At 38.0% G+C, this 72,089-nt stretch overlaps 1 protein-coding gene, 2 non-coding genes and 1 pseudogene across 4 annotated transcripts; 2 read left to right on the top strand and 2 right to left on the bottom strand.

The window, feature by feature from the left end:
• Positions 1 to 4,122: 4,122 nt before the first annotated feature.
• On the bottom strand, positions 4,123 to 4,229 carry LOC148210389 (small nucleolar RNA R71). The gene has a single exon (XR_015792531.1). It is a non-coding gene; the product is annotated as a small nucleolar RNA R71 (small nucleolar RNA).
• Positions 4,230 to 43,123: 38,894 nt separating this feature from the next.
• On the top strand, positions 43,124 to 43,230 carry LOC148210388 (small nucleolar RNA R71). Its single transcript, XR_015792519.1, has one exon. It is a non-coding gene; the product is annotated as a small nucleolar RNA R71 (small nucleolar RNA).
• Positions 43,231 to 49,637: 6,407 nt separating this feature from the next.
• On the bottom strand, positions 49,638 to 52,441 carry LOC111025166 (serine/arginine repetitive matrix protein). The gene is made up of 3 exons (XM_022303011.2): positions 51,951 to 52,441; positions 51,003 to 51,349; positions 49,638 to 50,383 (listed from the first exon to the last, which is right to left on the bottom strand). The coding sequence occupies exons 1-3, from the start codon at positions 52,366 to 52,368 to the stop codon at positions 49,838 to 49,840; spliced, it is 1,311 nt and encodes a 436-aa protein (XP_022158703.2). The 5' UTR covers positions 52,369 to 52,441; the 3' UTR covers positions 49,638 to 49,837.
• Positions 52,442 to 56,342: 3,901 nt separating this feature from the next.
• On the top strand, positions 56,343 to 67,952 carry LOC148210387 (uncharacterized; annotated as a pseudogene). Its single transcript, XR_015792126.1, has 5 exons — positions 56,343 to 56,432; positions 56,504 to 56,605; positions 57,193 to 57,336; positions 63,232 to 63,237; positions 67,773 to 67,952. The product of XR_015792126.1 is annotated as an uncharacterized LOC148210387 (transcript).
• The last annotated feature ends 4,137 nt before the right edge of the window (positions 67,953 to 72,089 follow it).

Raw genomic sequence — 72,089 nt, 5'->3', positions numbered from 1 at the left:
CACCACATGATCAATCAAGGGAGCAATCACAAGGGCATCATTGTGGGGCAGGTGGACCTCCTCCAAGTCTGCACCGTCGAAGGTGATTGGGCAGGTCGGCCCCTGCTCCCTGATGATGCACACCTCGCGCCTGGCTGCACGGGCTAACTCCTTTCTTTTATGTCCGGATTGACCCCCGCTTGGCCCTCCAAAAATGGTATTGATGACCGCAGGTCGGTCGGTGCGCCGGGGTGGCGTCCTTGAACGCTTTCGCTCTTCCTTTTTCTCTGCTGAGCTGGTCCTGGGCTTTCCCACAAACTTCTTGAAGTAGCCGTCTTGAATTAGATCCTCAATTTGGCGCTTCAATTACCAGCAGTCCGACGTGTTGTGGTCGTGCTCCCGATGGAAGCGGCAATACTTGTCCTTGCTGCGCCTCTCCAGGGCTCCCCGAAGTTTCTCCGGACGCTTGAGTAATTTTTCCATTCCAGAATCATCGATGTTCGTTAGGATCTCGAAAATTGAAATCGTGGTTGGGGTGAAGCGCTCGTAAGGTCGGCTCCTGGTAGGTCCGTTCTCCGCCCTTCGATACTCAGCTCGGCCGCTGGAAAAGGATCCCTTGTCCTTAGACTTGAGATCTGCCCTTTCATCTTTCGTTCAGGTCGGCCGGTTTTGGTTCGAAGGAGCTCCTGTCCATCGATGACTTTCTTCGCCTTCTGGAGCACCTCGGTGAAGGTGGCCGGGGCCTCCTCTCCAAGTTTCACCGTGAGGGCTTCGTCGGCTAGACCGGTGAGGAAATAGCACATGGCCGAGTCATCGGAGCAGTGTGCAACCTTCAATTGCTCCTCCTGGAATCTGGTGACATACTCCCGCAGCGTCTCACCCTCCTTCTGCCTGATGGTGGCGAGATGGGTCGCTGTCTTTTTGTCATAGTGCCGAGAAGAGAACTGGGCGAGGATCTCCCTTCTCAGCTGAAAGTAGGTCGAGATCGACCTGGCTGGCAGTCTCCGGTACCACAATCGCGCGCTGCCAGTAAGCGCGATCTGAAAGGCGCGGCATTTGATTGCGTCTGATGCCGCTTGGAAGTCCATGAAGCCTTCAAAGACCTCAACATAGTCCTTGGGGTCCTTCGTCCCGTCATAAGGCGTTATGGTAGAAGCTTTGAACTTCGGAGGGATTGGTGCTTCCAAAACGTCCGAGGTGAAAGGCGATTTTACCAAGTCGCCGTTGTTCAGTGAATCGTCTTTCTACTCACATTTGGCCTTTAAGGCCTCCACCTGAGCATCGAGCTCCCCCCTCAGCTGGTCGAACTCCTCCCTTGTGATTATCCCTGCGGGATTGTGAGAGGATTCAGCCTGCTGGTTGGAGCTCATGTGGGAGCGGGATGGTGACTGCCCTTTTCGGAGAGACGAGCCTCTCTTTCTGTTGAGATGCTCGCGGAGGTCTCCCCTCTGGCGAGTGTACCCCTCACTCTCGTTGTCTTCGGGACGTTCTTCCTCGGCTGGGCCGAGGTGGGAACCCCTTTGCTCGCGTACGTCCATGCGCGTCACTCGATTTTCAGAACGGGACCCTGCGCCTGCAGCTAGCACCATTTCGTTATACATTGCCTCCATGGAGCGCATTTGTGTGCGCATTGCCTCCATCTCTCTCTGGAGCGCATCAAAGTTCTCGCTTGTTGGAGCCGGGGCTGGACCCCGGACGCCCTTCTTAGAGGTCCCACCTCGGCCACGGGTGGCCTTGGACGTCCTCAGGTGTGCAGGCGGTAGGGCAGGTGCGGTGATTGATTACGCTTGTTTACATGCGTAAAAAGAAGGTTTTAGATGCTGTTTTTACTATGTTTCAGCTTTGTTTCGGATTTTTCTCGATCGTTTGAGTTCCAATTCATGAAAAATTCATATATTATGGTTTGTGGTTGGCTTATATTGTATTTATGACATTTTAGGACCATTTGGGAGTGCAAATTAATCAAAAGAAGCAAAAGGACGGAAAAACCTTCATGGGAGGCGCCAGGCGCCTGGGAAGCCTGCAGAAAAACTGGTTTTCTTCCAACTTTGCCCTTAATGAAACGCGTCTTCCAATGCGTTTTGGTGGTTCCAACCGATGCATACGTGTAGAAGAAGTGTTCCACTATCAGTTTGAGCATGATTTGGTCAGTCAAAAGAGTTGGAAATGGGTGATTCACCATCGTTTTAGGACCTACCTATCCAATTCTGCAAAGCTATAAATTCCAGCAGCTTCTCCACCAAATTCATCAAGCCTTGCTTCCTTCTCTTGATCATTTTTTGTGTTTCTTTGTTGCTTTCTAAGTACTTTTGAGTTGCTTTCATTAGTTGTTTTTGGTTTTTAAATCCCGAGTACTTTACATTCCTTTATTGAGCTTTGTTTTGTTTCCATTTGTACTTAGTTATTTTCTACTTATTCAAATATATAAAAATCCAGCACCTTGCTTATCTTCCCTTTGCCTTTACTTATTTTTTAGTTAAGAGAGTTGTGTTTTTGGAGGAAAGAGCACGTGACACTCCCCATTGCTTGAAAGAGAAGGGCGAAGCTCTCAATCCCGATAAAAACTCTCCGTTAGTTAACTTTTGTTTTTCACACATGCATTCCACATTCAACCATTTTACTTGCTGTATTTTCTTCAATATGTCTTTCTAAATTCCCGTCTCTAGCCCGGTTATGGATAGTTAGCCCTTTATGTCTAAAAAGGGTTGCTAAGAAGTAGTGTTTTGCTTTCCATTCATTGCTCAACATGTTTTCCCAAAAAGTTAGGATTTAGAGAAGGCCACTGTAAGTCTTAACAAGTCAATACTGAAAAGGTTGCTTATTTGCATTGTTGAGTGGTTAAACCGAGGAGAGGAGCGCCTTAGACATAAGGGTTCCGCTTAAGTAGCCTAGACATAGGACCTTAACCCGAGGTTGCGACTATTTCCATCCTAAAACTAAGATATATCTCATAATAGACATATTAGGGAATGTCTTAGGACTTTGAACTTGCTTAGACATAAGTCAAGTGAGAAGCGTAGTCGTTGGTTTCTAAGGTAAAATGCATATTGTCCTTAGCATGTCCTTGATTCTTTGATGGCTAACTTGAAGTAATTCGGCCTAGGTTTTATCATTATAAGTCCAAATCCCAAATCCAAAACCATTATTTGTGACCACTTCCCATTTTACAATAATCACTTATTCCAACATTCACTATTCTTTAAAACTTTAGAGTTTGGAAATTATCTAGAAGTCTTTGAGGATCGATACTTGGATACTCCATCCATTTTATATTACTCTGACAGGTGTGCGCTTGCATCTATATAATTGTTACCACGCTTAGTGCGTGCGTTCAGCATAAACGCCCAGTCAAGTTTTTGGCGTCGTTGCCGGGGAACTTTAGTTTTAAAATTATTTTCAAATTCTTTTAGTTTTTATTTTTGTGAATTGTTGTTGGGTGTAATTTCCATCCACCGTTTTGGTTCTATATTTTTTGTCGTTTATCTCACAAGGGTAAGTTAAAGTGCATGAGCACAAGATCTTTTCTTCTACCCCTTGACCCTGAGATTGAGCGGACCCTTCGAAAAACTCGAAAGGAGCAAAGACTTCGAAAACAACTAGAAAAGCAAAAAGAGAGAAGGTGAAATCAGTCCTGAAAGTGAGGTAGAGAGTACGAGCACATCAATGGCAGATATTCCACCTCGTGATCCGGTTGATCCACCTGCTGTTAACGGTAATATGAGGGATCATGCATGAAATGATGAATTCAACCATATCCAGATGGCGAACAACAAAGACGTGGCAATGCGAGAATATGCCGCCACGGCTTTTCAGAACTTTGATTCAGGGATAGTCAACCCTATTCCAGCCCACGCAAACTTTGAGCTTAAACCAATGATGTTCCAAATGTTGCAGACAATTGGACATTTTGGAGGGCAGGAACATGAGGATCCACATGATCATCTGAAATCATTCATTCAAATTGCGAATGCATTTCGATTACCTGGTATAACAGACGATACTCTGAGACTAACACTTTTTCCATTTTGTTTGAAGGACCAAGCTAGAGCATGGCTCAATGCATTTCCACCGGGATCCATCACCACATGGGGGTCGTTAGTGGAGAAGTTCTTAACAAAATTCTTCCCACCTACTCGCCACGCTGATATCAGAGAGGAGATCATCTCCTTTAGACAGTATGATCGTGAACCTGTTCACGCGGCATGGGAAAGATTTAAAGAACTAATCAGGAAATGTCCGAACCATGGCTTGCCGGCATGCATCCAGATAGAACATTTCTTTAGAGGTTTAGATCATCCTACTAAGATGATGCTAAACAATGCTGCCAATGGAGCCTTTACAAAGAAGACATTCAACGAGATAGTTGACATCCTAAATGACTTAGCTTCACACAACGAACTATGGTGTTCGCAAAGATCTAGGGCAGCACCAAAGAAGCAAGATCCAGCTGGAGTTTTGGCTCTGGACATTGCGACCTCGATGCAAAAAGAGATGGTTACAATGAACCAAAGGCTAAAAGAGATGGCATTGAGAATAAAAAATCCATTAGCCACGCCGATACAACCTGTGCAGTCGGATTTTTGCACTCCTGCCCCTGTTTGCCAAGTCAACGATCTCATTTGTTCATTTTGCAGTGAAAACCATATTTATGATAATTGTCCACATAACCCTGCTTCTGTTTTTTATGTAGGACATGGGAACAATAGGAACTTTAACCCATATTCGAACACCTACAACCCAGGTTGGAGGCACCACCCTAATTTCTTATGGGGAGGTCAAGGAGGTTCGAGCGGTTTTAATCAAGGACAGAGCCAGCAGAACAAGCAGCCCTATGTTCCACCTACACAGCAATACATCCCGCCACCGCAACAGCAGTACAATCAGAGAACACAGACTCCACCAGTTCAAAATAACAACTCAAATCTTGAGAATATGATGAAAGAGTACATGGCCCAAACCGACGCAGTGATACAATCCCAAGCGGCATCAATGAGGAATTTCGAGACCCAATTGGGACAGCTCGCCAATGAATTGAAGAATAGACCACAAGGTTCTTTTCCAGGCCATAATGAATCACCAAGACGAGAAGGGAAAGAACAGTGCAAAGCTGTCACCCTTAGGAGTGGACTGGCATATGATGGACCAACAATGCCAACAACAGATGTATAGATTCCGTCCACTGAACCAACTGTAAAGATACCAGAAAATCCAACAACACCAGAAAAAGAAAATACTAGAAAAGGTAATGAGAACACCCCGAGTGTTCCTCCACAGGTACAGCCTTCTTTTACCCCTACTCCCCCGTTTCCACAAAGATTAGTTAAGAAAAATAATGATTCCCAGTTTAGAAAATTTTTAGATATTTTAAAACAATTGCATATAAATATACCATTAGTAGATGCTCTAGAACAGATGCCAAATTATGCTAAGTTTTTGAAAGATATAGTTTCTAGGAAGAAAAAGATAGGAGAGCATGAACTGGTAGCTATGACAAAATGTAGTAGTGAAGCTGTAGGCAGCCCGCTACCCATGAAATGTAACGATCCTGGCAGTTTTACCATTCCATGTTCCATAGGAGGAAAAAACTTAGGTAGGGCATTATGTGATCTAGGCGCTAGCATTAATCTTATGCCATTATCAGTTTTCAAATCTTTGGGCATAGGAAAAGCTAGACCTACTACGGTTACCCTCCAACTAGCAGATAGATCTATCATAAGACCTGAGGGAAAGATAGAAGATGTTTTAGTCCAGGTGGACAAATTCATTTTCCCTGCGGATTTTATCATTCTAGATTGCGAGGCGGACTTAGACGTTCCCATTATTTTGGGAAGACCATTTCTAGCCACTGGGGATACAGTTTTTAATGTGAGGAAGGGAGAAATTACAATGAGGGTAAATAATGAAGAAGTTAAATTTAACGTTCTAGACGCCATGAAATTACCAGGAGACTTTGAAGAGTGCTCTGCTATAAATAGCTTGAATCCTGTTATGTTTGATGAGTTTTATGACTTATTAGTTACAGAGATTGAAGAAGAGCTTGATAAGATAGCAGAAGGACCGGAAGATGTGACCAATCCTGTTCAAAAAATACAAAAAGAAGAATGCAAGTCGTTACTTCCGTCCATAGTGGAACCACCCACGTTGGAGCAGAAGCCATTGCCGTCGCATTTGAAATATGCGTATCTAGGGGATAACGACACTTTACCAGTTATTATAGCCTCCAATTTATCACCTACTAATGAATATTCTTTATTGCAGATTTTGGAGAAACACAAAAAGGCCATTGGATGGACGATAGCAGATATCCGAGGGATAAGCCCGGCCTTTTGCATGCACAAAATTTTATTGGAAGAAGATGCTAAGAACTCTATTGAGAGTCAAAGACGGTTGAACCCGAAGATGAAAGAGGTTGTAAGGAAAGAAATTCTTAAATGGCTTGACGCCGGTGTTATATACCCAATATCCGACAGCAGCTGGGTAAGTCCAGTACAGTGTGTACCAAAGAAAGGGGGTATAACCGTGGTGGCCAACGAGGAGAATGAGCTCATCTCAACCCGAACTGTGAGCGGGTGGAGAGTTTGCATTGACTATCGCAAACTCAACAAGGTAACAAAGAAAGACCATTTTCCTCTCCCGTTTATTGACCATATGCTCGACCGTCTGGCAGGTAAGGATTTCTATTGTTTCTTAGATGGATATTCGGGTTATAATCAAATTACTATTGCTCCAGAAGACCAGGAGAAGACAACATTCACGTGTCCGTATGGTACGTTCGCTTTTAGGCGAATGCCCTTTGGACTATGCAATGCACCCGCGAGTTTTCAGAGGTGTATGATGGCCATCTTCTCTGACATGGTAGAAAATATTCTAGAAGTTTTTATGGATGACTTTTCTGTTTTTGGAAATTCTTTCGACGCTTGTTTAGTTAATTTGGAGAGAGTATTGGAGAGATGTGAACAAACAAACCTAGTCCTAAATTGGGAGAAGTGTCATTTCATGGTACAAGAGGGTATTGTTTTGGGTCACAAAATTTCCAAGCAAGGAATAGAGGTAGACCACGCTAAGATAGACATCATTTCAAAGCTACCTCCTCCTACAAATGTCAAAGGGATTAGAAGTTTTTTAGGGCATGGGGGATTTTACCGCCGCTTTATAAAAGATTTTGCTAAAATTTCTAAACCCTTGTGTCAATTGTTAGAACATGATAGACCATTTGTTTTTGATGATGACTGTTTAAAATCATTTGAAATGTTGAAAGTTGCTCTAAGTTCAGCCCCTATAATTATCGAACCTAATTGGGATTTACCTTTTGAGCTCATGTGTGATGCCAGTGATTATGCAATAGGAGCTATGTTAGGACAACGTAAAAACAAGATCTTGCATCCTGTGTATTATGCTAGTAAGACTCTGACCGGTGCACAACTCAATTACACTACTACTGAAAAGGAACTGTTAGTAGTTGTGTTCGCCTTTGATAAGTTTAGGTCTTACTTGATAGGCACAAAAGTCATTGTTTTTACTGACCATTCTGCTTTAAAATATTTATTTGCTAAAAAAGATGCTAAACCACGTTTGATACGGTGGATTTTGTTACTTCAAGAGTTTGATATTGAAGTTAGGGACAGGAAGGGTACTGAAAACCAAGTTGCTGGTCACCTGTCTAGATTGGAATCCCCGCTCTGTGATGGTGGAACTGTTATACGTGAACAGTTTATTGACGAGCAACTCTTGTGAGTTGATTTAGTTCTGTGGTATGCCGATATAGCAAATTATTTGGTAAGTCGAATAGTTCCTTATGAGTTCAACAAGCAACAGGTAAAGAAATTTCTAAATGAAGTTCGATGTTATCGTTGGGATGAGTCTTTTTTATATAAGCTAGGACCTGACAATATCTTACGCAGGTGTGTCGCAGAAGAAGAGCACGAGGCGATATTAGATGCTTGTCATATGTCTCCATATGGAGGACATTTTGCAGGACACAAAACCGCGGCCAAAGTTTTGCAAAGTGGGTTCTTTTGGCCCACTCTGTTCAAAGATGCACATAAGTTTGCCCAGGTTTGTGACAAATGCCAACGGACAGGTAATATATCTAAACGCCACGAAATGCCTCAAACCCCGATCCTGGAGATTGAAATATTTGATGTGTGGGGTATAGATTTTATGGGTCCATTTCCATCTTCTAATGGTAAGCTTTATATATTGTTAGCAGTAGATTATGTTTCGAAATGGATAGAAGCCATTGCAACTGCTACCAATGATTCCAAAGTTGTCATTCGTTTTCTGCAAAAGCACATTTTTACGCGTTATGGAACTCCGCGTTGTCTGATAAGCGATGGGGGGGCTCATTTTGTGAATAAGTCTATGCAAAAGTTGCTGACTAAATACAATGTGCGTCATAGGGTTGCAACAGCATATCATCCTCAGTCGAATGGGTTAGCCGAAATATCGAATAGGGAGATAAAAAACATTTTAGAAAAAACTGTAAATCTTAACCGTAGGGATTGGTCTTTTAAGCTTGATGATTCACTTTGGGCATATAGGACAACATTTAAGACTCCCCTCGGCATGTCCCCCTATAGGCTAGTTTTTGGAAAAGCATGTCATTTGCCTCTTGAGCTAGAATATAAAGCATTTTGGGCTACTAAGAAATTAAATTTTGATTTGTCGGCTGCAGGTGAAGCGAGGAAGTTACAATTGTTGGAATTAGAAGAACACAGACAATTTTCTTATGAGAATGCTAAGCTGTTTAAGGAAAAAACTAAACAGTGGCATGATAGGCGTCTTCGACCGAACAATCTTCAAGAAGGTGATCTGGTTCTGTTATTCAACTCTAGGTTGAAACTTTTCCCTGGAAAACTTAAGTCTAGATGGTCTGGTCCCTTTCAAATTTTTAAAGTCTACCCATATGGGGCAGTGGATCTAGTTGACTCTGAGGGAAATGTTTTTAAAGTAAATGGGCAGAGACTTAAGCCGTATTTTGGAGAACCAGTGGATAGAGGAAAAACCTCTATTCAACTTTCAGGTCAATAAATTTTTGCGAAAAATGTTTTTTTCTTCTTATCCGTTTTTGAAAGAACAGAAGTAACGGAAGGAAGTCTTTGTATCTTGTATTTTCTTTTTTTTTTAATTATAAAAAGTTTTTCTTATTAAGAGAATGTTTTTGAAAACGTTGAAAAAACAAAAAGAAAAAAAAAACGTTGAAAAGAATTAAGCAGGCGCCTGGCGCCTGCCATTTGCGAAAATAAATCACGCATGCGCCTGGCGCCTGCCCTGTTTTTCCAGCATTTCGAAAACTCTCAGGTTCGAGAAGTCGTGCAATATATCTACAACTTGAGGGCTTCATTGGATTTTGCGGTTTTACCTTCATGGCCTCCAGCGTTAGCTGCTATCCTTGGTCATCCATCTCCCAGTACTGACACTGATCCTAGTCCACAACCTCCAACTTCATGAAGGGGAGGTTCCTTCTCTGCTATTTTTTTGTGTTTTCCTCTTTTGGTTAATAACGTAGTTTGCATATTCTAGCATTACTACGCATGTTTTTTTTGTATTGATTATGTTTCGAGCTCAGTTGAAGCATGAATAAATTAGTATCGTTTATCTTCTCATCACTTAAAGTATGCCTTCACTTAACCTTAGTTTAGCTTTTCACATGCCTCTTTTGAAGCATCTGTGTTGTGCATGTGATTTCATGTCGATGATGATTATAAGAGATTGTTGAGTTTTCTGTTTTATGTCTGACTAAGCTTTGAGCCATTTCCTTTGTTTATGTGATAAACTCATTTTCTTTTATGTCGTTTTGATCTTTACAGACTTTAAGCTTTTTCTTTGCCCCCTATATAGGAAGTCCTTGTCCTTTTTACTGTTAAGCCTTTTTCATCCGATGCAAAAGTCTTTTCCCAGTGAGGACACTGTCTCTCTTAAGTTTGGGGGGGACAGTCGTTGTGTCAGTCATTGTTTCAGAAAGATAAAGTGTTATTTATATTTGAAAAATCATGCTATTTTCTTTTGAAAAAGAGTCAGAAAGAAAATGTTGAAAAGCACTTAGCTAAAAAAATAAAAACGAAAGAAAGAAAAAAAAAGTTGCAAAACAAATAAGAGTGGGGAAAAGACTTGTGTTAGGAAGAAAAGAGTGGTAAAAACAATGAGAGTTAAAGAAAATGTAGTTATGATTTCCGAGTCCTACTGTAGACACCCATTTAGTTTTAGGTTGGGTGTTGACTTTGAAAATAGCAGTAAAGATGGTGATAAGTGACTTCGTGTTTCTCATTGTCGTCGTTTTATGACCTAGCTGTTAGTTCAAAGTCTTTCTACGAGTAGCTGTGGTTGAAACCGATGTTAGTGTGTGGAAACCTCAGGGGCTAGTAGCCGGTCTTTTAGATGTAAAAGTCTTAATGTAAGGAGGGAGTGTGCAGATTCCTTAGGGGTATTTGAAAACGTTTTCTTCTTTTGAAAGGCAAAAGGATTTTGAAAGAGAAAGTTTTATCATTTCAAACTTGGTTTATAGTGACTAAGTTTACAAAGGCAATAGAATGGTAGGCTTTGACACCTTTTCCTTAAGACAATTTATGATTGAACATCTCGGTTGCTCTTGCTTTTTCCTTGTCCATGTGTTAGAAAGCTGATTGAAGATGCTAAGTTTTGCTTGAGGACAAGCAAAAAGTTAAGTTTGGGGGTGTGATTACGCTTGTTTACATGTGTAAAAAGAAGGTTTTAGATGCTGTTTTTACTATGTTTCAGCTTTGTTTCGGATTTTTCTCGATCGTTTGAGTTCCAATTCATGCAAAATTCATATATTATGGTTTGTGGTTGGCTTATATTGTATTTATGACATTTTAGGACCATTTGGGAGTGCAAATTAATCAAAAGAAGCAAAAAGACGGAAAAACCTTCATGGGAGGCGCCAGGCGCCTGGGAAGCCTGCAGAAAAACTGGTTTTCTTCCAACTTTGCCCTTAATGAAACGCGTCTTCCAATGCGTTTTGGTGGTTCCAACCGATGCATACGTGTAGAAGAAGTGTTCCACTATCAGTTTGAGCACGATTTGGTCAGTCAAAAGAGTTGGAAATGGGTGATTCACCATCGTCTTAGGACCTACCTAACCAATTCTGCACAGCTATAAATTCCAGCAGCTTCTCCACCAAATTCATCAAGCCTTGCTTCCTTCTCTTGATCATTTTTTGTGTTTCTTTGTTGCTTTCTAAGTACTTTTGAGTTGCTTTCATTAGTTGTTTTTGGTTTTTAAATCCCGAGTACTTTACATTCCTTTATTGAGCTTTGTTTTGTTTCCATTTGTACTTAGTTATTTTCTACTTATTCAAATATATAAAAATCCAGCACTTTGATTATCTTCCCTTTGCCTTTACTTATTTTTTAGTTAAGAGAGTTGTGTTTTTGGAGGAAAAAGCACGTGACACTCCCCTTTGCTTGAAAGAGAAGGGCGAAGCTCTCAATCCCGATAAAAACTCTTCGTTGGTTAACTTTTGTTTTTCACACATGCATTCCACATTCAACTATTTTACTTGCTGTATTTTCTTCAATATGTCTTTCTAAATTCCCGTCTCTAGCCCGGTTATGGATAGTTAGCCCTTTATGTCTAAAAAGGGTTGCTAAGAAGTAGTGTTTTTGCTTTCCATTCATTGCTCAACATGTTTTCCCAAAAAGTTAGAATTTAGAGAAGGCCACTGTAAGTCTTAACAAGTCAATACTGAAAAGGTTGCTTATTTGCATTGTTGAGTGGTTAAACCGAGGAGAGGAGTGCCTTAGACATAAGGGTTCCGCTCAAGTAGCCTAGACATAGGACCTTAACCCGAGGTTGCGACTATTTCCATCCTAAAACTAAGATATATCTCATAATAGACATATTAGGGAATGTCTTAGGACTTTGAACTTGCTTAGACATAAGTCAAGTGAGAAGCGTAGTCGTTGGTTTGTAAAGTAAAATGCATATTGTCCTTAGCATGTCCTTGATTCTTTGATGGCTAACTTGAAGTAATTCGGGCTAGGTTTTATCATTATAAGTCCAAATCCCAAATCCAAAACCATTATTTGTGACCACTTCCCATTTTACAAGAATCACTCATTCCAACATTCACTATTCTTTAAAACTTTAGAGTTTGGAAATTATCTAGAAGTCTTTGAGGATCGATACTTGGATACTCCATCCATTTTATATTACTCTAACAGGTGTGCGCTTGCATCTATATAATTGTTACCATGCTTAGTGCGTGCGTTCAGCATAAACGCCCAGTCATTATGCGATAAAGTCATGCAGGACAATGGGTTGAGCTATGACATTTGAATAAGTGTAATTAGGAAGCTAGTACTGGAGATCTTGGTTGGGGACGAGAGGTGGAGTGAGATGTTATGAAAGAAAAACCCGCGAGTGTCAGGGCCCCAGCTGCAAAAGTCGGGGACTGATATGGTACTACTGGGTGTCAAGGCTCCAAGTACAAAGGTTAGGGGTCGATACGACAATCTTCGTATAGACGAATGTCGAGGCTCCGGGTACAAAGGTTGGGGGTCGACATGCCAACTTGGCTAGAATGGGTTTCGAGGCTCCGGGTACAAAGATCGAAGATCGATATGTGAAAATGAGCATCGAAGCCTTGGGTACGAAGGTCAAGGGTCGAACGCCAAGTTATGTAAATAAGTATCAGGGCCTTGGGTACAAAGGTCAAGGATCGATACTAACTGAAATGTGGTGACGAAGCTAGAAAGTGTTTGAGAATAGTCAAGTACCTACGGGCTAAGAGATGTGGGTTCTGATAGTTTAACTCTCGTTGTATGTTGCCAACCTTTACCACTTGTTAATTGCTTGAAATTTCAGTCAATATCTAATTTTGAATATCGTGTGATGGCATGCTGGTGTTGTTTACTTAGTTAGGGTTACTTACGGAGTATTTTATATACCCATCCCCCTCTAAAACTATTGTTTTCAGGTAAGAATCCGCGTTATGACCATGGCGGTGACGTGGAGAGGGCTCGACTGAGGAAGGACCATTAGGCTGCATTTTATTTATTTTTCCCTAATACTGTCAGGATAGTGGAATTTTCCTTTTGTCTTGGACATTCAAGTAGTGTGATTTTAGGTGTGGCCTTGGTGGCGTTGTCTGATGTGTGTGGACATTTAATTGCATTTGAGTCGATGTTTTCTTTTGATTATTTAGTATGTTACGAGTTCTGGCTACTGAATAAACAGGATTTTATGTTTGTTAGCCACGGAGGGCGAGTTGAATTATTTTGATTATTGGAAAACTTTTGAAGTTTTTAGACAATGTTGGTTTTCATTGTGTGTTAAGGGGAGGGTCGGTGCAGGTAGTTGGGTAAAGTCACCCCAAGTATACTGTGGAAATTCAGGGGCGTTGCAGTTGGTATCAAAGCGGAGTTGTTCCTGTAGACTAACCTAGTAATTAGGTTGTTAGTGATAGTGGTCCTACGTCGGCCTCCTCGTCATGACCAGGTACGTTTTCCTCCTTCATTAGTTAGTTTCCAAAATTGTATGTCCCTCGTATTGACTTGTCTATATACTTGAACACCATAATGTTTTGTTGGGCCTTGCTAGTTAAGCATAGGTTGGCTCCCTAACGTTAATTGAATGTTTTGTATTGAGTTTGTGTCTTGTGGAAGATTTAGGCTACCATTCGCTTAGACTATTTTTAGATTTAAGTGTTAACGTTTTTTTGTGGTTTTGGTGCTTTCCCATTCCAGGCGATGCTGCCCCATCGTAGTATGAGAATTCGTGCAAACGTTAACCCAGCTCCCGAAGGCAAAAATTGGTGAACCCACCGGCTCCTCCGACTGGTTCTCAGGTAGGGCTAGTTCATCTGGTCCCTTAAGTGGCGGCACAAGAAAGAATTGATCCTCTAGTTCCCCTGGAAGTTCCCCAAGTGAACCCCTAGGTGGCCTTGCTTGCGGAGGCGTTACATACACTGATTAGAAACACGACTGAGATTGGTGATGCACAAATCCAGCAAACTCGACATGTTCAATCTCCTCAAGAGGAGGCCCAATTCATCAAGGATTTCAAGCGTTATGGGGCCCCTACTTTGGACGGAGGAAGCGATAAAACCACTACAGTAGAAGAGTGGGTTAGGGAGTTAGAAGCTTTGTACTCGTACTTAGGTTGTAACGACCCATTCAAGGTCAAGGGTGCAATTTTTATATTGAGAGGTGAAGCTCTGAATTGGTGGGATTCGGTAGCAACTGCAGAAGATCATGCCAATGTACCCATCACTTGGGCGAGGTTCAAGGACTTGTTGTATGATTATTATTTTCTAGAGACCGTGAAGGATGCCAAGGAAGCATCATTTCTTTATCTCACTCGAGGTACGTCGACGGTGGCCCAATATGAAAAGAAGTTTACAAAGCTCTCCCGTTTTGCCCTAGACTTAATTCCCACTGAGGAAAAAAGATAAAAAGGTTTGTTAAAGGCCTGCGCAAGGGAATCAGGGGACCAGTTGATCTTCAGCGACCAACCACCTACGCGAAAGCAGTTAAGGGCGTGTTGGTAATGGATAAGGACATTCCTTCATATTTCTCTAGCCCGCCGCCGAGAGCATCTCAACAGTAGGGCACCCTTCCGTTGTGTCCCTCCTGTAGGAGAAGACATTCCCGACAATGTTTGTTTGCTAATAGAGTCTGCTACAGATGTGGGAAAGAGGGACATATAGCGAGGGATTGCCCTCTAACAGGCTCGAACACACAAAGGCTGGGTCAGAAGGCCCCTTAGCAGTGCTGACTCAAGAGGATAACCAAGAGGCTCGAGTTTTTGCAATTACCCGTGATAAAGCAGACAATGCCGAGGCTGTGGTAATAGGTACTTCTATCGTGATTTGAGTTTTTGGGTTATGCGTTATGGATTTATGCCTTTATTCTTGTATCGTCTTTTCAGTTATTGTTCTGGTTCTTAGTGTACCTGCTTATACATTATTTGATTCGGGTTCAAGTCATACCTATTTCCAATACGTTCGTTTGACAAGCGAATCTAGAACCAGAACCATTAGGTTTCTTGCTATCGGTGTCCACGCCATCGGGTTTAGTCATGGTCGCTAGCCAAGCGGTGAAAGTAGAGAAGCTACCTTTTAACGATCAGACCTTGGATGCTAGATTAATCCTACTCGACATGCGAGATTTTGATGTCATATTAGGCATGGATTGGCTAGCTGCTAACCAGGCCAACATCAATTGCTCGAAGAAAGAAGTCTCCTTCCAGCTATCCTTCTACCGGAGCTTTACGTTCAAAGGTGTTAAGGGCAGGGTTCCAAGGGTAGTTTCAGCACTAAAGGCCCGACATCTTTTGCAGCATGGTGCTTAGGGTTATTTGGCAAGTGTCGTCGACACCAATACTGTTTCTCTCAGTGTCAACTCCGTCCACGAAGTCAAAGAGTTCCTTGATGTGTTCCCTGAAGACCTTCCTGGGCTACCCCAGTTCGTGAGTTAGATTTTTGTATTGATTTGCTGCCTAGGACAACACCCATCTAGAAAGCACCCTACCGAATTGCTCCAGCTGAACTAAAGGAGCTTAAGGTACAACTATAAGAACTACTAGACAAAGACTTCATTCGTCCAAGCGTATCCATGGTTGAAAATTGGAAATGATTAAAGGAGCTTAAGGTACAACTAGGTAACGGACTTTCGAAACCCCCTTGGAATGTTTTTTTCTATCACTGAAAATTGGAAATGACTTGCTGTTCTTCTTATTTGATGGTATAGGTGTTGAAAACACGCAAGGACTAGGAGCGTGGAAGTGTGTAAGTAGTAATAAGGGCAGGTGTGTGCGTTTATGAGCTGTTGAAAATGTCTTTTGATTATTGGATTATCTAAAATGTATATCTCATGTCGTTATAATTACTGGATGTCTTAGTTAAAGGTGATTAAATGAATGTTCTGAAATTAGCCATTCGTGCTACCGTTACATTGTCGGAGTAGGTTCGATGAAATTGTTTAATTTTCTTTTGTTAGATGTGTATTATAGTTACATATTGAAAGGGTATGTTTAAAGGCTGTACGAGTTGTGCGTATTTTTATCACTTTGTGTAAAGCATGTTGAAAATGTCTACGAGTGTTGCTATTGTCTTACAAGAGCCATTACCTGTGCATTCCTTATGATTTGAGTATGCTGCTGGTTGTTAAATGTTGTGTTATGCGATCTTTAGGCGATAAAGTCATGTAGGACAATGGGTTGTGCTAGGACATTTTAATAAGTGTAATTAGAAAGCTAGTACTAGAGATCTTGGTTGAAGACGAGAGGTGGAGTGAGATGTTATGAAAGAAGAACCCAGGAGTGTCAGAGCCGCGAGTGTAAAGGTCGGGGACTGATATGGTACTACTGGGTGTCGAGGCTCCAGGTACAAAGGTTGAGGGTCGATATGTCAGTCTTAGTATGAACGAATGTCGAAGGCCCGGGAACAAAGGTCGGGGGTTGGCATGAAGAAACAAATCATTGGATCAGCACTGCTAGTTGGGTGTTCGGTTACAGGTACAAAGGTCGGGGGTTGACATGCAAACTTGGCTAGAATGGGTTTGGAGGCTCTGGGTACAAAGGTCGGATATCGATACGTGAAAATGACCGTCGAAGCCTTGGGTACAAAGGTCAAGGGTCGAATGCCAAGTTATGTAAATGTGTATCGAGACCTTGGGTACAAAAGTCAAGGATCGATACTAAGTGAAATGTGGTGATGAAGCTAGAAAGTGTTTGAGAATGGCCAAGTACCTACGAGCTAAGAGATGTGGGTTGTGATAGTTTAACGCTCGTTATATGTTGCCAACTTTTACCACTCTTTGATTGGTTAAAAGTTCAGTCAATATGTCATTTTGAATATCGTGTGATAGCATGCTGGGGTTGTGTAGTTAGTGAAGGTTACTGACGGAGTATTTTAGATACTCACCCTCCCCCTCTGCAATTATTGTTTTCAGGTAAGGATCCAAGTTATGACCATGGTGGTGACGTGCAGAGGGCTCGACTGAGGAAGGACCATTAGGCTGCATTTTATTTGTTTTTCCCTTATACTATTAGAATAGTGGAATTTTCCTTTTCTCTTGGACATTCTAGTAGTGTGATGTTTAGTTGTGGCCTTGGTGGCGTTGTCTGATGTGTCTGGACATTTTATTGCCTTTGAGTCGATGTTTTCTTTTGATTATTTAGTATGTTATGAGTATTAGCTATTGAATAAACATGATTTTATGTTTGTCAGCCCACGAAGGGCGAGTTGACTTCTTTTGATTATTGGAGAATTTTTGAACTTTTTAGACCATGTTGGTTTTCATTGTGTGTTAAGGTGAGGGTCAGTGCAGGTAGTTGGGTAAAGTTACCCCAAGTGTACTCTGGAAATTCAGGGGCGTTACAACAGCCTTACCGCACTCTTAAGTGAAATACAAACTTTTCAGTCACTTATGAAAAATAAGGGACAAGAAGGGGAGGCAAATGTTGCCACCTCAAAACAGTTCCATCGAGGTTCGACCTGAAGAACCAAGTTTACACTCTCTCCTTCTGGAACTAAGACTTTCAAGAAGAAGAAGAATAGTGGTAAAGGACTTAAAGCTGACCATGTCGCTGCTGCTGCCACCAATAAGGGCAAGGACAAAGTTACAGACAAAGGAAAGTGTTTCCGATGCAATGTAAATAGGCACTGGTAGAGAAACTACTTAAAATACCTAGTCAAAAAGATGAAAACCGAAGAATTGAAAATTTGATTTACTTGTACTTAATACTTGCTTAATGGAGAATGATGATTCTACCCCGGATACGTGATTCAGGGGCCACCGACCATGTTTCTTCTTCATTTCAAGGAATTAGTTCCTAGAAGAAGCTTAAAGCTGGGGAAATGACTCTCAAGGTTGGAACGGGAGATGTCGTCTCGGTAGTCGCAGTGGAGGACTTAAAGTTGTTTTTAGACAAGAATTCATATATATTATTCGATGATGTGTATGTAGTTCCCAAGATAAAGAGGAACTTAATTTCAATTTCTTGTCCATTAGAACAAGGTTATACTATTTCTTTGTCTCTAAATGAAGTGTTTATTTCATGAAATGGTGTTAATATTTGTTCTGCAAAGATTGAAAACAACTTATACATGTTAAAACCAACCATAACTACATCGATTTGAAATACAAAGATGTTTAAAAATGCTAAAACTCAACATAAAAGGCAAAGAAAGTACTTATCTTTGGTCCTTAAGATTAGGTAACATAAATCTAAATAGGATTGGGAGATTGGTTAATAGTGGACTTCTAAGCGAGTTATAAGACGACTCACTACTTCCATGTGAATATGATCTTGAATGTAAGATGACTAAAAAACCTTTTACTGGAAAAGGTTATAAAGGCAATGAGCCCTTAGAACTTGTACATTCAGACCTTTGTGGTCTGATAAATGTTAAAGCTATAAAAAGGTATGAATACTTCATCTGTTTCATAGATGATTATTTGAGGTATGGATATCTCTACCTAATGCAACGTAAGTCTAAAGCCCTTATAAAGTTAAAGGAGTACAAGACTTAACTGGAGAGTCAATTAGGTAAGACGATAAAGACACTTTGATCTGATCGGGCTGGAGAGTATATGGACTTAAGGTTTCAAGACTATATGATAGGACATGGAATCACGTTCCAACTCTCAACATCTGGCACACCTCAATGGAACGGTATATCATAGAGGAGAAATAGAACATTGTTGGACATGATTCAGCCCATGATGAGCTATGCTCAATTACCTAACTCATTTTGGGGTTATAAAGTAGAGATTGCGATTTACATTTTGAATACAGTTCCATCAAAAAGTGTATCTGAAACACCTTTTGAACTATGGAGAAGATATAAAACTAGTTTACATCACTTCAAAATTTGGGGATGTCTAGCATATGTGTTTGTCACAAACCCGAAGAAACTGGAACCTCGTTCAAAAGTGTGTATATTCATAGGTTACCCAAAGGAAATGAGAGGTGGACCCTTCTTCAATTCACAAGAAAACTGAGTGTTTGTATCATAAACCACGAAGCAACGTTGTGTTAAACTAGATTTCCGATGAAGCTACAAACTCATGAACAAGAGTTGTTGATGAAGTTGATACTTCAACAAGAGTTGTTGATGGAACTAGTACATCACGTCAATCACATCCGTCTCAAGAGTTGAGAGTGCCTCGACGTAGTGGAAGGTGTAAGGACACATTAGACATGGGTTATTTTTTAAAGAAAAGAATAAAAGAAAGAAATTCGGATTTTGGTAGCTGGTTTTTTTAAGGGTATATTGGTCTTTTGGTTAAAATAGGAAAAGAAAAAAAAAGAATTAAAGTATAATAAAGGAAATTTTTGTTTAGGAGCCATTTATGGGGGCATGTGGCTTTGAGGTGATAAGAATATGTGGCTTGAAATAAAAAAAAGATTGAATAAGAAAAGGAAAGGAAGAAACACGAGTGGAAGGAGTATCGAAAAAAACAGGGGAAAGAAAATGCTTAAATTAGGGTTATATTTATCCAGGGTAGGCAATTGTTATAGCGGGTGCTTTAAACAAGAACTGCAGTTATTCAAAAGTTTCACCTGGTAAAGTTAGGTTGTTTTGTTGGGTTGGTTAAATAGTTTGAATGGGGAAGTAAAAGTGTTGATTATGGTTGACAAAGTTCAGGTCAAAGTTATGAAAGAAAGTTGCCCATGGACTTCGTAGCTAGTCGGGGTCTGTGGTCGGCGTGACTCGTTCTATGACTAGTAGGTGTTTCGGGGTAAGTCGTGTTTGGAGGATTGTATCACAACCTAACAGTTATGTGGGTTTAACAAAAACCCCAGGTCATCATACCAAATGATGGTGTTGAGGATCCATTGACCTACAAAAAGACAATGGAAAATGTTGATAAGGACAAGTGGGTCAAAGCTATGGACCTGGAAATGAAGTTTATGTACTTCAATTCTGTCTAGGATCTTGTAGATCAACCGAATGGGATAAAACCTATAGGTTGTAAATGGATTTACAACAGAAAACGAGATGTCGAAAGAAAGGTACAGACCTTTAAGCCTAGACTTGTGGCAAAGGGTTCTCAAACACTTTCTAACTTCGTCACCACATTTCGCTTAGTATCGATCTTTGACCTTTGTACCCAACGTCCTGATACTCATTTACATAACTTGGCGTTCGACCCTTGACCTTTGTACCCAACGCTTCGACGCTCCTTTTCACGTATCAATCTCCGACCATTGTACCCTGAGCCTCGAAACCCATTCTAACCAAGTTGGTGTGTCGACCCCCGACCTTTGTACCCAGAACCCGACACCCAACTAGCAGTCTTGATCTAATGATTTGTTTCTTCATGCCGACCCCCGACCTTTGTACTCGAGGCCTCGACATTCATCCATACTAAGACTGACGTATCGACACCCCCAACCTTTGTACTTGGAGCCTCAACACCTAGTAGTACCATATCAGTCCCTGACCATTGCACCCGGGGCCCTGACACTTGCGGGTTCTTCTTTCATAACATCTCACTCCACCTTTCGTCGCCAACTAAGATTTCCAGTACTAGCTTCCTAATTGCACTTATTACAATGTCCTAGCACAACCTATTGTCCTGCATGATTTTTACGCATAAAGATCGCATAACACAACATTTAACAACCAGCAGCATGCTCACATCATAAGGAACGCAGACGTAATGGCTCTTGGAAGATAAATAGCAACACTCGCATACATTTTCAACATGCTTTACACAAAGTAATTAGAATAAGTACAGCTCGCACAGCCTTTACACAGATCGTTTCAACAGGTAACTATAATATACATCTGATGAAAGAAAATTAAATAATTTCATCCAACCTACTCCAACAACGTAACGCTAGCACGAATGGCCGATTTCAGAGCATTCATTCAATCATTCCTAACTAACACATCTAGTAATCATAACGACATGAGATATGCATTTTAGATAATCCAATAACCAAAAGACATTTCCAACAATTCATAAACGTATACGCCTGCCCCTATTACTACTTACACACTTCTACGCTCCTAGTCCTTCCGTGTTTTCAACACCTATACCATAAAACAAGAAGAACATCAAGTCATTTCCAATTTTCAGCCATGGGAAAAACATTCCAAGGGGGTTTCGAAAGTCCGTTACCACGAGATCGACTTCGTTTAGGTCTAAATGACATAGATCTGTTTCGGATAGGCGTGGGTAGCATAAATCAGGCCTTGAACAGAAGTGGGTAGTCGTCGAATGCAGAGAATCTAAGTTGTTTGCGCTTTTACAGCAGGAAAAGTCGTTCGAAAATAACCCCCGATGCTGCTGGCCGTTACCCAAGGAGCACGGGCCACCAATACTATGTGCTAAGAGTTGTGGGAAACCGCTAATCAACCTGGACTTCGTCAACAGCCACCGAAAACGCCCAGAAAAACCCCAGCCACTGTGAACGTCGAGCAACACGTCGCTGGCACACTCGCATCCCCGAACTGCTGCTCACCGGACTGTGTCGTCGGGGAACGAAGGCACGGCGCTGCTGCTTGCCAGTGTGGGTCGTCGGAAGGCGATGTCGGGGCATCTATGGAGGCTCGTCACCAACGAAAGAAAGAGAAACGTGGGGGAGGGAGAGACTTGCGTGAACGATAAGGGAAAAATAAAAATTTAGGTTTTGGCTTTTTCCCCTCTTTTTCTTTTGTTTTTCTTTTGTTTGGATTTGTAGCAAAAAGGCCCAAATTCTCAATTCTAACACATGGCCCAACGGTTTAAAGAACTAGAACTCCCAAATGTTGTTTTTTTTTTTGTTCAAGTCATTCCAAGCTTAACAGCCTAAAAAAAAATTGAAGTAAAATAATTAAGTCCAACTACCCGAACCCAGGTCCAATAATGCCCTTCGAAACATAAATTATAAATCATTATGACTTCTCAATGATCCAAAATAAAATATAGTAAGAATAAAACAAAATGAAATAAGTTATTTCGATATAAATTTAAATAATTTGGGGTAGAACCTCGAGAATCCAGATTAAATCTAACCTGAGTAATGCGGGGCGTTACACAATTTGGTTCAATTATGATAGGTGATGAGCTAAATGCATTCTTAAGTGTCTCAAAAGCTTTCAAACAATGTTCATCAAAAATGAAGGGTGGATCCATTTCTAACAATTGACACAAGGGTTTAGAAATTTTCGCAAAATGTTTTATAAAATGGTGGTAGAAACCCGCGTGTCCTAAGAAACTTCTAACACCTTTTATAGTTGTAGAAGGGGGTAGTTTTGCAATCACATCTATTTTAGCCCTATCGACCTCAATTCATTTTTCTGAAATTTTGTGACCAAAGACTATACCTTCACGTACAATAAAATGGCACTTCTCCCAATTAAGCACAAGGTTAGTGGTTAGTCTCTTCACATCTTTTTAAAACTTCCTCTAGATTTTGTAAACAAATTTCAAAAGATTCACCAAACACAGAACAGTCATCCATGAGTATCTCTATCGTGCCTTCTATCATGTCTGAAAAAATAGCGGTTGTGCATCTCGGGAAGGTGGCGGGAGCGTTACACAGACCGAACAACATCTTTCAGAACGCATATGTCCCATAGGGACACGTGAAAGTGGTTTTTTCTTGGTCCTCCGAAGTTATTGTAATCTAGTTGTAACCAGAACACCCGTTTAGGAAGCAATAGCACTCTTTCCCTGCAAGACGATCAAGCATTTGGTCAATTAAGGGTAGTGGAAAATGGTCCTTTCGAGTTACCTTATTTAGGCGACAGTAGTTGTTGGGATTTTCTCTACCTTTAAAAAGATTAGAGACTCGTGCAAGCGCACACGGCCACAAGTAATACTCGGAAATAATCCAAGGTCAAATCCTCAGGGACTTGTTGCTTTTCAAAATCAAGTAATGCAGTGAAATGGTTCAAATATGGTGATTTAGGAAAAAAATAATGGTGAATGTTGTTGTTTGGGGTTTTAACTATCAAGCAATTTAATGAAACTCAACCTCCTTGCCTCCTACCTTAGTTTTGATGCAAAACATGGAAAACACACTATGTTGGAAAAATGCACCAGGGCCAATTCCTGACTTTTCTTGGGATTTGAGTTCTACTCTTTCACTACCGCTTTTAGTTGTTGCAGAGGTTAGGGTAACCTACAATCATATTCCTATGTGTGATTACAATCCTAAAGAATATGTAACAACTCACTTGCATTATGGGTCAGAGGGTCTATGTCTAGGACTATGTTTTATGCGCTTATACCTAAGTCACGTCCCATATTAGTTTCCTATTATTTTACCTAACTCACCTTTCCCAAGGTTGGGCTTTGGTATATAAATCAAGTTCCCACTGGCCAAATGGAAAAAAAGACTTAAAGAGAAGTTTTTAGAAACCAACCAAAAAAAGTGTCAGGCGCAATCTGGCCAAAATCCCGAGCGTGTTGAAAATCAAGTAATTTGACTAAGGCATTCCACAAGGAGGTTAATAACTAATGTAGAACATAATTAAATGAAAGTAAATGCACGAAAACATAAAAAAAATATTTTTCATTGAATTTAAATAAATAAATAAGTCGTACAAGGAGTTCTAGCTTGACCCTCTTCTCTCTCGAGCGTGAGGGGAGTTGAAACTCGCTAAAAAACTTAAAGATAACATAATGAACAAAGAACGAAAGTAAGAACTTGAATTAAAGGCAATACGAAAGGTAAAAGCGTGAAAAACAAAGAAATGAATAACTAGAACATGAACATAAACCCTAAAAACGTGTTCTACAACTAGAGAGCATCTAAAAAAAGATGAAATGAAGCTTGGAAGGGATTATTTGCTGAGGGATGGATGACTTCCTTTTATAGCACCATAGGTTGGTTGAAACTCCCTTCCATTTTAGGTGGAAAAGAGTTGAGATTGACCTAACCACCTCACTTGGACTTGACTCATGGTTTTAAACATGTGGAAAATTTCCTCCTTGCCCTTCATTAATAAAAACATGCGTTTTGACAAATTGCCCTCCAAAAATACGCCGGACGCAATTCTTCAAAAAAACATAATTCTGATATTTTCTTCCAACTTTGACCGCATTTATCTCATATTTTTACTAAAGTACCATAGTTTGACTTTTATGTAGAAATAATCTATGTATGTTCTACTTTAAGAATATGTGATGCTTTTTGGCAAATAATAATTGGAAATGGGTAAAAAACGTGGTCAAACAAGGCTACCGATACATGTTTCTACAGTAAAAAGTCAACCCTAACAGTAGTCCATACACACTTTCCAACCAGACACCGTCCTTGTCGGGATCAAGTCGTTGTCATCATTTGTTATGACCGTCATACCATCTTTCTTGGGAACGCATTGAACTGTACTTACCGAGTTGCTCTAAAAAATGGGGTAGATATGCCCGACGTCTAACAATTTATGGTCTTCTTCTTGACCACCTCTTTCATTTTGGGGTTAAGCCTCCTTTGGCAGTCAATAGAATTGGTGGCTCCTTCTTCTAGGATGATTTTGTGCATGCAAAAAGTAGGGCTAATTCCTCTAATGTCTGCTATGGTTCATCCAATAGCCCTCTTATACTTAGATAAAACCTGCAAAAGCAAAGATTCATGTTCATTAGTTAAGTAAGAAGAAATGATAACTGGAAAAGTATCATTTAAGCCCAAATAAGCATATTTTAAATGATAAGGTCGGGGTTTCTTCTCTAATTCTGGAGGTTCAATTGTGGAAGGTTGCAAGTCCTTCAAATCAGCTATTGTAGGCTGCAAAAGCTCGAAATGCTCATATTGGTGCAAAATTCCGCCAGGCGTTGTTTTCTTTTTATGCGACCTCCAAATCAACTTCTAAGTCTTCCACAATCATTTCCTGGAGTTCCTCCATGATTGCCCCTATTGCAGAGCAGTCTTCGACTTCATCTGGTAGCTGCATTGCATCAATAACGTTGAATGGTTACCTGTTCATCATTGACCTTCATCTTATCTCTCCTTTCCGAACATTGAATACTGTGTCTCGAGTTGCTAAAAACAGCCACCCTAGAATGATCGGTACCTCAAGATCTGCTTCACAATCCAAAATCATGAAATCGGTGGGAAAAATAAGCTTATCGACTTCAACAAATACATCTTCTATTTTTCCTTCCGGTTTCTTTACAGACCTATCAACTAGTTGTAAACTGACAGTAGTGGGACGAGCTTCTCCTATATCTAACTCTTTAAAGACATAAAGAGACATAAGATGAATGCTTGCTCCTGAGTCAAATTTTGCTCTGTCTAAGTTCTTACCACCTATTGAGCAAGAAATAGTAAAACTACCTGGGTCCTTACATTTAACAGGCAATGGATTCCCTAGAGCTGAAGGGAAGTGAGTCCCAGAGTGGAAGCGGACCATCGTTCATGATTTTTTTGAGAAAACAAAATCAAAATTGTAAAGATCAAAATACAGGGGAAAACTTGTTTTTCCTCACCTTTGAAGAACTCTTCTTAAATTTGATTTCCTACGAACACCACCAGAGAGTCTTTCTTGCTATCCTCTTGGGTCTCGAGATCGTGCTTCTGGAAGCACCGATTTGGAATGTGAGAGAGAGTTGAGAGAGAGAGCTTGATTGAGAGAGGAAACCTTCGGAGTTCTCTTCTTTGCATTGCACAACACTTCTACAAACTGAAAAAGAAAACCAACTTATGCCCACGTAATAAAAAATCAATTATTAATCAATATTAATAATTAATAATAATCAATATTAATATATAGATTTATATATATATTTTTTATTAATTAATAAATAATTATTAATTATTAATCCAATTAATAATTAATTAACATATATATATATAAATCAAATAAATAATTAACACTTAAGTTATTTATTATAAAATTCGAATCATATTCTAAAACATTTCTCTCATATAACCTAGAGTTGTAATATACATCTTATATACATTATTTTTAACATATAGTATTAATATGAATTTTATTCATATTAATTATATTTCAATCTCATTCAAATAATTTCTCTCATATGGTTTTAATTTAAAATTAATTATACATTATAATGTATCAATATATAGATATTCCCTTGAGAAATTTGAATAGTTCAAATTCTTCCAAAACCTTGATCCTCGTTTTACCCGGTATGAGCTAGCAAATAGACCTAATGGACCTACAGATCAGAAGCTCGAACGATACGAGATTAATCGGTTAAACTCATTAACCGTGTTAATCAAGATTCGTTAACTACGAGTCACTCCACTAAAGACCCGTAGTTGCACTCTTCTTACTGTTGAATGTTTTCGTGTTGACGGATATACGACCATTAATAGCAAATCAATCCTTCACGAGTGCTCGTAACTCAAGTTAGATCAAATTACCGTTTTACCCCTGAGTTACATATTGCTTCTTAAATACTACTGCTCCTCTAACGAACAACACGGTTATGGTCCCACCAAGAACCAGAAGTCCTTCTTGGGCCAGTGAGATGGTGGGACCCCTTGTTCAAGTCCTGGAGTCAACATTTAAGAGAACATTCATCTACTCCCCAAAAGTCGGGGAGGAGTGAATTCCATCTTGTGAAGTTCTGTTCCCAACTCCCCACTCAGTCTCGTCCCCTAAATGGTAAGAATGTTGAGTCGGTGACTCGGGCTAATCTCACCATACAGATCAAAGGATGATCCCTCACCGGCATGAGTCCATAACTCACATAGGATTGAGAATGAGTTGTCTGGTCATCCTTTGAAATAGCAATCTGTTAGTCAAGCATTACATTTAAAGATTGGCTATTTCGCAGTCTGGTCTTATACAAACTCATTGTATAGGATACCCCACTCACATGTCTTCACACAAACGACCTGGATCGAGTCGTCTGTAACATTTACAAAGTGGGTTGTATCCATAGTGTTACCAGGATAAGGTACCGAGCCTTATCCATATACTATAGACCCTTTAGGTTAATCACGGACATTATCCACTCGTATATCAGGGGTGTATCAAATATATACCTCGTATATCAGGGATATATATAATATATACCTAGTATATCAAATATATACCTAGTATATCAAATATATACCCAGTATATATACTGTTCCGTTTACATTAAAATAACCTTGGATGTTAAGTTTATTGGATGTTGGACAATGCAGTGCTATGAATTCAACAACAAATTTATTGAATAAAACTTTATTGAATATACATTTATTTTTACATAAATACAAACTACGAGTTTAGGGCAACACACTCAACTAGAGCATTGCTACTCCACTTGTTTGGGCTACCGCTCATATTCTCCTAACCTCTTACACCTAGATATGATGTCTTTCAAAAACTTGGTGTAGTTAGGCATTTCTTCTAAAGCATCTATGAGAGATATATTTATATGCAACTGTTTTAGAATCTAAAAAAACTTCTTAAAATGACTATCCTGATTCTTTTTAACTAGCCTTCGGGGGAAAGGTGGAGGAATCTTAATATTACCTACCTGTGGAGTAATGCTGGGCACTACTTGTTACTCCGCCTTCTTACCTTTTTATTTTGAATTGACGGCTTCTACTTTCTCTTCTTGTTGTAAACTGGAGGTGGATGCTGAAACAGGTGTAACTGCATCAGTTCTTTCGTTTAGGAGTGAGGGTCTATCACAACTTAGTCTGTTTATCATGATAATCGCTTTACAGTGTTCCTTTCCCTAACGATCTCGCTTCGAGTTCTCTGTGTATCCAGGCAATGTACCTTGGGGTCTAGATTTTTTGTCATTTGCTATCTGCCCCACTTGCATCTCCAAGTTTCTTATCGCAGCATCAGTTCTTGTCATGAACTCTTTTGTTGTAGCTTCACTTCTTGTCATGAATTCTTTCATCATGGCCTCATAACTTGCGTTGTTACCACCTTGCTAAGTAGTATTTTGAGCTCGTTGTTGATTGTATTGTTGTAGCAGCAACGCAGGTTAAGTAGGAAAACTAGGAGGAGTGTAGTTTTGCTTGTATTGTTGAGTAGGTGTTTGCGCACTACTACTATCTATTCCTTGGTTACTCCAAGGAATGTTTGGATGGTGCCTCCATCCAGGGTTGTAAGTGTTTGAATTATGGATTGAAATTCTGCTGGGCACCTTGACCTACATAGAAAATAGACGCTGGATTAGCTGGACGGTTCTCATACAAGTGGTTATCACCACAATAGACACAAGATATATCTAAAATTTGTAAAACATGAGAGGGTTCAAGCATCAGCGAAGTAACGATTTTGGTTTCCTTCTCCATTGTCAGCTGCTTTAACATATAGTTCATAGCCGCCATTTGGGCTTGCATTGAAGCTACCGTGTCCAACTCAAAGACTCCGGCGGATACTTGCTTCTTTGGTAATGACCTTCTTACTTTGCCTTGGTCATTAATGTCTGTCATCTTCTTTACAATATCAACGATCTCATTAACCGACTTTTCTAACAATAAGCCATTGCTGCGATGTTCAACATCATTCTCGACGAACAGTCCAATCCTTTATAGAACTATTAAATCTGCACACATGCGGGCAATCCATGGCTTCGGCGTCTTCTAAATAACTCCTTTAAACGCTGTAAGCTTCTTGAACTGCTTCCTTCTCATTTTGTAGGAAAGACACAATATCTTCTCAAAGGTCTGCATTCCAGGTCAAAGTGTGGTACTTTTCCAAAAAGTTCTCCGTCAGTTCCGCCCATGTGTTGATAGAATTTAGTTTTAACGCGTTTAGCCAAGTCCTTGCACCATCCCTGAGAAAAAAGGAAACATGTTTAATCGTAGTGCATCCTCAGAGACACCAGGAAATTGAAATTCACTAGCAATTTCAATAAAAGATTTAAGACGGGAGTAAGGATCTTCATTTGTAACGCCCCGAGTACCTCAGGTTAGTTAGTCTCGAATCGGGAGATTTTTTTTCATTTAAATTTCAAAGTGAATGTTAATTGAATTTATCGATATTTATCGGGCTCTAACAATCCAATTAAATTAATATTAACCGAGCTTGGTATGTTGGGTCTTGTGTTGAGGGAATGGACTCCTTCTTCTTTGGGCTTGGATGATTGGGCTTTCTTTGAGGGAAAATTGTTTTAAATCAAAACAAAAGGGAAACCCTAACACTTTCTTCTTCTTTTTTTCCCTCCCTTTGTTTCTTCCCCATCCCTAGCCGACAGCCCCCCCCCCCAAGCTTCTTCTCCTTCTTCTTGGAGCTTTCCAGCCGGCGGCCTTCTTCTCCGGCGAAGCGGCACAGCAGCAGCAGCTTCTCCACGCCGGCGTCCTCCTACAGTAGCCCACGGCGGCGATGCGTTCTGAGCAGAACCGGACGCCCGACGATCTGCTGCTACTCATCCTCCGGCGACGTGCGCAACACCCGGCGGGCCTTCTCCACGGCGACGACGCGTTCCGAGCAGAATCGGACAGCGGCGGTAACAGCCCAGGTCCGACGTCGTTCCTCCGATGACCCCGCACCCAGATCTGTGACGCCCAGCAAGTTTCTTGACGTTTTCTTTCCTCGGTTTGGTGTTATCCAGCCCCTCCGGCAACATTAGGCAATTACCCACACATAACCGAAGCTTGATTCTTGATACCCACTCCTTACGGCATTGGGTCAGCATTGAACCACCTTCAATCGGACCCAAATCTATGTTACCCATCAGTTTTTGACATCGGTCCAACAAGCCTAAGGCCATTCGAAGTCGAATTTTGGAGCTAGAACATCCTCGGTGTCGACCCACTTCTAACCCAAGAGGTTTTGGTGTGAGTTAGTAGGTAACAACTCACCTAAATTTGGGTTCAAGATTATTTAAATGTTTCCAATTGGCTACTAACCTCGAATCGTACTTTTTCCTTGTAGGAAGTGTTTGACAAGCTTAGGAGCTTTAGGACTTTTGGTAGTAAGTAGCACGGGGGCGGGTGCGTGCGTTGGTGCTGGTTATTTGGTTGCCGATGTACTGTTTATGATGCTTAATATTGGTTCTGGTACGTGGTTGTGCAGTGTAACTCTTGTTTATGTAGTTTTGTATGTCTGATTAGTGTTGATTGTCCGTCGGTAATAACAGTGGGAATTTCGTATTGTTGAACTTCGGAGATTTGTGGTAGAATGATGTATGATTGTAGGGAATGTTCGTTAAGGTGAATTTATTTTGGAAATGTTTGTTGTCTGAATTCGTATGAAGTGTTTGGCGTGTCTCATGAGTTTTATTATATCTAGCAGCGCTTATTGAATATGGGCGTTGTCATTCGTATGTTGTGAAAGCATGTTTGGTTTATTGTTTTGCTATTGGAATGATGTTTATGTTGTGGAAGCATGCTGAATTGTGTTGGTGAGCTGAGAGATGCATTGAAATCATACTAGTCGTGGTGTTGTTAATGGGTGTTGTGGTGGTTGGTGTTATTAGGGAGTTAGTACTAGAATCTTGGTTGGAGGCTAGAAATGATATGTGGAGTTTTGGAAATTATGAAGTGAATGGGTGAGTGTCAGGGCCTCGTGTATAAATGGTCGGGGGTTGATACGTCACTAATTGGGTATCGAGGCCTCGGGTATAAATGGTTGGGGGTCGATACGCCAATATTGGATAAAGATGAGTGTCGAGGCCTCGGGTATAAATGGTTGGGGGTCGATGCGAGGAGTCTTTCGAAAGGAGAACTATTGGGGCCTTGGGTATAAATGGTCAAGGGCTAATAGATGGTAAGACATCGAGGCCTCGGGTATAAATGGTCGAGGGTCGATGCACTAGTGTCGGGGCTCTGGGTATAAATGGTCAGGGGCCGACACTACCAAAATAATGTTTTCGAAGAGCTCGAATAACTAAGGTGAACATAGTTGTAGTTGAGGTATTAGAGAGCCAGGTGGACGGTAATGTTTTTATCTGATTGTGGTTAGCTTCGGGTCTTTTAGAGTATGTTTAAGGATGAATGTATAAAGTATTAGTAGAGCATGTCTATGGTTGTTCGCATACTGTAACGATAAAGCATGACGATGTATGTTTCCTTTATGGTTGTGAGCATGATGTTTGTATGTGTTTAGTGAGGGCTACTTACGGAGTATATTGTATATACTCACCCCCCCCCCTCTGCAATGATTGTTTCAGGTGAATGACTCGTGGGTGACCATGGTGATGGGACGAAGGAGACCTGACGAGCGAGGACCATAGACTACTTAGTTTTTCCTGTTTAGTTTAATTCATTGGTTAGGGCCTGATGTTGTGGCCAATAAATGGTTTATTTGCATTTGAATAATTGAGAGATTTGTTTTTCTTGTCGTTAGTTTTGCTTCGGGTTAGGTGCCTATTTGAGTTTTATTCCATTTGTTTAGATTCATATAGATTGAATAATAAACTTGCCTCGTGAAATGGTTCACGAATGCTGCTGAATGTTATTCCATGAGATTGATTTATCGTTAATTTGATGAGGATTTGAACTTGATTTTTTTTTATGAGTTTATGCGTATTAGAAGTTTGCAGGATGTAGCCGAAGTTAAATTTGATTAGTTAGGTAGTGAATGTGACCTAGAGGTGTGCGGAAAATTCTGGGTCGTTACATTCATTAGTCAATCCTCAGAACTGGCCCATCATCTATAACGTCTGAAACATGACTGGCTTAAGCTCGAATTGTGCGGCTTGAGGTAAAGGATTATTTATCCATGAATTTAGGTTGTGAACACATAAGTTACATAATTTCGCATGGCTACATCTCAGTTATCTGCTAGAAGGATCGGATTAGGAACTTCTCCTGCTTGGCTTGCTGCTCCTTCACATATCATATCTCCATTCACATGTGGATCTTGTGGAGGTGGAGGATCTTGTGGATTTCTATTCATCTCGATGGTCTCTTCTTCAACTCTATCTCTTTTTCACTTTCTCGATCTTTTCTCAACCTCTGTTCACGCCTTATCCTCTTAAGGGTTTTTTCAATCTCTGGATCAAAGGTTAACCAACCAGAAACTGTGCTTATACACAACTCCCTTAAAGGTTAGATATAACAATTAAATCCAATGACAGAGGTTTGCAACAATCACACATGAAACAATCCACTTGAAAAGAATATGATTTGAAAACTTAAGTCCCCAACAACGGCGCCAAAAACTTGTTGGGACTTTCTCTACCTTCAAAAAGATTAGAGACTCGTGCAAGCACACACGGTCACAAGTAATACTTGGTTGTAATTCAAGGTCGAATCTTCAATGACTTGTTGCTTTCAAAACAATTTTAAAGAAGTGAATAGTTCAAATATGCAATTGTGATTTATGAAGAAAATAATGGTAAATTGTTGTCGTTTTGGGTTTTAACTATCAAGAAATTTAATAAAACTCATTCTCTTTGCCTCATACCTTAGTCTTGATGCAAAACATGGAAAACACGCTTTGTTGGGAAAATGCACCAGGTGCAATTCTGGCTTTTCTTGAGAAACTGAGTTCTATTCTTTCACTACCACTTTTGGTTGCTGCAGAGACTAGGGTAACCTACAATCATATGCCTATGTGTGATTACAATCCTAAAGAATATGTAACAACTCACTTGCATTATGGGTCAGAGGGTCTATGACTAGGACCATGTTTTATGCGCTTATACCTAAGTCACATCTCATATTAGTTTCCTATTATTTTACCTCATTCACCTTTTCTAAGGTTGGGCTTTGGTGCATACAACAAGTTCCCACTGGCCAAATGGAACGAAGACGTAAAGAAAAAATTTTAGAAACCATCCCAAAAAAGCGCAAGGCGCAATTCTGGGCAAATCCCGAGTGTGTTGAAAATCAAATCATTTTAACTAAGGCATTCCACGAAGAGGTTGATGACTAATTTAGAACACAATTAAAGGAAAGTAAATGCACGAAAACATAAAGGATGTATTTTTCATTGAATTTAAATGAATAAACAAGTCGTACAATGAGTTCTAGCTTGACTCTCTTCTCTCTCGAGCGTGAGGGGAGTTGAAACTCGCTAGAGAAAACTTTAAAAGAACAGAATGAACAAATAATGGAAGTAAGAACTTGAATTAAAAGCAATACAAAAGGTAAAACGTGAAAAACAATGAAATGAACAACTATAACATAAACATAAACCCTAAAAACGTGTTCTACAACTAGAGAACGACTAAAAGAAGATGAAATGAAGCTTGGAAGTGTTGATTTGCTGATGGAGGGATGACTTCCCTTTATAGCACCATAGGTTGGTTGAAACTCCCCTCCATTTTAGGTGGAAATGGGTTTACATTCACATAATCACCTCACTTGGACTTGGACTCACGGTTTTGAACGTGTGGAAAATTTCTTCCTTGCCCTTCATTAACTAAAACGTGTGTCTTGACATTTTGTCCTCAAAAATGCGCCAGGCGCAATTCTGTAAAGACAAATTTATGTTATTTTCTTCCAACGTTGACTACATTTTTCTCATACTTTTCCTAAAGTACCATAGTTGGACTTTTATGCAGAAATAATCTATGCATGTTCTACTTTAAGAATATGTGGTCCTTTTCGCAAATAATGATGGGAAAGGGGTCAAAATCGTGGTCAAACAGGGATACCGACACATGTTTCTGCAGTAAAAAGTCAACCCTAACAAATGGCGGACTATATTTTTAGGCCCAAAGTGACCAGATTGCCTGTAAAGAAAATATAGAAGCCAGAAGTAGATCGTTGATCATCAAGGTTAGAAGCCCAATCTTACTAAGAAAATCCTTGTAAAATAAAATCCTTTGTTTTTCGTAAGTACAAACCAACTGTGTCGGCGGGGTATTTTAAGATACGCTTAATAGCTTGCTAATGAGCATGAGTATTTTAAGAACGCAGTCTGTGACTCTTCCACACGCATTAATAATTTTTGGACCTTTGTAAGCTACGTTATCATATCATTAAAGGCTCAAGCTATAGAGCTCCACGCTTTGTTGAACCTTGGAGATCAGACGCTCAAGCATATTTTTGTCACTCATAAGCTTATCATTAATGAGCTCCTCGCCATCAAGAACAAGTACATCACGTTGCAAGCAAAACTTTGTAATCAGGCTAAGGAAGAAGAGGCGGCCTGATTTCTTTAAAGCGCACTAGGTCATCTCCCGGCGAATTAATTGCTCGACATCTATGTTTTTGCACTCATGAATACATGCCAGCAGCAGGACTCTCTCCTTCGTGAAAGAGAATCATGCGTGATTGGCATAATTATGCTCTTGACGAAGGACAACCAAAGATTAGCCTCTGACGTGATGAGACAAAATTTGAGGGAGCGGGCACCCTACTGCATAACCTACCAATCTTTTCCTTCTACCTGTACCACTTATAGGGCATCATCAAGCTCGCTCAAGGAGGGTTCCTGCACCCTTTCTTTGAAGTCATCATCTGACATGTTGGGGAGCTTCAACATTTTGTTGATCCACTTAGGGAACCAATCAATCTCCACATCTCAAACCATAGTGTGCCCTACTCGATCTAGATAAAAGTTTGCGTATAACTCATGAACCAATTCCACCAACATCGGAATGGAGGGGACACATAAATGCTTCCACCTAAGTAGATGTGCTTCATCCTTAACAAATTGGGGTAAATCCTCTCATCTTAAGCCCTTCTCCATGTAGAAGTCTATCTTCTTAATCTCTTTGTAGCATGTTTTTGCCTCTAGATCCACAAATCACTGAAAACTTGCTTGGTGCGGAGGCACCACATTAATCATTTTCGAAAAACTTGCAAGGGTTGGAACCTGCACAATAGAAGAATAAACACTGTATCGCTTCCCCTCAGATGGAGAAATGGTCTTATATGACCTTTTCTTTGGCTGTGGGGGTTTGGTCGAGCTTAGGGCCTTGGATTTCTTTACTGGCCTTGGGAATTGCAGAGAAGAGGAAGGTCATTTGTGTTGACGAGTTCAGGAAGCAGACCCTACGTTGGGAATGTTCTTTACAACCCCAGAAGATTGCAGCTCCTCTACAAGTAGGGGGCAATGGGAGTGGAGATGGATGGTGGTATGGGGTGAGTGTGGGGAAAAAAGATTTGGATGGATAGTGTAGCAGAAATTGCTTACCGCAAGTGTACGGGTCAAGCTTTAATAAAGTGGTAAGTCAAATACCGATATCGACCTCTGGATTGAGTTTCTAGATCACTCAAGTACCACAGATACAATCGCTCAATTTTATTTAGAGAATAAAAATCAAATTGAAGAATATAATCAAAGGAAATAAACATGCAGTAACAAAGATAAAAATAATGGGTAGAAAGGTCCTAGGGAATTGATTTCACCTATTGAATCTATGAACCAACTACTTAATTAATCAAAATTGAACCAATTATTAATTCTATAGGCCAAGAACTCTCAAATTTCAACAACCTCTCCTGAGCGCAAGCTAATTCTTCTTACCAATTATGAAACCAATATCCCTATCTAGTTTCTATAACAAGTAAAGGCTTTATTGAACAAGTCTTTTAACGACCTCTAAAGAACTTCTAAATCTCCCGATCTTAAAATCCCTTTAGTTGTGTGTCCTAATTCTAACGCTAAAGCACCTCTCCCGAGCGTAAGATTTCAAGTCTAAAATCAATCAATCTATGGCCAGTAGATTCAAGGCATTCAGCATAGAGAAGCATAAGTAGAACATTCATAAACATTCAATCAAGAAAACTAAACAATCAATGCATAGAGTTCAATGGCTACATAAATCCCTAAGATAAGTGATTTAGCTTTTCATATTCAATGGAAAACAATAAAATCACAATGAGAAGTCTATAACAAAACTAGAAAAACCAAGGGAAAGGAGAAGAAACTATGTTTCGTGTGTCAATCGTTCGTTCCTGAAGCGACCTGCACGATCCCGAGCCTTGAAAATAACTTTTCTAAGCTCTCCAATGGTCTCCTGACCCTCCAAATTGGCCAAAAAGGCAAAATGCCAAAAAACCTCTCCCAAACTTCTCCATCTCAATGGCTGCACAACCCTATTTTTATAAAAAGTTGTCGCGGCAGGGCCATGGCGCTACACTATTCACAAAACGCGAAATTTAAACTTCGGAGTCCCGCGGTGCTATAGGCCAACGTCGTGGCGCTATCTTCATGGGTTTTTGGCTTCAAATTTTGTTGTTATTCCATCTTGGTCACTTTGATTCCGATTTTTCTCTCATTTTGACCCAAATAAGTCTCGTTTCCTCCCGATACTTTATTCTTGCAAAATATATCTTATGTGCTTAAATTTGTCATGAAGAAACAAAAAACTAACAAATAATTTCAATATAAATCTCATGAAATGTAGCTCATAAAGTGTGCTATCAGGTGGTGGGGCGGATCGAGTTGAGAGGAGAGAGGGTCAGCAAAAGTTTCTCGTCAGGGAGCTCTTTTGATTTCGATGGGCTATCAGGGCGCTTGGTTGCTAGCAAATGAGGGTTTCCTATGTGGCCTTTTAAGAGCATTGACTGGGGAAATATGGAGTTATCTTAGGGCTAGCAAAAGGTAGCGGAGGTGGTGGTAGCTCAGAGCCGAGAGGGCCCTGCTTCGAACTTGTCGGAGTTCGAGTCACTAGGCTTTTAGAATCTGAGGCTTCATTGTGAAGGCTTGTTTCTTGCGAGTCTCTGAACTCGTCACTCGAGTGCTCTCCCTATTCAATTTGGACCTCTAGGGCCCTTTTTTAATTAGCCTTGTGCTTCATGCGCAACATGGTGGTAGTGGTGAAGCTAGGGTTCTGATTGAGCATAAAGAGGGGAAAGGAGCATAGAGGAGGGAAAGAGGGTTGAGAAATTTAAATACATGGGAGGGTTGGTAGTGGGGAAAGTTGGACACAGATAATGAAGAGAGAATGTGGGGGACGTGGATTATAGAAGTGCGAGCGTCAAATAACTGGGGAAAGAATCCGTCCCATGATTTTTTCGTTTTTGACATTTCCCTACAAAAAAAAATTAATTCACCATTTCTTCCTCATCCGTTTCACTTCCCAAAATTTTAAATCATTACAAACCTCTTCCCAAATTAAATTCAGTTGTTTTTCCATTAATGAAAGTTTCCATGCTTGCGACGCACGTTACCAACACATTCAACGCGCCCACCTACCCTTTTTCTTCTTTCCTTGCCTGCATCATTAATCAAATTAGTGTTGCCTTCCACTTTCTTTTGTGAATTGCTTAGTTTTCTTGATTTAACTCCCCTAAATTAATAATAAATTAAAATGACGCAAAATTAATTACTCAAAAACAAATAAAATAACTAAGAAAACACACAAAGTAAAATGGTGGAGCATTTAGATGATTTGACAAGATATCGTGCGTCAGTTATTCCTTCTTGCTTATGGTCATTCTGCTGCAAACTGGTGAGCTCCAAGCTTTCACCAAGTGCTCTCCATAGGAATGCTTCAGCCTCTAACTGTTCACTATAAATTCTCTCTCTAAATCAACCTCTTATACTGTTATAGCTCCATGGGGAAACACATGCGAGACCAAAATTGGTCCAGACCATCGTGATTTAAGTTTCCCTAGAAATAACTTCATCCATGAATTGTACAAGAGGACTTGTTGTCATCTCTCAAAGTGCATTGGCTGGGTTTTTGTACCATGCCATCGCTTGGTCTTTTCTTTGTAAAAATTGGTGTTTTCATACATCTCGCCTAAACTCCTCAAGTTTGAGCATTTGTAAGCTACGCAAATCTCCTACGGCAGCATATTCCAGATTTAGCTTCTTTAAGGCTAAGAATACCTTATACTGTAGCTCCAGCGGCAGATGGCATGGCTTCCCAAACACCAGTTTATATGGAGATGTGCCTAAAAGGGTTTTGAATGTCATGCAGTAGGCCCATAATGCATCGTCGAACTTCATTGCTCAGCTCTCCTTTTGGTACCTACCACCTTCTCCCTAATGCTTTTATCTCTCTATTTGAAATTTCAGCTCGCCCATTTGATTGAGGGTTATATGTCGTGGAAACCTTATGCCTTATGTTATATTTTGCCAACAGCGATGCTACAACCTTGTTGATGAAGTGAGAGCCTTGTCGCTGATCACTGCTTTAGGTGTGCTGAACCTCGTAATGATATTCTTATGAAAGAACTTAGTCACCACCCTTTTATCCCTGGTGGGGCAAGCTATAGCTTTTACCCATTTTGACATGTGGTCAACCTCTAGCAATATAAATAGATGTCTGTTGGAAAGAGGAATGGTCCCATAAAATCCATGCACCATACATCAAAAGCTCCACCTCTAAGATATATGTGAGAGGCATTTCTGACCTTTTAGAGATGTTTCCTACCCTCTGACACTTGTTGCAATGTTGAACCAGGTCATATGTGTCCTGAAAGATTGTTGGGCAAAAGTACTCGCTCTGAAAAACCTTGGCCGTTGTACATTGTCCTTCAAAATGCCCACCATACGGTGCAGAATGACATTTTGCTAACACCTTGCGTGCTTAAGTATAAGCAACACATCTTCTAATCATCTTGTCTTGACAAGTCCTGTACAATAACAGATCATCCCAAGGTAAAACTTACACTCGTACAAAAATTTCTTCAATTGTTGCTTGTTCATCTTAGCTAGTAGATTCCCACATATGACATAATTGGCTATGTCAGCAAACTAGGGTCCATCATCCTCATTAGTCATGGCTTTAATCACTAAAAGTTGTTCATCAAGAAAAGTTCCTCTAATTTCAGTTTCTTCCTTGGAGCTTGCCAAAAGCTCATTTTCTGTTGTGATAGACTTGATATGTGCATCGATCAAACTTTTGCTGGCATAATAAATTGGATGCAACAACTTTCTTTTGCGTTGAGCAAGGACTGCTCCCACAACATATTCGATGGCGTCGTACATTAATTCGAAGGGCTGAGTCCAATCTGGTGCTGTTATTAAAGGCGCATGAGTGAGAGCATACTTCAATGTGTTGAATTCCTGTAAACAATCAGATGTGAAGTTAAATTCCTTATCATTTTCAAGTAATGAACAAAGAGGTTTAGAAATATTAGAGAATTTGTTTATAAGTCTGTGGTAGAACCTTACATGCCCTAGGAAACTGCGAATGCCCTTGACATTCACTGTTGGGATAACATCTCATTTGCCTCAATTTTTTCTTTATCTACCTCAATCTTTGTTTGGAGGCTATATGCGCTAGCATAATTTCCTCATGTACCATGAAATGGCAGTTCTCCCAATTTAAGACCAAATTTATTTCTTCGCATCTCTGAAGCACTTTTGTCAGATTGTCCAAACATTCTGTAAATGACTTTCCAAATACTGAAATACCATCCATAAACACCTCTACAATAGAATCCACCAAGTCGGAGAAGTGATAACTCTCTAAAATAGAGTTATTCTAGCTATTATTTGGAAAGTTTTGTGCTAATTAATGTTGTTGTGTGTCTATCCTGGCTCTTGAAAATCATAAATGGAAATAGATTCTTTGAAATGAGCTTAATTCCCTTGTATTGGATGCTTTAGCTTAAGTACTTCCTGATTTCCTCAATTATTGGCTCTTTTAAACATAATTGAAAGTTGAAGAGAAAGGCATAAGGAAAGCACAGAGCCCAAGCATATATTGATGAAGCATTTCTAAGTCGAGAATCTGAGAAGCTGGAGTAATTGCATGCTAGAGCGTGGTTTCACACTGCCACGATTATCCCACACGAGAATATTTTACCATGCCCATACGTTTTCCAGCTGGATGCCCTAAAATTAGGGCCTGATAAAAGAGACAAGATGATCTAGCCGACACACACATATCTCAATAGAGAACATTTCTTGCATGTTGGAAAAGACAAGGAGTAGAGATTCACCATTTTCGAAAGGGAAGCTAACGACATAGAAAAGTTGTTGTCAGTCCTCACGTGTTGATATCTCTTCATCAGTGTTTTTGTCTTCTTCTCTAGAATGAGTTGTATTTTATGCTTCCCATTTTGTTTCTCCCCTTCCCATCAACTAAACAGCATTTTGGGTGATATTTTCATATTGTAACTATTAAACAACTGATATTCATTCTAGGTGTTTCATTTTGCTATTAAATAGAGATCCGCTAATTTTTTTTATCTTGCTGAATGTTGTTGGCCGTTGTGTTGAATATGCTAGCTTATATATGATCCGGAAGGATGTATGATTAGTTGAACTGCTCTAATTGTGATTTAGCTACTTTTTTCTAGTAGAGTCTTGGATACTCAGGAATGGGGTCTCAGAATCATGCTTAAAAGTCATGTTTATCGTCTTAAGATCTAACAACTGTAGTTGTGGGTATTCAATGTTGCGTATCTCGGAAGGGAACCATATTGAGTTAAGCAATAGCAATCGATTTCATGCTAGAGTGGAGGTTGAGATTTAGTGAGAGTATAAGGAATCTCCCCCGTCTTTCCATTCGTCACTTTTTCTTGTCCCAACATTTATTAGTTGTGTTCACTTTTGGAATCATTTACTGCTTTTGTTTATGGTATTTCATTACAGTTTTTAATACAAAACAACTTTATTTTTTATTTTATTGTACTTGTGGTATTCTTGAGCATCGAATTTAAATATTACACTTAGTCCCTTTTGATTTGACCTCGCTCATACAACAATCATCGAATATAGTAGACACTTGCACTTATATTCATCATTGTTCTGAGGACGCAACAAGAAGATGGCCATCATGCACCTTTGAAATGTTGATGGGGCATTGCAAAGCCCGAAAGGCATCCTTCTAAACGCAAATATCCCATAGGGACAAGTGAATGTTGTCTTCTGCTGATCTTGAGGGTCAATTGTTATCCGATTATACCCACTGTACCCATCTGAAAGCAGTAATATTCTTGCCTTGCAAGTCTATCCAGCATTTGATCAAAGAATGGAAGAGGGAAGTGATCTTTCCTAGTTGCCTTGTTCAGCTTTCTATAGTCCATGTAGATGCGCCACCTTATTAAATTGCTTGTGGGGATCAAAATCGCTCTTTGCATTCTCCACCAAAGTCATGCCTCCTTTCTTGAGCACACACTGCAATGGACTCACCCACTCATTGTCAAAGATAGGGTATATTATTCCTACATCTGACCGCTTAATTATTTCATTCGTGACAACCTCTTTCGTCGCAGGGTTCAACCGTCATTGGGGTTCAACCGAATTTTTGCTGGCTTCCTCCAACACGATTGTGTGCATGCAAAAGTTGGGGCTTATTCCTCGTATATTTGCTGTAGTCCACCCAATTGCCTTCTGGTGCGCCTTTAATACACTCAACAGCTTTTGTTCTTTTTCTTCAGATAGATCCGCAATAATGATAATGGGTAACGAGTCGGACGAACCCATGTAGGCGTATTTCAAGTGTTGTGGAATCACCTTGAGCTCCAGCACTGGCGGCTGTAACAGTTTGTATTCACTGTTTGCGAGTGCCAATGACTCAAATGCTTGTCTTGTTGACTTCTCGCCACTGCTCTTACTTTCTAGATATATTACATCCTGATCTTGAGCTGGCTCTTCAGCAACATACCAACCTCAGCATTTTCGAGATGCTCTAACATGGATTCTGCTTCTAGCTCCTCTATCAAAGCTTCAACTAAAATCCTAAGCACTGAGCATTCCTCTAACTCTGAGAGATATTTCATTGCATCATACACTGAGAATTTCACTTCCTGATCTTGAACACACATTGTCACCTCGCCTTTTTGGACATCCATGAGTGCTCTTCCAGTTGCAACGAATGACCTCCCAAGGATAATCGGGATCTCCTTATCTGCATCATAGTCCAAAATAATAAAATCAGCAAGGAAAATGAACTTATCTACTTGTACCAGTACATCCTTAATTTTTCCTGCGGGGTACGTGATGGATCGATCTACGAACTATAGTGTGACTGTTGTTCGACATGCTTGCCCCATTCCTAGCTTCTTGTAGATGGACAAAGGCATGAGGTTGATACTCGTTCCCATATCGCATAATGCTTGACCTATCTTCTGTCCTCCAATGGAAACATGTATACTAAACCTCCTAGGGTCCTTCATTTTGGTTGGAATCTTGCTTATAAGAATGTTGCTACACTCCTTAGTCATGGCTACCGTTTTATACTCTCCCATCTTTGTCAGTATGTCCTTGAGAAACCGCACATAAGTTCGCATATGTTCCAATGCTTCCACCAATGATATGTGGACATGTACCTGTTTCAGAACATCCAAGAACTTTCTAAATTGCACATCTTGCTCTTTTTTTCTGCAACAACTTAGGATATGGGGGTGAAGGTTTATACTCAGCTGGAGCATTTTCATGCTCTATCTGCCTTTTTTTCTCCGACACACGTGCCTTTGATGCTCCAGCATTGAATTCTCTTGCAACAACTAGATTGACCTCTTTACGTGTGGTGTCCTAAGTTTCCTTTAGTTGCCCATTAACATGTGCTGGTGAGCTGGATACAACTACCATGTCTTGCTCTCCTTCTCTATCTAGCTGAGATTCTTCTTTTTCCTCTCGAGTCAAAGTCATATTGATTTCTTCGAGCATTGGGATGAGCAGGAGGCAATGCTTTCCACTTCTTAATGTAAGAGCTTTACACTGCTCCTTACCATCACTCTTTGGTACCTCTGTACTTGGTAGTGCTCCGTATGGTCTGCTCTTCGTGTCCGAAGCTAGCTGGCCCATCTGAATCTCTAAGTTCCTTAGTGATGCCACCTGACTCTGCACTGGGGTTTCATTATTTGCCATGTATTAATTCATTAAGTTCTCTAACGATGCAATTTGTCCGTCTAACTGCATCTGAACTATTTGTCGACCTTGATTTGCAAAGCTCAATGGGTATGTTGGCTTCTGCTGATATGCCGAAGCATTTGAAGTTCTAACATTATGTCCACTTTGGGTTCCACCCCTACTAAAATTTGGGTGGTTTCTCCATCCTGAATTAAATATATTGGAATATGGGTTGTTCGAGGCATTATGTGCATTCTGTAGATAGTACAACGATGCTGGATTTCCTGATCAATCATTGTAATGATGTTCTCCGTCACAGTAGGAGCATGAAATCTATTGAAGATGACTCACGTTTGCTCTAGTAGTCGATACTCCTGCTCTTGTCTATTGCATCAGGCTTTTCATTACCAAATTCGTCCGATTTTTCAATTTGTTAGTTAAACGCAGTGAAATTCTCTGATTCATTCAGTCATTTGGCTCATTTCCCTTGAGTAGCTCTTAGATCAAACCGCTAGTGGTTGTTTGATGATATCCACTCCAAAATGTTAAATACTTCATTATACAGTTTTGCCAGGAATTCTCCATTTTCTGATGCATCAATGACTAGCCGCGTGGCATCATCCAATCTCATTATAGTAGGTCTCAATCTAAATGCATCTTGGAATCTCATGGTGGAGGCACTTTTGTAGAAATCTCTTAAAATGCTCGCATGAGTCACTAACGGACTCCCTAGCAAACTGTTGGAAATTGTTAATCTCGCTTCTATACTTGGCATTCTTACTTGGTGGGAAGTATATCATCATAAATTTCTCAGCTAAGTCATTCCACCTTGCGATTGACTCAAAAGGTAATGATTCCAACCAAGTCCTTGCTTCATCTCTCAGTAAATATGGTAACCAGGTTAGCCTTAGCACCTCCTTGCTACGTCTCTCAACCTTGAACGGATCACAAACCCCCATAAAAAATTTCAAATACCAGTGTGGGTCCTCAGTGGCGTGACCATGAAATTGTCCCACTATCTGCAGCATCTGAAACACACCAGTTTCAGCTCAAATCTGGTGCTTCTATTTCAAGCTCCATAATGACTAGATTAAAGTTGTTGAATGTTGGAACTTTGTATGCCTTGTTTTCTCTATCTGTGCCATCTGTTAATAAAACAACATTAAGAGGGGGCACTGCTGCTTCATGGTTAGCAACAACAGGTTCTCATCTACTGTCTCATCAATTCTTACATTCAGATGTAGCGGTGGATTAGCTAGATTCTTCTTGCTGTAACTTGGTTCCTTCTCTATTTTGTTCAATTTCTACGAAATGTACACTCTATTTTGTGATCAATTATATACTCCAAGCTTTCAAAATCGTTCATACACCTACAATCACACAAAAATCTAAGAAATAGAAAACTCAATTAAGCTCCATATTCCCAAACACTAACACTTAAAATAAAACGACAAAGTCCCCGACAACAGCGTCAAAAACTTGCTGCGTCCTTACAATAGTGAGGAATACAAGTACAAATGTATACTATATTCATCAATTGTAGTATAAATGAGTTCGAATCCATAGTGACTAAGTGTAATATTCAAAGTTGATGCTCAAGAATACCATAAAAACAAAAAAAATAAAATAAAATTGTTTTGTATTACAAACTGTAATGAAAGCACCATAAACAAAAACATTAAATGATTCCAAAAGTGAACACAACCTCCAGATGCTGGGGTAAGAAAAGGCTCTAGCACAGCGAATAAAGAAGGGGGGTAATAGACATGGGAAACACGGGGGAGACTCCTTATGCTCTCACTAAATCCCAACCTCTACTCTAGCATAAAATTGATTGCTATTGCTCAACTCCACACAGTTCCCTTCTGAGATATCAAAACATGATTACCCACAACTCTCGCTGCTAGATACCTAAGTGATAAAAACGAGGTCTAAGCATGATTATGTGATCCCATTCCTTAGTATCCTCGAACCCACTAAAATAAACAACAGCTAAATCACAAATAGAGCAAATCAACTCTCCATACATCCTCGCGGATCATACATAAGCTAGTAAACTAGACAGAGTGGCCAGCAATGCTCAGTAAATGACAGAAATTAACACAACTCTATTTAATAGTAAAATTAAATAAGTTATAGTATTGGGTTTTCATAAGTTACAGCGTGAAATCTCCCCTGAAATGGGGTTTAGTTCATGAGAAAGGGTGCGAACGAAATGGGTAAGTAAAAGATACAATCCATTTTAAAGAAAAAGACAAAAACACAAACGGAAGAGACACCAATACGCAAGGACCAGCAACAGCTTATTTCTATCGTCAACTCTCCTTCCGAAAATAGTGTAATTCTGCTCCTCGTCTTTTCCACCACGAAAAGGAATTTTCTCCTCTTGGAATCTGTCTGTCGGTTAGGTTATTCTTTCCCTTTTTATATCGGACCCTAATTTTTGGGCATCCAACCAAAGCTTGTATGGGCATGGCAAAATATCCCCGCATGGGATAATTACTGCACTGTGAATGAATGCCCTAGCATTCGATTCCTGCGTCTTATCAGACTTCCGACTTAACAATGCTTCATCAACTTCTACCTGTGCTCTACGCTTTCCTCATGCCTTCATCCTCAACTTTCAATTATGAGCAAATGAGCCAATAATAGAGGAAATGAGTAAGTACTTAAGCCAAAGCATCCAATACAAGATAATTAAGCTCATTTCAAAGATTCTATTTCCGTCTATGATTTTTAAAGAGTTAAAATAGACAAACAACAACATTAATTAGCACAAAACTTCAAAGGTAATAACTATAATAACTCTCTTTTGGAGCATCTAATCGGTGAGGACAAGCTAAAGCCTTTTTAATAGATGGAGGTTCAATATAAGCATAATCAAGAAAAAAAGGTTTAAAAATCCCATTTTTGGCCCGTGTCATCATACTATGAGAATTTAGGGAAGGAGCGGGCAATGATGGAGGTAAATGCAGACACTGATGTAGGCCTCGGCACTACTGTCGCAGGGGCAAAACAGATGTACTATAGAACCAGGGGTAGTAGATACTGCTGCTGCAGATGGTAAAGCAAAGGTGCAGACAAGTGAATCATTTAAATAGGAATTAGGGTCCTCTTGTATAGAAGGTACAGAGTTGCTATCCATGGTTGTAGAAGAAGAAGTATCGTACTTGTTTGCAATAGTTGTAGAGATGGGACCAGAAGGAGATAAATTGTTAGGCAAAGAAATAATATTGGGTACTGAAGTAAAAAATGAAGGTATTTTGAGTGGTAGAGGGAGATGAAGTGGAGCATAAATGTGATGAAAAAGGAAGGCAAGTTTCTTTGAATATAACATGTTGAAAGATATAGAGAAGAGCCGAGGGTGCAAGAAATTTATAGCCTTTGTGAGTTGAGCTATATCCAATGAAAAGGCAGGTAGTAGAACGAGGTTCAATTTAATGATGATTATAAAGGCACAACGAAGGGTATGATAAACACGTAGAGGTCTTGAGAAAAGAGTAATCGGGTTTTTGACAAAAACATTTTTTCCAAGGGATAAAAATAATGTAGGACAACTGTAGGTAATCTATTGATAAAAAAGACAGTTGGAGGAAAAGCATTTTATGTTATAAATCTAAAGGTAAAGAGCCTTGAGAAAGCAAAGTAAGCCCCATATCAACAATATGCCTTTGTTCACGCTCTACAATGCCATTTTGTTGAGATGTATAAGGATATGAAATATGATGTTCTACCACATGGGATTTAAGAATGGAATAAAATGAGAGAATGCACTGTCACAATTAGTTTGGAGACGATGAATGAAGCAATTTAATAGTTGTTATACTCGTGTTTTAAATAGAAGAAAATCATTAAAAACCTCATGTTTAGAATGGAAAAAATAAAATCAAAGTGTAGGGAGAATAGACATCAATAAAGCTAATATATTATTTGAAGCTATTAGATGATTTAAAGGTGGTCCCCACAAATCAACAGCAACTAACTCAAGGGAATCATGATATTGTGTCTTAGAAGAAGAAAAAGGAAGATTATAACTTTTAGCATGACAAAGAGAGAATTTATTTTTATTAAAACCATAAATATTACATGATTCGAGTGCATATTGCATAACATGTAAGGGAGCATGACCAAAACGGCAATGCCAAAGTTTAAAAGTACAAGATAAAGGAGAATCAATCAAAAAAATCAATAGAAAATAAGGAACTATCAGCAGTAGAAGAAGTTAGAACTTCACTACTGGGAGATGGTACTACAATATTGAGAGATGTGTGATTGAAGGATGAGATTGTGTTAGGATGGGCCTTCTCTAAGGTAAATTTGTAAAGTCCATTATGCACTTTCTCTTTAAGCAGAATTTTGCCAATAGCTAGATCCTTCACAAAGTAGTATAGTGAGTGAAACTCAAAGAAGACATGGTTATCTTTTGCAAATTAAATTGACCAACGCTTTTCAAGTTTTTTTTTTTTTTTTTTTGTGATTTTAGGTACATGAAGTAGATTATTTATTAGGAAACATTGTTGATTTGAGGAATTAAAAGAAGAAAAAATAGGTAGAACCAGTATGTAATACTTCCAAACTTGCACCATTTCAAATCATTACTTTATGGTCACCTTGATAATCGCTACTGATAGATTACCAAAATCATTGATAACATGGTTAGAAACGCCTGAGTTAGGATACCATCACATGCTCTCTGTTCGATGTTCAGGTTTAACCATGAAGGCTTGCATTGGTTTATTCAGTTGCTATTGTTGTAGTGTATGATGAAAACCTCCCGTAGGCATTGGGGTAGTGGATATGGATAGTTCTGCTGAATATTGTGATGAAACATATGGTCCCTGATACCATCTCTCAAAGCAAAAGTAACAGCGCAATGCCGTAAGTCAAAATCTGCCACACAAATTGCATTGAATTTTGCCACTGTTTTGATTCCAATGTATTTTTCCAGTGCGATCTCCATTCTTACATTTATTAGGTAAGGAATGAGTACGTGGATGATTTCCAGCAGCTGTAAGTGAATCAACTAGAGACCTTTCATTTTTACAGAATAATCTTTCAGATGCCATGTTTACTTTCTTCATATTCTCCAATTGGGATTTTAATTGCATTACCCTAGTAAGATTTATTGATACATACATGGATTCAAGAATATTCCATACTTCTTTAGCTGTAGTACAATGTATTATCTCACCTAGGATATGTTCATTCATCAAGCTGAAGAGCCAATAAGTGATTAGCTTATCTTGGCATTGCCATTGTTTGTAGGCTGGATTTTCACTCTCGATTCATGTTGTTCCTTCAACAAGTTCAATATTCTTTTCAGGTTGTTCAGCATCTCCATTTACAAAATGCTCGAGCATGTGCCCTTGCAAGGCAGCAATCACCTAAAGTCTCCATAGCCATGTAATTTTCATCATTGAGTTTTACGGTGGAAATTTTATTGCCAGGAGTGATAATAGAAGATGTAGAGAGATCGTTTGATCATATTTTTGTGCGGAAGAAAAAGGACTCCATTGGAGAGTAAAGGATCAAGAAGATACAAGAAATTAAGTCACAGTCGTTTGGCAACACTCTAATACCATGATAAATACTCACACTATGACTATGAATTAGTTTTCTTACATATTTATTATGAATAATAGATCAAAGGTATTTATAGTCTTTTGCTCAGATATAGAGTTACAAAGAATTAGTTTTGATTTGTCTGACAAACCATCAACTAATCCAACTTATAGAACTAGCAAAACTCGTATTATAACTGCACACAATAAATCAGTAGAAGACTGAGTTAACGTGCTTGCTTAAGAGTCTTGATAAGAAATAAGAATTGCTTGGGTCGGTCAAGAAAAGGATGTATTACAACTCTCTTAACTTGATTCTTCACAGGGAAGTGAGTGAAAATGTTTGACGACATATACTTAACCATAATATCATAGTAAACAAGTAGATATATGCCATTTACTTTTGCATTATTTAATTTACTGCGTTTTGCAATCACGCAATAAATTACAGTGAAATTCAAAGCAACTATTTATTTTGTTGGTCTGGTGTAAGAATTATGATGGTCTTTATACTTTCTTTTTCATGCGTTTGATGTTAGATGAGATTGCTTTTCCAAAAGAGTTGTCAATGTTGTTGATGTTTCCATGTTTGATTGCTGACTTTATCTAATTGCTTTGGTTTCCATGTTTGATTCACAAGGAAATCATTGCAAACAAATAATATATAGACTTTTGTGCATCATTTTCCATACTTGTACCGCTTTCTTCAATTGAGGTACAAGCACTAAAAATATCAAATTAATCAATTATAAAACTGTTTCATGAGTATAAATTTCAAACAAAATAAATGACTGAGATGATGGGTAAAAAGTCTCAAGTTAAATAGTATAAGAAAATATAGGTAATAGTAATAAGAAATGTGGATATATATATATAGTATTATTGTTTGAAGAAGTTGAAGTATTTGACAAAAAAAAAAAAAAATTGAAGTATCTATATTTGTTGAATTAGTTTTAGAATGATTGTGGTCTACTTGTTGCGATTGTTCAATGCTATTACAAAGTTACTATTGGTTGCTTTTTTATTGTGAATAGTGAATATAAACAACCCTTATTTTGAGCCAACATTTACCCATTCATTTGGCCTCTTTTTGCTGTATTGGAAAAAATATCTTTAGAAAAGTTATAAAATTTAACCAAGAAAAGTATTTTAATTTAATAAAATAAGTTAATATAATTTCAAATGTTATTAATTTCTACTTGATTTGTTTTTTTTAGGATATACAAATGTCAATAAATATATATTTTTAAAGTTTAAAAACTGTTGAGAATAACGACATTTGAAAAAGAATAAAAACTTTCAAAAGGGTATTTGATAACAATTAATTATCAACTACTAATTCCACAATTATCCAAATATTACAACCTTTCAAAAAGTACTAATGTTCTAATATATTTTTTTTAGTACAAGCGTGGTGAAAGATTTGAACTCGTGACCGCCCAATTAGATATAGGTGTCAATTATCGTTGAGCTTATAAGTTTGTGTTGGCAATTTTTTTTAACAGAACATGTTGCTAAGGGGATTCGAACTCACAACATCTCGATCAATTATCATTGAGTTATGCTCCTTTGACTTGTATTGAAAATTTTTAAAAGTTAATTTCAACTTTGAAGTATTAATTTGAAACAATCTTGTATTAGTACTTTATTATATCAAAACTTAAAACAAACCTTCAGGGCACTCCCATATTATTCTTATTCTCTCCCACAGCAACGTGTATATCAAATTATTAATAAAAGAAAAAAAAAGATGATAATAATTAAGTCAAGTGAGAGCAACTTCAGCATGCCGACATGTCGTGCATAGGTCTCTCATTTATTGCCCTTCCTTGACCTCATCGGCCGACGACAGGATCCTGGAAAAAACAATGTGAATTCCAGGGTCATGGTGGCTGAACGACGAGTCCATCAGAATCGAATTGTTTATGCCTTGAACATTGCTGTTAAAGAAACCTTTCACGGGCAATGAAGAAGAACTTCGAATTCCCATTGCTTTTTTACTGTTTCTTGTATCACCTAATTTAGGATCATTATTGTTTTTAAGGTTGCCTTCTTCTTTTTCATCGTAGTTTCGACCTATCTGATGACGACGGCTGTTGTTTTTGTCGGTGACGACAACTTCCATGGAAGCTCCTCTGTTTTCTCCGGCCATTGTTATGAATCTTGTGTTGGGTTCTTGGTCGGACCCCAAAACCTTTTTAGCACGAATTGCTTTGTCTTTTCCTTGTTCCTCATGTTTGTTTGGTTCTTGCTTCCCGTTTTGGCCAAAGCTAGGGTTGCGTGCGTGGTAGCTAGGATAATGATTGTCGGGTTGCGTAGGCTTGTCCACCATTTTTTGGACCACCACGGTTTTCCGCTCTACCTGTTAAAAGAATATGAATAAAAAGATTAAATGTGTAGTCATATCGTCTCTTTAATTTAAGTTTTTTGGTTGAAGAATAATTTTACATGGTATCCAAAATTGGAGATCATAAGATTCACTAAACAGGTTTAATGTTATTTCGTTTGCATTAGTATTATTAATTATATGTTGGGTGTTCTCATCCCTATAGACAAAAAAGTGAGAGAGAGTTTCAAGAAAAGAACATGAATAGATAAGAAAGTTCAATTGTTATCGGTGTTTCTTCTCTTTAGTTATTAAACTTTTAAAATGTCTAATTTCATCCCGATATTTTATAAATTGACTATTTTGGTTGTTAAAATGACAAAATATTTATTCTAAAGTCTCTTAACATTCAAAAAATTAATATTTATATCCTACATGCTTGCTCTCTAATTAACCATGCTCATAGCTTCATTGATCATTTATTAAAAATATAATAATGTCAAAATCAAAATAGTTACCGCTAAAAAAGACATTTTAAAAATTATAGACTAAATTAAAAAAAACAAGTTACACACTAAAATTGAATTCAAATTAAAATAATCATCCGACCCATAAGCTTGAGCTTTTAGTTCCAAGACGGAAGTTTTAACACTACCTCTTGAGGAATGCTCTCATGTTTAGGATCGCATATGGATTGCAACTGCGGTGGTGGTAGAATCAGCGGGGAAGGCGGCGCCGTCTTGAGCTTCGGAGAGTAATTTGGCGACGGTACAGCAGGGGTGGAGTGTCGGACAACCGTAGGAGACGGAACCGGGCTTGGCGAATTACGAGCAGCCATTGTGGCATCAATGTGGGTCTCGAGGTGGCTCGGAGAGGCCGGATCTGAAGCTTTTGCCTTAGAATCAGTACCTGAAAATGGCGGACTACTAGGTTTTGCCGGCAGCACGGCGGCAGAAGCCGGAGACGCCGCTTTTTGTGGTGGGGAAGAATGAGCAGTACCACCTGTTTAGAATAAGAATAAAACAATGTTAAGTACTTATACTACAAGTTAATCACCTTCAGCTTTTCAATTCAATTAATATGTTAATAGAGAAATTTTTTCCTCCCACGTTTCAAACTCACGAGTGAAGAGGAATATTATGAATGGATTAAAGTACAAGTTTGATTCTTCAATTTTTAACATTGTGTCTATTATGTTTTTAAAATGTTTGAAAGTATTTAATAGGTCTTAGAAATTTTAATGTCCATAATAGATAATATTATAATGTTTTTAAAATTCAACGACCTACAACAAAACTTATAATTTAATATTATAAATATAAATAAAAAAATTAAATTGCTCTAATCTATCCACCGTAAAATTTTAAGTCTACCTGGTTAATACTATCTCTCTTTTTTCAAAACATCTTACCTTTGAATTAACTTTACGTTTTCAATATGATATTATAAAAAACATATATAGATCAATCTTGTGTTAGAAACTTTTATAACCTTACTTTTTCTCTCATTAATATTTCACTTTAATCAATTTCTAACCGCACAACAATGCAAAGTGTTAAGAATGTGAATAAACAGAATAAACGCACAGGTGATTTAACGTTACCTCTCCCTCCATTAGCGGGAGACAGCGATGGAAGAATCGATCTCGTAAACGTGGTAGTCGATGGCGACTCTGCTTTTTTTCCAGAAGGGGTCAATGTGGGAGAAGAAGGAAGAGACGTGATGGGGCGAGGCAGGGCAGCAGCAGGCGGCGGTGGCGGTGGGGTCGGGGATTTGGCATTGCCAGCTGGTGGCGATGGTGGCGGCGGGGATTTGGCATTGGCGGCTGGCGGCGGTTTCGCAGATTGCGGCGGGGTATTGGGTTCAGCAGGCTCGGCCTGAGCAGCAGGTCGAATAACCGGCGGTCGGACGAAGGCTGGAGCAGGACGCGGTTGGTCCGTCATCGGAGCGGAGGTCGTCGTGGTAGCCGGCCGGGTGATGGAACCCAAACGAAACCAAGGGCGAGGGAGCTGACCAGCCATGATGAACAACGGAACAAAAAAGCAAACAAAAACGGGACTACAACACACGATGATTGAGAAACCAGGTGTCTGTGGGGTCGTGATTTATAGTGGGAAGAAGCCCACTGCAGAAAGTTTGACAATTAAAAATTATTGAGAGGAAAAAATGGACAAAGACATTAGAACTTAGAAGCGAAGGGGAAGAAAAGCATCAGATTCAGAAGGCCCCACACAGCTAATAAAGGGCACTTCCAAAGCGAAGGGTATCCTCAAAAGCAACGAAAGAGCGTAGTGGATTGTGTTCTAATTAACCTTTAATTTTGTATTTAATGGTTTTTGTTCTTTTCCTTCAAAGAACGGTTTTCTACTGCCAACTTAATGGCTAATCCTTCTTAAAGCATCGTTTAGAGAAAGAAAAAAAAAAAAGAGAGATATAACCTACTAGCGTAGCTAGATTGTTTGACTTGTGTACAAATGCATACAAATGCTTGCATTGTGAAGTATGAATAATTTTGTTTATGTGGGAATGATGTTTCACGTGTAGCTAGTTAAATAAATTAAATTCTTCCTCAACTATTTCGCGAGGAACGTTTAGGCTTTGTTTACCTGCTAGAATCGGATTGATAAGGAATTGGAATGAAAATCAATTTGAACGTAATGAGCCATAATGAAATTTTTATTTTTTTGATGTTGTCTATTACAAAATTTCTGCAATTAGAATTAACAAACTCTATTGATGTTGTTTACTAAAATAATTGGTAATTGGTAATTGGTAATTGGTAATTGGAATTGGAATTGGAATTACTAGCTAGCTAATCACAAAAATATTAACTAAACAGTTTGATGATACTATTAGTAATTCAAAAAATAATAAATTATAATTTATTGTATTACCGTTTATTGATAGTAAATATTTTTTATTATAACAATTTATTTAATATTAACAAATAATAGATAATTAAACTAAAGTTACATCAATTAAAAAACATTTTTATTAGAATGACCATTATCAGCAAAGAAGTTAGGTTTTGAATGAATCATGAAGTTCGATAGAGCCAATTTCGAATATTGGAAGATGCAGATTAATGATTACTTAACCTGCACGAACTTAGCTTTAAAAAAATGACCAGTAGGGATGAAAGATGAAGATTGGGTAGAAACGAATGAACAGGGTAGTTGCCAGTATCAGATTGTATTTATTGATGAATGTGATGAATGTGACAAGTCTCGTGGCAAATGAAATGACGACAACAGACCTAATGAAAGCATTGGAGAATAGGTACAAAAAACACTTGGCTAATAATAAGTTATATCTCGTAAGGAGATTTTCCAACATTCGCATGGAACAAAGTACTTTTGTCAATTCCCACATAAATCAGGTCACAAATTTAATTAATCAATTGACATCTGTTAAGATTATTTTGAGTGACAAAGTGAATGCTATTTTATTGCTAACATCTTTATCTGAAAGTTCGGAAATGGTGAAGACAGCAGTGTCCAATTCGTTAGGGGACAAATCTTTGAAATATTTAGAAATTTGTGATACAGCAATTGCTTAAGAAATTCACTAAAAAAGAGAGTGGAAAAGAATCTACTTCTGAACAAGACTCAACATTGGCTGTCGAGAAAGGTAAAGAGAAGGTTGTGTTTGCTGACAGGCAGCAAAAGCATAACAGGAGGAATTGAAAGAGAGATGTTGAACGTTGTCACTGCCACAAAAATGGACACATCAAGAAAACTATAGAATATTAAAAGAGGATCTTAAAATGTATATGGCGGAGTCAAATGCAATTGTAGATAATGCCCTCGTCCGTGTTGAGAACAACACATAAATAGGAAACCAGTCATAGTGGGTAATAGACAGTGCAACTTCAGTACACATATCTTCAAATAGGACGTTGTTCACATCTTTCAAAATAGGCAATTGCGCCATATGAAGATAAAGAATGGAAGACTTTCCAAGACTAAAGGAATTGGAAATATACAATTTAAGACCAATAGTGGGACTGAGTTATTACTGCGAGATGTCAAGTATGTACCCAGTATAATAATGAACCTTATCTCTATAGGTAAGTTGGACGATGATTGTTATCATAGTGAGTTTGGTGGAAATCAGTGGAAGCTCACCAAAGGATCCAAGTTGGTGGCAGTTGGCAATAGAAGATCTACAATTTACACGTTGCAATTGAGTGTTGCTAGACAATCGTTGAAACAACGGATGCAATTTGCAGATAGTGTCCAAAGAGGTAGGACTAAGCCAGCAACAAAGACAACCAGAATAGATCAGGAGAATCTGCCATCAATTGAGGAAGAACAATTGGGAAATAAAAGAACGAGAACAAGTTCTTTAGGTTATCAGGGATTATCGTCAATTGTCAAATGGATGGGTGAATTGATGAAGTCGAGTCAGCGAACAGTTGTATCAAAGAAGACAAACCCAGTAAGTGCTAAGGTAAATAGTACAGTTTCAATTCTGGTAGTAGGCTTGAATATAGTTGTCAAGTCATCAGTGGGAAGTTTTTTCTTCAAGAATCAAAGTTTGAGAACAAAGAATGATGCTTCAAATCATACTGCCACTTAGTTTAAGTGGGAGCACGAAGCTGTTGTTGTAGGAAAAGACAATGCGAGCAATGATTTGCATCTGGAAGTCAAGACCACGTAGATTACCTGACCTCAAGGCAAAGACAGATGAGAACAGTGATTTATGATTTTTTTTTTTTACAACTTTTAAACTTGCAGGAGAAGCCTTGAAGATTTTTTCAAGAAGATTAGAAGTTGTTGTAAAAGAAGCATTGGAATTTTTAAGATTATCACAGACTGGTGTTGCAGTGGGAGGCAAGATCGTTGTTTTGTCTCCAAGTGGGAGATTGTTGGGATAATTGAGCCAAAACAGAATACTCATGTCCTACGTGGAAAATGATTTTCAACACTACTACCAATTTCTACAATCAGTAAGATGTTATCGTCTTATTAGGATTACAATATTGTTTTCATACTAGCAGCAAGTGTAATTCTACTCTTAAGTGCGATATATGATAGGGAAAAAGATGAAAAACTTTTCATCTCATAGAGCAAAGATCAAATTCCAAGATAAAAATAGTATAAATAGTCATGAGAATAATACTGTAGGGGCGACTACATCTACATCTTCAACAAAATCTAAAACACAAGTTGGTCTAGAAGATTCATCATCTTTTACAGGAGAAATTGGATCAACTACTAGTTATGAAAGGACGGTTAAAGGAGGTAATATTTTTTTAGTTTAATTTTATTTGGTTTGTTTCTAACTCACCCTTTCTTTTTTCTTTTTATTTTAGAATCTTCTTTTGTCAAGAAAAGTGCGTGGTCCCACACGCAATCTTAAACTAGTTAGATTACCTCACGGGATTAGATTTGAAGTATCATGGAGGAACAAAAGACCTGTTGGAGATAATGCTGATATTTTCAAAAGCCAATGCACTATTTTGGCTCGACAAGTCAACTTTACACCTCTACAAGTGAAAAGTTGGAGAGATATTGACATGACAACAAAAAGAAAACTATTTAAGCTTACATTAGTATGTGATACTTAATAGTTATTTTATTTATTTATCACTTGCTTTAATTGCCATTGTTTTTTGCCATGTAGGAGCGATTTAAAGTCGAAGGCCATGAGGCTTCTGTTTTACGTCAACTTAATCGATCTTATAATAATTAGAGAGATAGCTTGAAGAAAAAATGGTTGTACAATTATGATACAGTTGCAGAAGCTTTAGCTAATATTCAACCAGAAATTACAAGAGAAGATCTTATAATAATTATGATACAGTTGTAGAAGCTTTAGCTAATATTCCACCAGAAATTACAAGAGAAGATGCAGAATATCGTGCAAACTTGTGGAAGTCAACTGAATATCAGGTTATATTCTAAAACTTGTTTTCTTGTACATATAAAAAGAATATGTTTATTTCTTTAAATGGTAATCATTCTCATTTTCTACTTTTGAAATATAGAAGATGTGTGAAAGGAACAAAGTGAACTGTTCTAAATTGAATGTATATCACACATGCGGTTCACAAAGTATACAACAAAGAGTTGAGAAAGAGGTAAATGAGCAATCACATAAACTTCTTTTAATCTAGTACAATGATTCAATATATATTTTTCATTTAAATAGGTTCGTGACACTAATAATGAGCCTACTCGCATAAGAATTTAGGAGATAACTCACTTGAGAAACGATGGAACGACGGTGAATGAAACTACACAAGAGAAATTGGTAAGTACATTATATGAATTTATATTTCTTAAGTTAAAATGATTCCTGTCTTGATAACAATGTATTCATTTGGTTCAAATTCATAAGATTTAATATCCTACATAAGTGTCCAAATTCTCAACGACTGATCGCTAAATCAAGCTAGGGAAACTCTTAGGATGATTTAGGAGAGGAAGATATTTAGAATATGACTCACTCCATTGCTTCCCTTAACTGTCTTCTTATTAAAAGACTTTCCCTTATTTTTATTACCAACAATCTGAAGTTCCTTCTGGTAACTTTTAGAGTTTTTGTATGCCTTTGTGCTGGTATTGTTTTATAACTTTCAGACTTTCCCTTATTTAACTGTCTTCTTATTAATAGCTATGTTAATAAGATGTTCATAGTGTTAATAAGATTTTCATAATGAAATGTTTCGCACGATCCTCTGTTTCTGCCAATTGTATTGGTCTGTCTTCGGCTTCTAATCTTGAGAAATATTTGAGATGATCTTCTTTGATATTTGTTTTTCAATTTTTACTCAATATTACTTTCATCTTATTAGAAAATATCTTATTTTTGTCTTTAAATTTTTTATTTGTCTTTAGTCGGAACTCAAATCATATGCCTCTCAAGTGATGGATGGTACACTTGACATGAACAACGACGAGATTTTTGTGCAAGTCTTTGGACCAGAGAAACATGGGCGTGTTCGAGGTTATGGAGCCGGTGTTACTCCTTCTGAGTTGTTTGTGTAACGACCCAGAATTTCCCACACAATTCTAGGTCACGTTAATTACCCAACTAATTAAACTTAACCCCAAATACGTCATGCCAACTCCCTATACAAACAAATATATAAAATCAAGTTCAATTCTCATTAATTTAACGATAAATCAATCTCATAGAATATCATTCAACATCACTCGTGGACCACCTCACGAGGCAAGTTTATTATTCAAACTAGGCAAAACTCAATAAATGGAATAAAAGTAAAATAGGCACCTATCCCGAAATGAAACTAACAACAAGGGGGAATCTCCCAATTATTCAAATACGAACAAATAGTTTATTGACCATAACATAAGGTCTTAACTAATCACTTAAGCTAAGCAAGAGTGACTAAGCAGCCTATGGTCCTCGCTCGTCATGTCTCCTCCGTCCCATTACCATGGTCGCCCACGAGTCCTTCACCTGAAACAATCATTGTAGAGGGGGGTGAGTATATAAAATATACTCCGTAAGTAGCCCTCACCAACACACACACACATCATGTTCAACTATATCAAGAAACATTCGTAGTCATGCTTTTCAATACATTATGCATTCAAACATAAAAACATTCCATAAAATTCAGTGACAACCACAACCAGGAAGCACGTTAACAACCAACCTCTAGTCTCCCTAACATCACAAGTACCTCTACGCTTATCACAGTTATCCTAACCTTCCAAAGTTATCTCCTTCGAGTAGAGTCGGCCCCTGACCATTTATACCCAGAGCCCCGACACTGCTGCATCGGCCCTCGACCATTTATACCCGAGGCCCCGATGACTTCACCATCTATTGGCCCTTGACCATTTATACCCAAAGCCCCAATAGTCTTCCTTCCAAAGGACTCCTCGTATCGACCCTCGACCATTTATATCCGAGGCCTCGATACTCCATTAGTGACGTATTAGCCCCCGACCATTTATACCCGAGGCCCTGACACCCACTCATTCATTCCCTCCAAGAATCCAACTCTCACCAGAGTCTTACTATATACTTTCTTATACCACTAACCCTGCATCTTTCAACTCACAAGTACAATTCAACATGCTTCCACAACATAGACAACTTTCTAATAATGAGATAGTAACCCAATCATGCTCAATATCCAACATCATTATTTAACAAGCATTACTAAGGATCATAGCTCACAAAACACGCCGAACAATTCATGCATATCCAGGCAACAAACATTACCACAGCAATACTCAACAGTTTAGCAAAGCAGAAAACTCACCATTTTCATCGACAAATATCCAACACTACTCCAAGTATATCAACTAACACAACGAGAATTATTTAGCACAATGACGTAACAAAATTAGCATTAAACGCCACAAAATCAGCACGTTAGAGACCATTTAGCATACATTAACGCACGCACACGCCCCTTGTCTACTTACTCACAACCGTGCCCTTAAGTTTTTCGTCGACCTCACACCTAAGCACTAAAACAGAAAAATACAGCAAGTTACGTACACTATTAGCCTTCGAAATCAATTCTAAAAAAGGGTTCGAATGACTCATTACCACCAAAACCGACTTCGTATAGATGTGGGTCACCTAGATCTAGCTCGCCAAGGTGTGGGTAGCCTAAATCGAGCTTCGAACGGATGTGGGTCACCTCCAAACAACCTAAACACTGCTGTAACGCACAAATCCTGCCGCTGGAGTTGTCTTTCGTCGGATCGTAGCAGCAGGTTGCCGCCGGTTCGCCGCTGTACAGCCCGTTCGCCGTGTGCCGCCGCGAGGAGGAGCGGTGCTCGTTCGTTGCAGACCGCCGGGGAACGCGTCGCCGCTGCTGCAGATCGCCGGGACGTCGGGGAAGTCGCGCCGCCGCTGCCGCTGCTCGATCCGAAGGAGCGCCGCCGCCGCTGCTGTCCGATCCGAAGAAGCGCCCTAGCGCTGCCGCTGCTGCTGCTCGATCCGAAGAAGCGCCGCCGCTCGTGGGTTGCTACTCCACCGTTGTGTCATCGTCGGCCACCGCTGCACCTCGTCGGGAAACGCTCTTGTGGCTGCCGAACTTTATAACAAGTAGGAGGGGGTGGTGGGCGGCTGGGTAAGAATGAAGGAGAAGAGGGAGCTTAGGGTTTTCCTTTTCTTTTTTTTTTGTTTTGTTTTAAAACCAAATTACCTCAATGGAGGCCCAACAAGTCTATGCCCAAGAGAAAAGAAGTCCATCCCCCTTAAAACAAGACCCACCACACGGAGTACGGTAATTATTAATTTAATTGGAGTTTAGAGCCCGATAAATATAGATAAATTTAATTAACAATCAATTTAAAATTAAATGAAAAATCTCCTGATTCGAGACTAACTAACCTGAGGGACTCGGGGCGTTACAGTTTGGATCATCTTCCTGTTGGCTTTTTGGCCTTAATCTCAAATTAATTAATTTTTATTAATTAATTTATTAATGTTTTGATGATAACAAACTTAATTTTATTTATTGACATTTTGTGTATTTTAAAGTGTCCACAATGTAGAGTTCATTACAACGATTCCAACGACTGTTAGATCATCCAAATCGGAGCTCAAACGGAGAAGTTACGATCGAAACAAATTGGAAGAAAAAATACCAGAGAAGATGACGTGGACAGTTCGTAAGCTGACAACTGACAAGCTTCTTTTTAAAGTATATATATATATATATATATATCGAAAAAGAAAAGAAAAAGATTAAAAATAAAAAATAAAAAAAATTCAAAAAGAAAAAGTCAAAAGTTACCGTTGGTAACGTTGTTTAAAAAAAAAAAAAAGGTCACTTCACATTAAATGCTGTCAGTTTAAAAATAAATAAAAATTTTTTTTTAGAAAAGTTACCGTTTTCTCTCTCACACACACACACACATATATATAATTAAAATAACTTGTCACATCACTTTTTTATATATATATTTTTTATTTTATTTTATCATTATTATATATATATTATTCTTAATTATTTTTTTTTCAAAATTATCTCAACTCTTCATTCTTAATGATTAAGATCTAATGGTTTAAAATTAAACTTGATTTTTTTTACCATTTTCTTCCCTCTATTTAAACTAAACTTCTCATTCAAAATTATACAACAATTCTCTTATTCTCAATCTTCCATAACTTCAAAAAATTTTCATTTTGCTAATCTCTCCAAGTTCTCAATATTTCTTTCCATCTTATTTGTGAGAGAAATTTTATTGTTGTGAGGATTGAAATTTTTGTGAGCTCAAATTTGTATATTTACTCTATTTGAGAGTTTGTAAGTGTGTGTTTCAAAATCTTCAACTCATTGTAACGGTGTGATCCTCACCGTGGAGAGGATCGTCTTTGTTCTTGTGAAGAGCAGTGTACCGGTTTGACTCCTACTGTGGAAAGAGTCAGAATTTCAATTTACAACCCAAGAGGTGCTTGGGAAGTGGAGTAGGACAGTTGTGCCGAACCACTATAAAAATTCCGAGTGTCAAAAATTTCTCTAACCCTCTCTCTTATTTATTTTTACAATTAATCTTACAATTTGATTGTTTGCTTTAAATTTCTCTTGTTTGCCTTATAATGTATTTTATCTTACTTAGTTAAAATTGCATATCTCAAAAAGTGTATTATTTTTGTTTAAATTGGGCCCATTTATTAAAAAGTTTATATTTTGTTAATTAAACCATATTCACCCCCCCTCTAGGGTTGCCATACCGATCCAACAATTGGTATCAGAGCAAGTTTGTTCTTCTTTGATAAACTTAATTGTTTTTGAGCTATGGCAACTTTAGGTTTCATCCCTTTTACCGATAGTCAATCTATTACTAAGCCTCCTTTCTTTAATGGTAATAATTATAGTTATTGGAAAAATAGAATGAAATTTTTCTTGCTTTCTATTGACTATGATTTGTGGGATGTTGTTGAAGAAGGATTTAAAATTCCAACAAAAGATGTTGATGGTGTTAGAGTTGTAAAGCCTAAAGAAGAATGATCTATAATTGAAAAGAAAGCATGTTCTTTAAATGCTAAAGCTATTAATTGCTTGTTTTGTGCTTTGAATGAAGTTGAGTATAATAGGGTGTCGATTTGTAAAACCGCTAAGGATATATGGGATAAATTAGAAATTACTCATGAAGGAACTAGTCAAGTAAAAGAAACAAAGATCGACATGTTAGTTCATCAATATGAAATGTTTAAAATTGATGAAAATGAAGCTATTTCCGATATGTTTATTAGATTTACTAACATTGTCAATGCTTTAGAAGGACTTGGAAAAGAATATTCAAATCTTGAGAAGGTAAAGAAGCTCTTATGGTCCTTGCCTAAACAATGAGAGCCTAAAGTCACCGCCATTCAAGAGGCAAAGGATCTCAAGACCCTCTCCATGGACAAACTCATTGGTTCGTTGATGACGCATGAGATAAAGATCAAGAAAAACATGGAGGATGGGAAGAAAAAGAAAGAGAAGAGCATAGCATTAAAGGCCATCACTTTGGAAGTTGACTCCGAAGGTGAGAATGCTCTTGATGAAGATGATGTGGCCTATCTCTCACGTAAGTATAAAAATTTCATCAAGAGAAAGAAACAATTCAAGAAGAATTTCTCCAACCAAAAAGAGTCAAAAAGTGAAAAGAGCAAAAATGATGAGGTAATTTGTTATGAATGCAGAAAACCGGGTCATATTAGAACCGATTGTCCTCTTCTTAAATCATCCAAGAAATCCAAGAAGAAAGCAATGAAGGCTACTTGGGATGATAGTGATGAAAGTGGAAGTGAAAGTGAGAATGAAGAAGTGGCCAACTTTTGCTTCATGGCTCATAGTGACAAGGAGGATGAACAAGATGATGAGGTAACTCTTGATCCCCTTTCTTATGATGAGTTGTTTGAAGCTTTTGAGAATATGCAAAATGATTTAGAAAAGCTTGGTTATAAATATGGTATGCTTAAAAAGAAATACAATGTCTTAACTAGTGAAAATACGTCTTTACTTGATGATATTGCTTGCTTAAAGAAAAATGAGCATGATGTTGTAAATATCTCTTGTGATAAGCATGTTCTTGATTGTGATGAGAAAAATGCATTACTTGATAAAATTAGATTTGTTGAGCATGATGGTTGTGAAAAAGATAATTTGATTAAATTGCTTAAGAAAAATGAATCAAATGCTTTAGTGGAACTTGATAAGGCTAAAGATTCTATTAAAAAATTAACAATAGGTGCTCAAAGGTTGGACAAGATTATTGAAGTAGGTAAACCTTATGGTGATAAAAGAGGTTTGGGCTGTATTGATGAATGCTCTACTCCCTCAAGTTCTAAAACTATCTTTGTTAAAGCATCTCCTAACATGCCTAAGCTTGTTGCTCCTAAAGTTGTATCTAAACATACTAAAATTAACTTTGTGTCTATATGTCATTATTGTGGTGTTGAAGGTCATATAAGACCTAAGTGCTTTAAATTAAAATATGCTCAAACTACTAGAAGAAATTTTTCTCAAAGAGCAAAGTTTCACAATGCTCCAAGAAAAATTTTCTCCAAGAAAAGTAAAATGCATAAATTTGTTGTAAAAGATAATTCATTGCATAATGTTGTTTGTTTTTCATGTGGCAAGTATGGACATAAATCTTATTCTTGTTACTTGTCTAAATCTTATGCTTTCAATAGAAATGCAAAAATGAAATGGATCCCCAAGTTTGTTAATGCTAACCTTCTAGGACCCAAACAAGTATGGGTACCAAAGAATCAAATTTAAATTTTTGTGTTTGTAGGTTTGTTTGAAAGCTTCCAAGAAAAGTAAGTGGTACTTGGATAGTGGTTGCTCAAGGCACATGACGGGAGACCAATCCAAGTTTGTCACTTTCTCCAAAAAGGATGGAGGTTTTGTAACCTTTGGTGATAACAAGAAAGGTAAAATAATAGGTAAGGGTAGTATAGGTAATGAATCTTCTATTTTGATTGAAGATGTACTTTTGGTTGATGGTTTAAAGCATGACTTACTTAGTATTAGTCAATTGTGTGATAAAGGATTTAGAGTTGTGTTTGATAAAAAGAATTGCATCATTGAAAATGCTAGTGATAGAAAAATTTTATTTGTTGGAAATAGAGATGAAAATGTGTATACTATTGATTTGAATGATTGTCCTATTAGTGATAAATGTTTATCGGTCTTGCATGATGATTCTTGGTTATGGCATAGAAGACTAGGACATGCTAGCATGCACTTAATTTCAAATATTTCCAAGAATTCTTTGGTTAGAGGTCTTCCCAAGTTTAAATTTGAAAAAGATAAAGTTTGTGATGCTTGTAAAATGGGTAAGCAAACCAAGTCTTCTTTCAAATCTAAAAATATAATCTCTACTACAAGACTCCTACAACTATTACACATGGACTTATTTGGCCCTTCTAGAATTGCTAGTTTTGGAGGGAACTATTATGCCTTTGTGATAGTTGATGATTTTTCAAGATTTACTTGGGTTTTGATGCTAAAACATAAGAATGATGCTTTGAAAAGTTTTTCTAGTTTTGCCAAAAGAGTTCAAAATGAAAAAGGATTTTTTATTTCTAAAATTAGGAGTGATCATGGAGGAGAATTTGATAGTAATGCTTTTGAAAATTTTTGTGAAGAAAATGGATTTTCTCATAACTTCTTCGCTCCAAGAACTCCTCAACAAAACGGTGTGGTTGAAAGGAAAAATCGTACTTTGCAAGAATTTGCTAGGTCAATGTTACATGAGTATGGTTTACCTTCTTATTTTTGGGCGGAGGCCGTTAATACCGCTTGTTATGTTTTAAATAGAGTTTTAATTAGATCCTCTTTAGATAAAACTCCTTATGAACTTTGGCATAACAAAATTTCAAATATTGGATATTTCAAAGTTTTTGGTTGTAAATGCTTTATCTTGAACAACAAAGAGAGACTTGGAAAATTTGATTCTAAGACGGATGTCGGTATTTTCCTTGGTTATTCCTCTACTAGTAAAGCTTATAGAGTTTTCAATAAAAGAACCTTGGTAGTTGAGGAATCTATGCATGTGGTATTTGATGAATCTTTCAATGTTGTTTCTAATGATTCTTTTTGTAGTGATTCTTTAGAAAGAAATTTTGGAGATTTACTTGTTAGTGACAATAGCAAAGAGATTGCTTCAAGTAAGCAAGAAGTGAGCATCAATGAAAATAAGGTGGACGGTTTTTCATCCATGCCTAAGGAGTGGAAGTATGCTCCATCCCATCCTAAGGATTTAATTCTTGGTGATCCCGAACAAGGTGTGAAAACTCGTTCTTCCCTTAATATGATTAATAACATTGCTTTTGTTTCTCAAATTGAACCAAAAAATTTTAAAGATGCCGAAAGTGATGAATTTTGGATTTTAGCTATGCAAGAAGAATTACATCAATTTGAAAGAAACAAAGTTTGGGAATTAGTCCCTAGGCCTTTTAATGCTTCTATAATTGGGACTAAATGGGTCTTTAGAAATAAAATGGATGAAAATGGAAATATAATTAGAAATAAAGCTAGACTTGTAGCTCAAGGTTATTGTCAAGAAGAAGGAATAGATTATGAGGAAACTTTTGCACCCGTTGCTAGATTAGAAGCCATTAGAATGTTACTTGCTTTTGCTTCTAATAAGAATTTTATTTTGTACCAAATGGATGTGAAAAGTGCTTTTTTAAATGGTTATATTATGGAAGAAGTTTATGTGAAACAACCTCCGGGATTTGAAAGTTTTGATTTTCCAAATCATGTTTTTAAGTTGAAAAAGGCTCTTTATGGTTTAAAACAAGCTCCAAAAGCTTGGTATGATAGACTTAGTAATTTTCTTATTGAGAATGGTTTTAAAATGGGTAAAATTGACATTACTCTCTTTATTAAGTCTAAAGAAAATGATATGCTTCTAGTGCAAATATATGTGGATGATATTATTTTGGTTCTACTAATCCTTCTATGTGTGAGGAATTTTCTAAATGCATGCATAATGAGTTTGAAATGAGTATGATGGGAGAACTTAGCTTCTTCCTTGGACTCCAAATCAAACAACTCAACGATGGTATCTTCATAAGTCAAGAGAAATACACAAGGGATTTGCTCAAAAGGTTCAAATTCAATGAAGGTAAAATTGCCAAAACTCCTATGAGCACATCCACTAAGCTTGACAAGGATGAGAAAGGTAAATGTGTGGATGTAAAGACTTATCGAGGTATGATTGGCTCTTTACTTTATTTAACCGCTAGTAGACCCGATATTATGTTTAGTGTATGTGTTTGTGCTAGATTTCAATCTTGTCCTAAAGAATCTCATGTGCATGCCGTTGAAAGAATTTTTAAATATTTGCTTGGAACTATTGATTTAGGCTTGTGGTGTCCTAGAAATGTTGAATTTAATTTGGTAGGATATTCCGATGCGGATTTTGCGGGTAGTTTACTTGACCGAAAGAGTACTAGTGGGACTTGCCAATTTCTTCGTAGTTCCTTAGTTTCTTGGTTTAGTAAAAAGAAAAATTCGGTTGCTTTATCAACTACCGAAGCGGAATATATTGCGGTTGCTAGTTGTTGTGCTCAAATTTTTTGGATGAAACAAACTCTTTGTGATTTTGGATTAAAGTATGAAAATGTGCCTATATTTTGTGATAATACAAGTGCCATAAATTTGACTAAAAATCCTATACATCATTCTAGGACCAAGCATATTGATATTAGGCATCACTTCATAAGAGAGCATGTGCAAAACGGTCATATTACTCTTGAATTTGTAAGCTCAAATAATCAATTAGCGGATATTTTTACCAAGTCTTTAAATGAAGAATGCTTTTGCAAAATTAGGCTTGAACTTGGTATTATTCGTTGTGATGCATCTTGATTTTGTATTTGTTATTTTTTTTAAAATGCATATTGATAGGGAGAGCATTTATGCAAAATTGTGTTCATATTTTTAGGGGGAGCTTTTTATGTTATTAATTATTTTTTTTGATGATTCCAAAGGGGGAGAAGTTCAAGAAAAATTTGTTCTAAAAATGTTTCATGATTTATTGGTTTATTAATCCATGGATGTATCAATTGAGGGGGAAAAATTAATCTTTGAATGTTTTATTTAAGTAAGTATGATATTTTGGATTTACTATGATGTCTATGTATTTTTCTTTGGAAGTTTGTCATCATAAAAAATGGGGAGATTGTTGGCTTTTTGGCCTTAATCTCAAATTAATTAATTAATTAATTAATGTTTTGATGATAACAAACTTAATTTTATTTATTGACATTTTGTGTATTTTAAAGTGTCCACAGTGTAGAATTCGTTACAACGATTCCAACGGCTGTTAGATCATCCAAATCGGAGCTCAAACGAAAGAAGTTACGATCGAAACAAATTGGAAGGAAAAATACCCGATAAGATGACGTGGACAGTTCGTAAGCTGACAAGTGACAAGCTTCTTTTTAAAGTATATATATAAATTGAAAAAGAAAAGAAAAAGATTAAAAATAAAAAAATAAAAAAAATTCAAAAAGAAAAAGTCAAAAGTTACCATTGGTAACTTTGTTTAAAAAAAAAGTCACTTCACATTAAATGCTGTCAGTTTAAAAAAAATAAAAAAAATATAAAAAAATTTTTTTAGAAAAGTTTCCGTTTTCTCACACACACACATATTATATATATATAATTAAAATAACTTGTCACATCACTTTTTTATATATTTTTTTTATTTTATTTTATCATTATTATATATATATTATTCTTAATTTTTTTTTTCAAAATTATCTCAACTCTTCATTCTTAATGATTAAGATCTAATGGTTTAAAATTAAATTTGATTTTTTTTACCATTTTCTTCCCTCTATTTAAACTAAACTTCTCATTCAAAATTATACAATAATTCTCTTATTCTCAATCCTCCATAACTTCAAAAAAATTTCATTTTGCTAATTTCTCCAAGTTCTCAATGTTTCTTTCCATCTTATTTGTGAGAGAAATTTTATTGTTGTGAGGATTGAAATTTTTGTGAGCTCAAATTTGTATATTTACTCTATTTGAGAGTTTGTAAGTGTGTGTTTCAAAATCTTCAACTCATTGTAACGGTGTGATCCTCACCGTGGAGAGGATCGTCATTGTTCTTGTGAAGAGCCGTGTACCGGTTTGACTCCTACCGTGAAAAGAGTCAGAATTTCAATTTACAACCCAAGAGGTGCTTGGGAAGTGGAGTAGGACAGTTGTGCCAAACCACTATAAAAATTCCCAGTGTCAAATTTCTCTAACCCTCTCTCTTATTTATTTTTACAATTAATCTTACAATTTTATTGTTTGCTTTAAATTTCTCTTGTTTACCTTATAATGTATTTTATCTTACTTAGTTAAAATTGCATATCTCAAAAAGTGTATTATTTTTGTTTAAATTGGGCCCATTTATTAAAAAGTTTATATTTTGTTAATTAAACCCTATTCACCCCCCCTCTAGGGTTGCCATACCGATCCAACACTTCCAAAGTTCGTGATCTTGAGCGACGCCTTAACGAGTACGAACAACGTCTTCAAGAATCTGAACGACAAAGAAAAGTTGAGGTACAAGGACTCAAAGATCAAATGATTGAATTAGAAAATAATTTTGAGCATCGATTTCAAGTAATGATGGCTGAGATGATTCGAAAAAAATCCTAAAGTAGGGGTTAGAAAATTTTATTGTTTTAGCTATTTGAAGTATTTGTATTATTTGAATCAGTTTTAGAAATATCGTGACTACCTTGTTGATTGTGCTTGCAATAACTATGGGTTATACTAAATAATATTTTCCTTGTGTTGAATTTAGGAATTTTACAAAAAATAAAAAATAAAAAATAAATCCTTAAATTATTTAGAGTTGTACTAGGAACTTTTTAAAATTCAACCACCTATTATACAAAAATAGGCGGTGGATAACTAAACTTAAATTAAAAAAAAAAATCGTAGAATTTCTTGGAGCTTAGAAAAGGCTTATGATAGAATGTCTTGGAGCTTTCTGAACGAAACTCTTGAGCTAGTTGGCATTCCATCCAAGTTAAAGAATGCTATTATAGACTGTGTATGCTCAGCAAAAATGCGGGTTCTATGGAATGGGGAGCCTACGGGCGCTTTTAAAATGCATAGAGGGCTTAGGCAAGGGTGTCCTCTATCACCTTATTTGTTTGTGTTGTGTTTGGAAATATTATCACATTGTATTTTGGACTCTATTAATATAGGTAGATGGAGGCGTATTCGGGTAGGTAACAGGGGACCGATGATCACTCACCTAATGTTTGCGGATGATATATTATTGTTTGCAGAGGCCAACTTTCAGCAAATTGAGGAAGTGAAGTCAGTTCTAGGAAATTTTTGTAATGCTTCAGGACAAAAAGTTAATAATTCTAAAACAGTCATTTATTTTTCAAAAAATGTTCCATATGAGGCTCAACAACAGATAGCAGAAGTAGGAGGGTTTAATGTTACCTCTAATGTTAGGAAGTACTTAGGAATTCCAATTATACATGGAAGATTTAGAGCATCGGTCCTTCAGGACATAATAAACAAAGTTAATCTTCGTCTTTGTAATTGGTCTGCGGCTTCTCTATCTTTAGCAGGGCGCTCGACATTAGTTAAATCGGTCCTTTAGGCTTTGCCAACATATGCTATGCATATTTTTAAGTTTTTAGTAGCAGTTTGTAACAAACTTGACCACATTTGTAGAACTTCTTATGGGGGCATACCGCTCAAAAATCTAGAATACACCTTCTTAATTGGAATTTGGTCACAAAGCCAAAGTTTGAGGGGGGACTTGGGTTACACCAATTTAAAGAATTTAACATAGCTCTGATTGGCAAAATTAACTGGGGGTTAATCAGCCGACCAAACGATCTTTGGGCTCAAGTGCTCATAAATAAGTATAAAGGAAGGTGGAGGGATGGGTGGAGTTTGGTTGTAAAGCAAGGAGACTCTTGGCTCTGGAATTCATTAGCTGGAAGCATGGAATGAAATTAATCATTGGATAGGTTGGGAATTGGGAATGGTTGTACAGCTAAATTTTGGCTAGATAGATGGGTCAATGGAGAAAGCATTATAGAAGCTATGGATGGGAGTGATGTTCCAGATTTTGAAAGAAATAGACCTATTAAGGATTATGTTTTAGAAACGGGAGGCTGGAATTGGGAAATCTTTGCAAATAGAGTTAATCAATCCGCTAGATGAGACAATCAATCTACCTGATTACCCAGTATGGATTGGTTCTAGGAATGGGGACTATTCGGTGTCAGTAACATATAAAATCTGCTATTTTTGAAATCTTCAGTTTCAGAAAACAAAATATGGAAAACTATCTGAATATGGAAGGACCATATAGAATATGTTTCTTCCTTTGGCTTGTAGGGCATGAAAGACTCCTCACTAACCATGAAAGGTTTAGAAGGCATATTAGCATATCGGATAATTGCTCGTTTTGCCCACAATTGTCGGAAACATTAATTCATGTGTTGAGAGATTGTGTTATTGCCCAGAAAGTGTGGGCAGAATTAGTTCCCGTTTATTTCTCTAATAATTTTTTTAATTGTGACCTGCAGCAGTGGCTTTTGTTCAACCTGACGGAGACACCGATTGAAGATTGGCCAAAACTTTTTGCGGTCGGGTGTTTGAAACTTTGGTCTTGGAGGAACAAAGCTATTTTTGATCCGACGTCAAAATGGCCAGAGAACCCAACCACAATAGTTCAGAGGATATCGGAAGGATCTCGCCAAGCTTGGAGTTTAGCCATGCCACTTTTGAGAAAGCAAAAGCATCGGTAGGTGGATATTCGTTGGAAGCCTCCACCAAGAAATTACTGGAAATTGAACACTGATGGCTCAGCTCATGGAAATCCAGGAAAGGCAGGAGCAGGTGGGGTAATCTGGAAGTCTGATGGAAGCTGGGTAAAAGGTTTTCAACAAAACCTTGGTTTTGCTACAGCAATTACAGCAAAATTGTGGGGAATACCATCTGGGCTTGAGCTTACCTGGAAGTTGGCTTGTACAAAACTTCAGGTGGAATCAGACTCAGAAATTGCGTGCAATCTGATATGCAAACACACTCAGCCCACGACATTATTAAAACCTTTCCTTTTGAAAATTTCCAGCTGATAGATAGGGATTGGGAAGTATCGATACATCATGTTTTTAGAGAAGCTAATTACTGTGCGGATTGGCTACCTAATAGAGCCTGCAATCTACCCGTAGGATATCATGTGTGTGATGAACCTCCAAGAGGCATTCTACATCTGCTGATGGCATATACATCTGGGGTCGCCATGCCCCGTCTTATAAACTTTGTGTAGCATTATTCTGTTGGACTTTTTTGCCCTGCCTTATGTTCGAAAAAAAGATTGTATTTACTCTAATCTACGAATGACAAACTTTTTTTTGCTTAACGTTAGCATACTTCTTAAGATATGTATTTTTATCGGAGGTTCGAATCCCCACCCTCGCATGTATTTTAACTAAAAAAAACTACAAATGTTTAAGTCTACATGGTTAGGACATCTCTACTTGTTGCAAAAGATTACAGTTTGAATCGCCCCTCACTTTTATGATATGATTAAAAAAAAAGAAAAAAAATCGTAGGTTCAAACTCATAACATTATTTTCCATCCGATTAATATTTCACTTGGATTCATTTTCTAACCCCACAAATAATGTGTTGAGAACATGAATAAATGAATAAAGAAATAGGAGATTTAGGATGTGTTTGGTAGTGATTTTGGTGCCACTGTCAAAATCACTTTCTTTTCCATTAATGATGTTTAGTAAATTAGAAAATTGATTTAGGAAAACTTTAAATTGATTGTAATGGCTCGTTTGATAACGTTTTTGTTTTGTTTCTTCGTTTTTAATGAAGAATAATAACGAATTGCATGATTTTAACATTCAATAATTAAAGAATGATAAAACAATTGTTTTTTTTATTTATGTTTTGGAACAAGTTGGAAATAGGAACAAGAAATAAGAAACTTGTTTGGCTTGTTTCCAAAAATTTTATATAGTTTTGAGAATGTTCCCAAAAAATGAGAAACAAGAAACATATTTAGTTGTAACATGCTTAAATTTCATAAGAAAATTGGAAATGAGAAACTAGAAACGGGAAGGTTACCAAACGAGTCCTAAGGTAGCAGTTGAATGCTGATTTTGAAAAATCAATTATCATAAAATCTCTTTTTATAAAATCACTAATTTTACTGTCACTCACAAACAAACCCTTTACATTACCTCTCTCTCAATTACTAGGAGACGACGATGGAAGAACCGGTGTCCTCATAGTTGATGGGGTCAGTGACGGAGAAGAAGGACAAGACGTGGTGCTGCCACGCGGGCTATGTGGTTCAGAAGTTTCTGTCTGTGTGGCGGCCGAATTATCGGCGGTTGGACGAGGGCTTGAGCTGGACGTGGTTGCTCCGATGCTACGGGAGCGGTGGTTGAACCGGAATGGAACCATGGGCGAACCGGGTGTTGACCAGCCATGACGACAACGGTACAAAAGATTCAAATAAAAATGGACGATGGATAAACTAGGCGTGTGGAGCTATTTATAGTTGGAAGAAAATGCAGTACAGAAAGTTGAGTATTAAAAAATGGATGAAGCCATTCGAAGTGATGGGGAAAAAGAAAAGCATCGGATTCAGAAGGCTAAAAAAATGGCACTTCAAAACCGAAAGGTATCCAATGGAAAGCTCTTTAAGGGTTGGTCAAAAAATTCTGCTACAAATGCAATTAGCTACTGTCACCTACAAATATGGATCTTGTCCACAAAAAATAAAATAAAATA

Source organism: Momordica charantia, assembly GCF_013281855.1.
Source record: "Momordica charantia cultivar OHB3-1 chromosome 7 unlocalized genomic scaffold, Mcharantia_2.0 BLBB01000007.1, whole genome shotgun sequence".
Lineage (NCBI taxonomy): Eukaryota > Viridiplantae > Streptophyta > Magnoliopsida > Cucurbitales > Cucurbitaceae > Momordica > Momordica charantia.
This window is presented reverse-complemented; position numbering and strand designations above follow the sequence as displayed.

Coding starts and splice junctions, on each gene's coding strand:
- LOC111025166 (XM_022303011.2), bottom strand. CDS start 52,368: ATGGCTGGTCAGCTCCCTCGCCCTTGGTTTCGTTTGGGTTCCATCACC. Junction 51,350..51,950: donor TCCCGCTAATGGAGGGAGAG/GTAACGTTAAAT, acceptor TATTCTAAACAG/GTGGTACTGCTCATTCTTCC. Junction 50,384..51,002: donor ATGAGAGCATTCCTCAAGAG/GTAGTGTTAAAA, acceptor TTCTTTTAACAG/GTAGAGCGGAAAACCGTGGT.